Here is a 71,405-nt window from a genome sequence, read left to right as displayed (position 1 = left end):
TGGCAGAGGCAGTCTGCCAATGTAGTCCAGTTTTCATAGAGGGAAGATGCCTTTCCGCCGACCTCGTGGTTCTAGATTTGACAGATTTTGACGTCATTCTAGGTGTAATACCCGGCTAGACTCCGGTATCGGAATTCCTACCGTCCGGTGGAATTTGGGTGTCGGAAACCTCTAGAAGGGTAAAAGCATGTTTTTATAAAATGTTTTCATGTATTTTAATGTTTTAAGTATGATTTTAAATAAGTTTTTGCATGAAAATTCTTTAAGGAAAAACTCAGGTTCGGCCGCCGAAACTCACTTTCGGCCGCCGAACATGCATGGACTTTGGGAGGCACGTTAGGCCCCCGAAAGTCTAAGTGAGGGAAGTGCAGGTTCGGCCGCCGAACCTTATGTTCGGCCGCCGAACATTGCATGGATGCGGAGGCACATTCGGCCCCCGAACGTGGCCTGGCCAGCCACTATAAAAGGGTCCCCTTGGTCCGCACGGGCGAGCTTTTTCTCTCCCATTGTCGGCCAAGGTGAGTCTCCACCGTTCCTCCCTCGATCTTGAGTGTTTCCTCTAGATCTTTCATGGTTTTAACAAGTTTATAACTTTGTTTTGAAGATTTGTGAGCTTTGAGCAAGTTTTGAGTGCTTGGAGGTTCAAAGAGCTTAATCTCTCCATCTCCAAGCTAGGATCGCTTTCCTCTCGTTTCTTCAAGAGGTAAGGGTCGATCTTGAACCCTTTTTATGTTTTAAACAAGTTTTAAGTAAGATCTATGGGTAGAAATGCATGTTAGGACATATGTTGAGTTTATGGGTTTTGATGAAGTTTGAGCAATGTAGCTTGATTGTGTGTGAATGAAGTGTTGTAGATGGGGTATATGCATGTTTGAGACCCCTAGGAACTTGTATGTGTGTTTTGGTTGAGAAATATGCATGATCTATGGTTTTGGGAGGCAGGAGGTTCATTTGAACCAAGTTTCTGCCGTTTGGCAGAAACCAGGTTCGGCAGCCGAAGGAAGTTTCGGCCGCCGAACCCCTCTTGTGAAGGCAGCTTTCGGCTGCCGAAGGTGCCCCCGAAAAGAGACTTTCGTCTCTGTCTGGCACTTTCGGCCGCCGAAGGTGCCGCCGAACCTAGCTGAGTTTCGTCTCTGTCCAGGACTTTCGGCCGCCGAAGGTGCCGCCGAAGGTGCCCTGTTCAGCCATTTCATGCATATTTTCTATGATGTTTTCATGATGTTTTAGGGGGTTTTTGGGGGATATATTAGAGTTATGTTTATATATGTTTGGTCCCTCATTGGAGTCCACCTGTGTAGGTTCGGACCCGAGGAACCGAGGACCCCAGCAATGAGTGAGCTGCTTCAGTGTCTGGTCAGGGCTAGCCAGAGGTGAGTGGAAACAAGCTTAATGTTTTAGATCAAGCAATTAAATGTTTTGAGCATGTTTCATGCATCATGATGACATGTAATAGGCTGATTGCATTAGTTCACGAATATGTCGCATTGCATTTTATTTTGTGGTTGTGGGTGAATGCTGTATGATCCAATTAGTCCACGAGGCTTTATATATGATATGACAGGAAGACCAGGACCCCATGCTACGGCCTGGCACGAGACTTTATATATGTTATGACAGGAAGACCAGGACCCCATGCTACGGCCTGGCACGAGGCTTTATATACGGTATGATATGACAGGAAGACCAGGACCCCATGCTACGGCCTGGCACGAGACTTTATGTATGTTATGACAGGAAGACCAGGACCCCATGCTACGGCCTGGCACGAGACTATGTTGGGACTAATTGGTGACAGGTTCACCCTTGATGTGAATTGTCTGTGATATGATGCATTTCATGAAAGCATGAATTTTAATATAATGTTTTTAGTTTCTGCTCACTGGGCTTTTAGCTCACCCCTCTCCCCTAACCCCAGGTTTGCAGGTACGGGATTGATAGAGAAGAAAAGAAGAGAAAAGTCATATGTATGTAATAGCTAGAGTATGTGGACATGACAAATGATAAGAATGTAATTATGTTATTGAGGATAGAGTTGTGCTTGACCATGGTATATGTTAATCCCTTGGTATGTACATGATCTTATTTTATGATGTATATGTGAACCAACTCAACACAGGATATATATATATATTGCCCATTGAGGCTTTGATGAAATCCCACAGAGGGATTAATGTTTATGTATATGATGAATATAGTGCATGCACAGGTTGAGTTTGGTGAATAAAGAAAAAGAAAAGTTTTTAATTCCTATGTATGTTTGTTGATCATGTATGGGATTAAACAGGTAAACAGGATGTATGTAGGCTTGCTACGGGTTCCGGCGGCCTTAAGCCGACCTGAATCCTAGCGCCGGTAGCGGTCCGGATTTCCGGGGCGTTACAGAGTGGTATCAGAGCCCTAGGTTCATATGGTCGGACCTAGAGTGTCGGGCTCATAGAAGTTATAGAAGGTCAAGCACAATAGGCAAAAATCATGTCCACTAGGATAGGATGTAGAGTCCTGTCTTGCTATGATTGTATGATATGCCATGATGATATGCTATGTGTGTAATGTAGCTGTGAGGTTCATGCTTGCCGACATGAACCATTTAATGCTGATGTTTATGTGATGTTTACTGTTTCTCAGAAAACAGGATGAGAGGAACCCGTCGATCTGCACGATTGACTGGAATACCACCTCAGGACGAGGGCACTGATGCCCGTCCTTCAACATTGCCTAGGGCAATGTCAAGTAGGTCCAACAGGGACCGAGCAGTGAGAGACCCTAGAAGGTCTTTAGATCTGGGAAGAAGCAGATCAGTCAGAGGAACAGTGCAGGGAGGTATGTCAGAGGATATGGGGGATCAGATGGATGTTGATCAAAGGAGGGATGGCAGTTTGGGCGTCAGTATGTCAGAAGAGGGTATGGGAGAATCCCAAGGAGGCACTCAGGCCTCGGGATTTGTTCAGCCACCTCACTATCCGCCCTAAACCCAAAATCCCGGGTATTCGATGGGAGGTACATCGGATTACCCTAGTTTTAACCCCTACCCCACACAGATGCCATACCCACCATACTACCCACCATATCCACAGTACCCAGTGTACCCACCTCCACCATACTATCAAAATCCAGCAAACCCCACTCCGGGGGATGCTGTACCTCCACCACCACCAGCACCTACATGCCCAGATACCCAGATACCTCAGCCTAGCTCATCTGGGGGAAGTAAGGCTAAAATGACAGATTACATGAAGTTGGGTGCTCCCCAGTTTGAGTCAGGTGATGACCCGTTCGTATATTTGGAGAAGGTCAAGATGATCACAGAGGAGATCGGAGCTGATGATAGTAGAGCCATTCAGATGGCTGGTTTCACCTTGAAATGCAAAAAGGCCCGTGAGTGGTTCAAAAACTATGTGAAGCCGAGGGTGGATAGCCTATCGTGGGAGGAGTTCGCTAATGAATTTGCAGGATGGGCTTTCCCTGATAGTTCAAGGGAATTAAAGATGATAGAATTCGAGCAGTTGAGGCAAACCGATGACATGAGTGTAGACGAATATACTGACAGGTTTATGGAGTTGCTGCCTTTTGCTGGGCAAGACCTTAGCACAGACCAGAAGAAGTCGAGGAGGTATATCATGAAGCTCCATCCCAGGTATTCCTCCTTGGTACAGTCAGCAGATAGAGAGAGTTTTCACGCCATAGTAGACATGGCTAGGAGAATGGAGGCTAGTGCCATCGTTCAGGGGACAGTCAAACAGACAGTGGCACAAGCTTCTGGTTCTAAAACTCCGGGTGGGGGAAGGTTAGATCCCTCTACCTTGAGTGCAGCAGCTTCAGGCAGTAAGAGATGGGGTAAGCCCAAGGGTAAGAAGAATAAGTTCTGGAACAAGGTCAAGTCTAGTCTGGGATTTGGCAGTGGTTCTAGTTCTAGGGCAGATAATGCAGCTTGTGCGAAGTGTGGTAGGCCACACAGGGGTTTATGCCGGTTTGGGACAACGACCTGCTACAGATGTGGGCAAGAGGGGCATATGTCATGGCAATGTCCTAAAGCAGTTCCTACGGCACAGACACAGCAGACAGCTTCAGGAAGTGTGGCACAGCCAGTAGCTCCAGCTGCTACACAGGCCAGTGGCAGAGGCAGAGGGAGAGGGTCAGCTTCTTCCTCAGCAGGATTCAGAGGTGAAGGTCCATCAGCCCCAGCCAGGATCTTCACCATGACGCAGCAGGAGGCTAACACATCCAACACCGTGGTGTCAGGTAATCTCATCATTGGGTGTTCTGATGTGTATGCATTAATGGACCCGGGTGCATCTCACTCTTTTATTGCACCGAGAGCCGTTCAGAGGTTAGGATTGATGGTCTCTGAGTTAGAGTGTCCCCTATGGGTCAGTGGACCCAAGTGTGACCCGTCAGTTGCAGAGTCAGTCTGCCAGTGTAGTCCAGTTTTTATAGAGGGAAGATGCTTGTCCGCCGACCTTGTGGTTCTAGATTTGACAGACTTTGACGTCATTCTAGGGATGGATTGGCTATCTACCCATGGTGCTACCTTGGACTGCAGGGACAAAGTAGTTAAGTTCAGATGTCAGGATGGGTCAGAGGTCGTCTTCAGAGGAGACAAGAGGGGTACACCTAGAGGTCTAATTTCAGCTCTTCAGGCTCGTAGGTTGCTTAGGAGGGGATGTCAGGGGTTTCTAGCTCATGTGAGGGAGTTGGATAGTCATGTTAGAGAGCCCGCCTCAGTGCCTGTGGTGAGTGAGTTCTTAGATGTTTTCCCAGACGAGCTGCCAGGGTTACCACCTGCTAGGGAGATAGAGTTCGAAATTGAGTTAATGCCTGGTACCAGACCGATCTCTGTCCCTCCCTACAGGATGGCACTAGCCGAGATGAAAGAGTTAAAAGAACAGTTGCAGGAACTGGTAGACAAGGGTTTCATCCGACCGAGTACCTCACCTTGGGGTGCTCCAGTACTCTTTGTGAAGAAAAAGGATGGATCCCTCAGGCTTTGTATCGACTACAGGCAGTTGAACAAAGTCACCATCAAGAATAAGTACCCATTGCCAAGGATCGACGATCTATTCGACCAGCTAGCAGGAGCGGGTTGTTTCTCCAAAATAGATCTGAGATCCGGGTACCATCAGTTGAGAATCAGAGAGGAGGACGTGCCAAAGACGGCCTTCAGGACCAGATATGGGCACTATGAGTTCCTTGTAATGCCGTTTGGGTTAACCAACGCCCCTGCAGCATTCATGGACCTCATGAACAGAATATTCAGACCATACCTGGATCACTTCGTTATTGTCTTCATAGATGATATCCTAGTGTATTCCAGGAATGCAGAGGAGCATGCCCATCATCTGAGGATAGTTTTGCAGACCTTGAGGGAACATGGCTTGTATGCCAAGTTCTCCAAGTGTGAGTTCTGGTTAAGGAGCATATCATTCTTGGGGCATATAGTGTCAGAGAATGGAATAGAGGTAGACCCCAAGAAAGTAGAGGCTGTGACTAACTGGCCCAGACCCACCTCAGTGACAGAGATCAGAAGTTTCTTGGGTTTGGCTGGTTATTACAGGAGGTTCGTACAGGACTTCTCCAAAATTGCAGCTCCTTTAACCAGATTGACCAGAAAGAATCAGAGGTTCGAGTGGACCGATCGATGTGAAGAAAGCTTTGAGGAGCTCAAGAAGAGGTTGACTTCAGCACCAGTGTTAGCTCTGCCAACCAGCAATGAGGACTTCACAGTATTCTGTGATGCATCCAGAGTAGGCTTGGGTTGTGTGTTGATGCAGAATGGTAGGGTGATCGCTTATGCTTCTAGACAGCTAAAGAGGCATGAGATGAATTACCCCACACACGATCTGGAGATGGCAGCAGTTATCTTTGCCCTCAAGATGTGGAGGCATTACCTCTATGGGGTAAAATGTGAGATGTAATACCCGGCTCGTTCAGGCATCGGAATTCCTCCCGTCAGGTGGAATCTCGGATGTCGGATTCGTTTTGCGGGGCATTGCACGGGACACTGGAGGTTTTATAAGGTTTTAGCAAGGTTTTCTACCATGTTTTACGTGATTTACGGGTTTGAAAGGAAAGGGAATGAGTTTTGAAGAGAAAAGACCAAGGAGGCAGAATGCAGGTTCGGCCGCCGAAGGTAATGTTCGGCCGCCGAAAGTGCTATAGGTTCGGCTTCCGAAACTTCACGTTAGGCCGCCGAACGTTGCATGGTTTTGCATGCAGTTTCGGCAGCCGAAGGAAGGGCGGTTGGCCACCTATTTAAGCCCCGTTGACTGGCCATGGAGGGTGCTGGAAGCTCTCTTTGTGGTCCAGGTGGGGTTGAGGTCCTCCTTGGATGTTTTCATGATGTTTTCCTCCAATATTGCAAGGTTTTCATGAGTGTTCCCTTGGTTTTGAAGGTTTTTAGTAAAAAGAGGAAGTTGTGGAGCTTGAAGCTTGAGGAGCTTGGTTTCTCCATGTTTTGAAGCTAGGATCACACCAGCCAAGAGGTAAGTGTTGATCCTTATGTTTTCTAGTGTTTTAAGCAAGTTTTATGAAGGGAAAGGGAAGAGTGGCATGGTGAGGTGTAAAAGGAGGTTTTTGAGGGTTTTTATGCATGAGTATGTTTCTGTGTTATGGGTGTTGTTTGTTGGGGTTTTTTTAGGTAGTTTTGGACCCCTTTGTGCATATAGTTGAGTATATGCTTGTTATGTGTGTTGAGATGCGTGTTGAGTGAGGTTTGGGGGAGTTGAGCATGCAGTGAGCGAGGTTCTGCCTAACTGGAGAACCCAGCTTTGGCCGCCGAAAGAGGGTTCGGCCGCCGAACGTGTTGAGGAGGTGGTTTCGGCTGCCTCAACCTGCCCCCGAAGGATTGGACTTTCGTCTCTGGAGGGGAGGTTCGGCCGCCGAAGGTGCCGCCGAAGGTTGGAGACTTTCGTCTCTGGAGTATGGTTTGGCCCCCGAACCTTACCCCCGAAGGCTTCGGCCGCCGAAAGTGGAGATTCGGCCGCCGAAAGTATGCGAGTTTCGTCTCTGGACAGGGCATTCGGCCGCCGAACCTGCCGCCGAATGTGTTCTGTTTAGCTGTTCTTTTGCATGCTTTGTGTGATTGGTTTTAGAGGGTCATAAGGGATTATGGGGGATTGTTTAAGAGTTAATAAGAGTATGGTTGACACCTCATTCGAGTCCTTTTGTGTAGGATTGGACCCGACAGTTCAGGGAGGTCGTCAGGATTAGTAGTTGCAGAGTCAGTACGGTTTCTGCCAGAGGAGCAGAGGTGAGTAGAACGAAACTTAATATTTTATATTAACGTAACCAAATGCTTGTTAGCATAGTTCATGCATCATGGATGCCATGATATATCTTAGGGTGATTGCATTAGAATCACGAATATGGTGCCTTGCATTTTCATTGTTTTATGAGGATTGGACCAAGGCGACATCAATAGCCCGTCGAGGGAGTTTTGAGGTCATGTCTAATCCAAGATGTGGAATGTTTGAGTTGTGATGCATTTTCATATAAGATGCGTATGAATGAACTGTTTTCAGTGTTTCTACTCACTGGGCTTTAGAAGCTCATCCCTTTCCCTTAACCCCAGTTTTGCAGGTACAGGGTTAGCTGGGAAAGTCAGAAGCATCAGAGTGTTGGCTCCAGTGTGCTTATGTATAGTTAGTGTGGACATGATGTAAATTCAAGAGATATGTATTACAGATGTAATAAACAGTCAGATAGTGTGCTTGTGGTTTAGTATGTGCTTTGCCTATAGTATGTCTATCCCTTGTTTATGCATGTATCCTGTTTTCAGTTTCTTGATGAGAAATGAGTCAAACCAGGCTTAATAAATGTTGTGTTTCGAAAACCCAGTGAATGATAACTGTGAGGGAAGACAGGGTGTAATTCCCTTGACCCAAGACCAGTGCAGAGGGAAGACCAGGTTTGATTCCTGTGACCCAGAGAGAGTCCATAAGAGAAGACCAGGTTTGATCCCTGTGACTCTATGGTAGCCAAGGTAACTTATGATATGCTGACCCTTACAGAGTGGGTTCTATGACACAGCGCATAGTGCATGGAGGTTACTTGGCAGAGTATCACTGGTGTATTACAAATAGCCCTAGGGGTTATTTCAGATTGGTATATCTGAGTGGTTTTTAAGTTAAGTCTGGTCGTCTTTCAGAAAAGTTTTCCAGTTGTTGGATCATGTGTGGGATGTTTGGAGTTCAGGTTAGGCTTACTACGGGTCCCGGCGGCCTTAAGCCGATCTGGATCCTAGTGCCGATCAGTTCGGGCCGTTACAAAGAGGGTACCGGTTTCCGGGCTGTTACATGAGATCTTCACAGATCATAAGAGCCTGCAGCACATCTTGAGTCAGAGAGATTTGAACTTGAGGCAGAGGAGATGGGTAGAACTGCTTAGTGACTATGATTGTAAGATACAGTACCATCCGGGTAAGGCTAATGTAGTAGCTGATGCCTTAAGCCGGAAATCACTTGGCAGTCTATCCCACATCACGGCAGAGAGGAGACCGGTGGTGAAGGAATTTTATAAGCTCATTGAGGAGGGTCTACAGATGGAGTTGTCTGGTACAGGTGCTTTGATTGCACAGATGAAAGTAACCCCCGTGTTTCTGGAGCAGGTGGCTCAGAAACAGCACGAGGACCCAGAGTTAGTGAAGATTGCCAGGACTGTTCAGTCAGGCAAAGATAGTGAGTTCAGATTCGATGATAAGGGGATCCTCCGCTATGGGAACAGACTATGTGTACCAGATGACATCGGGCTTAAAGGAGACATTATGAGAGAGGCTCATAATGCAAGATACAGCATTCACCCTGGAGCCACCAAGATGTATCAAGATCTAAAGAAGGTTTATTGGTGGCCAGCTATGAAGAGGGAAGTGGCACAATTCGTGTCAGCCTGCGAAATATGTCAGAGGGTGAAGCTGGAACATCAGAAGCCGGCTGGAATGCTTAACCCGCTACCTATTCCAGAATGGAAATGGGAGGAAGTGCAGGTCACCCGTTTGCTGGGAAGAGGTTGGAGAGAGGTCCTTAGCAGGGCCTGAGCTTGTTGAGATCACCAGCAGGGTGGTGCCCATTATCAGAGAAAGGATAAAGACTGCCACCAGCAGGCAGAAAAGTTATGCAGACATCCGCAGGAAACAGGTAGAGTTTCAGGAGGGGGATCTAGTATTGCTCAAGGTGTCTCCGATGAAAGGGGTGGTTCGATTTGGTAAGAAGGGTAAGCTAGCTCCGCGGTACATTGGACCCTTTGAAGTCCTGCAAAGGATTGGGAATGTATCGTACAAGCTGGACTTGCCTGCTTCTATGGAGAGAATCCATCCGGTTTTCCATATTTCCATGTTGAGGAAGTTCGTGTCAGATCCGGGCAAGGTTCTTAGCGAGCCTGATGTGGAGATCCAAGAGGATCTCACTTATGTTGAACAGCCAGTGCGGATTCTTGACACTCAGATCAGAAAGTTGAGGAACAAGGAAATCCCGATGGTGAAAGTCCTTTGGAACCACCACAATTTGGAAGAATGCACTTGGGAGACCCGGGAGTCCATGCTCCAGCAGTACCCCCACCTCTTCTAAGGTTAGTTGAGATGTGTTCCATGTGCTATATGTGTGTATGTTATGTTTGTTTCGCTATGCATGTACTAGTTGAGGAACATTCGGGGACGAATGTTCTTAAGGGGGGGAGAATGTAACACCCGGCTAGACTCCGGTATCGGAATTCCTACCGTCCGGTGGAATTTGGGTGTCGGAAACCTCTAGAAGGGTAAAAGCATGTTTTTATAAAATGTTTTCATGTATTTTAATGTTTTAAGTATGATTTTAAATAAGTTTTTGCATGAAAATTCTTTAAGGAAAAACTCAGGTTCGGCCGCCGAAACTCACTTTCGGCCGCCGAACATGCATGGACTTTGGGAGGCACGTTAGGCCCCCAAAAGTCTAAGTGAGGGAAGTGCAGGTTCGGCCGCCGAACCTTATGTTCGGCCGCCGAACATTGCATGGATGCGGAGGCACATTCGGCCCCCGAACGTGGCCTGGCCAGCCACTATAAAAGGGTCCCCTTGGTCCGCACGGGCGAGCTTTTTCTCTCCCATTGTCGGCCAAGGTGAGTCTCCACCGTTCCTCCCTCGATCTTGAGTGTTTCCTCTAGATCTTTCATGGTTTTAACAAGTTTATAACTTTGTTTTGAAGATTTGTGAGCTTTGAGCAAGTTTTGAGTGCTTGGAGGTTCAAAGAGCTTAATCTCTCCATCTCCAAGCTAGGATCGCTTTCCTCTCGTTTCTTCAAGAGGTAAGGGTCGATCTTGAACCCTTTTTATGTTTTAAACAAGTTTTAAGTAAGATCTATGGGTAGAAATGCATGTTAGGACATATGTTGAGTTTATGGGTTTTGATGAAGTTTGAGCAATGTAGCTTGATTGTGTGTGAATGAAGTGTTGTAGATGGGGTATATGCATGTTTGAGACCCCTAGGAACTTGTATGTGTGTTTTGGTTGAGAAATATGCATGATCTATGGTTTTGGGAGGCAGGAGGTTCATTTGAACCAAGTTTCTGCCGTTTGGCAGAAACCAGGTTCGGCAGCCGAAGGAAGTTTCGGCCGCCGAACCCCTCTTGTGAAGGCAGCTTTCGGCTGCCGAAGGTGCCCCCGAAAAGAGACTTTCGTCTCTGTCTGGCACTTTCGGCCGCCGAAGGTGCCGCCGAACCTAGCTGAGTTTCGTCTCTGTCCAGGACTTTCGGCCGCCGAAGGTGCCACCGAAGGTGCCCTGTTCAGCCATTTCATGCATATTTTCTATGATGTTTTCATGATGTTTTAGGGGGTTTTTGGGGGATATATTAGAGTTATGTTTATATATGTTTGGTCCCTCATTGGAGTCCACCTGTGTAGGTTCGGACCCGAGGAACCGAGGACCCCAGCAGTGAGTGAGCTGCTTCAGTGTCTGGTCAGGGCTAGCCAGAGGTGAGTGGAAACAAGCTTAATGTTTTAGATCAAGCAATTAAATGTTTTGAGCATGTTTCATGCATCATGATGACATGTAATAGGCTGATTGCATTAGTTCACGAATATGTCGCATTGCATTTTATTTTGTGGTTGTGGGTGAATGCTGTATGATCCAATTAGTCCACGAGGCTTTATATATGATATGACAGGAAGACCAGGACCCCATGCTACGGCCTGGCACGAGACTTTATATATGTTATGACAGGAAGACCAGGACCCCATGCTACGGCCTGGCACGAGGCTTTATATACGGTATGATATGACAGGAAGACCAGGACCCCATGCTACGGCCTGGCACGAGACTTTATGTATGTTATGACAGGAAGACCAGGACCCCATGCTACGGCCTGGCACGAGACTATGTTGGGACTAATTGGTGACAGGTTCACCCTTGATGTGAATTGTCTGTGATATGATGCATTTCATGAAAGCATGAATTTTAATATAATGTTTTTAGTTTCTGCTCACTGGGCTTTTAGCTCACCCCTCTCCCCTAACCCCAGGTTTGCAGGTACGGGATTGATAGAGAAGAAAAGAAGAGAAAAGTCATATGTATGTAATAGCTAGAGTATGTGGACATGACAAATGATAAGAATGTAATTATGTTATTGAGGATAGAGTTGTGCTTGACCATGGTATATGTTAATCCCTTGGTATGTACATGATCTTATTTTATGATGTATATGTGAACCAACTCAACACAGGATATATATATATATTGCCCATTGAGGCTTTGATGAAATCCCACAGAGGGATTAATGTTTATGTATATGATGAATATAGTGCATGCACAGGTTGAGTTTGGTGAATAAAGAAAAAGAAAAGTTTTTAATTCCTATGTATGTTTGTTGATCATGTATGGGATTAAACAGGTAAACAGGATGTATGTAGGCTTGCTACGGGTTCCGGCGGCCTTAAGCCGACCTGAATCCTAGCGCCGGTAGCGGTCCGGATTTCCGGGGCGTTACACTAGGGATGGATTGGTTATCGACCCATGGTGCTACCTTGGACTGTAGAGACAAGGTAGTCAGATTCAGAGATCAGGATGGGTCAGAGGTCGTCTTCAGAGGAGACAAGAGGGGTACACCTAGAGGTCTGATCTCAGCTCTTCAGGCTCGTAGGTTGCTTAGGAGGGGATGTCAGGGGTTTCTAGCTCATGTGAGGGAGTTAGATAGTCATGTCAGAGAGCCCGCCTCAGTGCCTGTGGTGAGTGAGTTCTTAGATGTTTTCCCAGACGAGCTGCCAGGGTTACCACCTGCTAGGGAGATAGAGTTCGAGATAGAACTTATGTCTAGAACCCGACCGATTTCTATCCCTCCCTACAGGATGGCACCAGCTGAATTGAAAGAACTGAAGGAACAGTTGCAAGAGCTGGTAGATAAGGGTTTCATCCGACCGAGTACTTCACCTTGGGGTGCTCCGGTTTTGTTTGTGAGGAAGAAGGATGGATCCCTCAGACTTTGTATCGACTACAGACAGTTGAACAAGGTCACTACCAAGAACAAGTACCCTTTGCCGAGGATCGACGATCTATTCGACCAGCTAGCAGGAGCAGGTTGTTTCTCCAAAATAGATCTGAGATCAGGGTACCATCAGTTGAGGATAAGGAATGAAGATGTACCGAAGACAGCTTTCAGGACCAGGTATGGGCACTATGAGTTCCTTGTGATGCCGTTTGGGTTGACCAACGCCCCTGCAGCATTCATGGACCTCATGAACAGAGTATTCAGTCAGTATCTGGATCACTTCGTTATTGTCTTCATAGATGATATCTTAGTGTATTCCAGAAATGCAGAGGAGCATGCCCATCACCTGAGGACAATTTTGCAAACCTTGAGAGAGCATGGCTTGTATGCCAAGTTCTCCAAGTGTGAGTTTTGGCTTAGGAGCATTTCATTCTTGGGGCACATTGTGTCAGATCAGGGTATTGAAGTAGACCCCAAGAAGGTAGAGGCTGTAGCTAACTGGCCTAGACCCACCACAGTGACCGAGATCAAGAGTTTTCTGGGTTTAGCAGGTTACTACAGGAGGTTCGTTCAGGACTTCTCAAAGATTGCTGCTCCTATGACCAAATTGACAAAGAAGAATCAGAAGTTCATATGGACCGATCAGTGTGAGGAAAGCTTTGAGGAGCTTAAGAGGAGGTTGACTTCAGCACCGGTGTTAGCTCTGCCAAAAAGTGATAATGACTTCTCAGTATATTGTGATGCGTCCCGTGTGGGACTGGGTTGTGTGCTAATGCAGAATGAGAGGGTGATCGCTTATGCTTCTAGGCAGCTGAAGAAGCATGAGCTGAATTACCCCACACATGACCTAGAGATGGCAGCAGTGATCTTTGCACTCAAGATGTGGAGGCATTACCTTTATGGGGTAAAATGTGAGATCTTCACAGATCATAAGAGCCTGCAGCACATCTTGAGTCAGAGAGATTTGAATTTGAGGCAGAGGAGATGGGTAGAGCTGTTGAGTGACTATGATTGCAAGATTCAGTACCATCCGGGTAAGGCGAATGTTGTGGCAGACGCCCTAAGCCGGAAATCACTCGGCAGTCTATCCCACATTTCAGCAGAGAGGAGGCCGGTGGTGAAGGAGTTCCACAGACTTATGAGTGAGGGATTACAGTTGGAGTTGTTTGGCACAGGTGCCTTAGTGGCTCAGATGAGAGTGACACCCGTGTTTCTGGAGCAGGTAGCTCAGAAACAGCATGAGGACCCAGAGTTGGTCAGGATAGCCAGAACGGTTCAGTCAGGCCAGAGTAATGAGTTCAAGTTTGATGAGAAGGGGATCCTCCGCTACGGGAACAGATTATGTGTGCCAGATGACATTGGTCTGAAGGGAGATATTATGGGGGAAGCCCATAATACCAGGTATAGTGTTCACCCTGGAGCCACCAAGATGTATCAGGATCTGAAGAGAGTGTATTGGTGGCCAGCTATGAAGAAGGACGTGGCACTGTTCGTGTCAGCCTGCGATGTGTGTCAGAGGGTGAAACTAGAGCATCAGAAGCCGGCTGGAATGTTGAATCCACTACCGATTCCAGAGTGGAAATGGGAGAATATAGCTATGGACTTCGTAGTGGGGTTACCGGCGACGTCCAACAGATTGGACTCCATATGGGTGATTGTGGACAGACTCACCAAATCTGCTCACTTCATCCCTGTCAGGAGTGGTTACTCTGTGGACAAGTTGGCGCAGGTGTACGTAGATGAGATTGTCAGACTGCATGGGGTCCCAGTATCTATAGTGTCAGATAGAGGGTCCCAGTTCACCTCCAGGTTTTGGCGGAGTCTGCAGAACGCTATGGGTACCAGATTAGACTTCAGTACTGCCTTCCACCCACAGACAGACGGACAGTCAGAGAGGACCATCCAGACAATAGAGGATATGCTCAGAATGTGTGTGCTAGATTTTGGCGGTTCTTGGAGGTAGCATCTACCTTTGGTAGAGTTTGCCTACAATAACAGCTATCATGCTAGCATAGGGATGGCTCCGTATGAAGCTTTGTATGGGAGAAAGTGCAGATCACCTATCTGCTGGGAGGAAGTAGGAGAGAGGACTCTTGCGGGTCCGGAGTTAGTAGAGCTTACCAGCAGGGTGGTACCCATAATCAGAGAGAGGATCAAGACTGCTGCTAGTCGGCAGAAGAGTTATGCAGATATCCGCAGAAGACAACTAGAGTTTCAGGAGGGGGATTTGGTTTTGCTCAAGGTGTCTCCTATGAAAGGAGTGGTTCGGTTCTGGAAGAAGGGTAAGTTAGCTCCACGGTACATCGGTCCTTTCGAGGTGCTTCAGAGGGTCGGTAATGTGTCGTACAAGCTAGACTTGCCTGCTTCGATGGAGAGAATCCATCCGGTTTTCCATGTTTCTCTGTTACGGAAGTACGTGTCAGATCCGAGCAAGGTTCTTAGTGAGCCTGATGTAGAGATCCAAGAGGATCTCACCTATGTAGAGCAGCCAGTGCGGATTCTTGACACTCAGATCAGAAAGTTGAGAAACAAGGAAATCCCAATGGTGAAAGTCCTTTGGAACCACCACAACATAGAAGAATGCACTTGGGAGACACGGGAGTCCATGCTCCAGCAATATCCCCATCTGTTTTGAGGTGAGTGTTAGTTGTTCTATGTGTTGCACGTATGATAGATTGTATGCTAGGCTGTATGTTATGTTTATGCCATGATTGATGCCATGCTTTGTATGTTAGTTGAGGAACATTCGGGGACGAATGTTCTTAAGGGGGGGAGAATGTAATACCCGGCTAGACTCCGGTATCGGAATCCCTACCGTCCGGTGGGACCTCGGATGTCGGAAACCTCTAGAAGGGTAAAACTATGATTTTATGAAATGTTTTCATGTATTTCATGTTTTTAAGTAAGAAATTAAATGAGTTTTTGCATGAAAAAAATCTTTGGAGGAAAACCCAGGTTCGGCCGCCGAACTCCGAAGTTCGGGCGCCGAACATACATGCTTTCCGAGGGACTTTAGGCGCCCGAAAATTTTGAGTGAGGGAAATGCAGGTTCGGCCGCAGAACTCCAAGTTCGGCCGCCGAACCTTGCATGCATGCGGAGGCACTTTCGGCCCCCGAACGTGGCCTGGCCAGCCACCTATAAAAGGGGCACTTAGCCGAAATGGGAGAGTTTTCTCCCATTTTCAGCCGCAGCAAGCTTCCGACCTCCCTCTCCCAAATCTTGTGTTTTTCCTTCAATCCCCACCATTTTCTTTGAGTTTTAAGGTTCCACAAAAGTTTTTGAGTGTTTTTAAGCAAGTTTGGAGCTTGGAAGTCTTGGAGCTAAATCCCTCCATTTTCCGAGCTAGGGTCGTTCTTCCTCTCGATCTTCAAGAGGTAAGCTTCGATCTATGCTTCTTTTATGTTTTATGAAAGTTTTATGCAAGTTGATGGGGTAGAATGCATGTTTAGGCTTGTTGTTAGGTTTATGGGTTTATGTTGTGATTTGAACAATGTATGTTGGAAATGTGTTGTTTGAAGTGTTGTAGTTGGGGTATATTATAGTTTGAGACCCCTAGGTGTGATGTATGATGTGTATGCATGTGTAGAAACAAGTTTATGCATGATTTGAGGCGTTTTGGAGGCTGTGGACACAAGGGAGCCAAGTTTCTGCCCTTCGGCAGAAACTCAGGTTCGGCCGCCGAAGTGACTTTCGGCCGCCGAACCCCCTTGTGGAGGCAGTTTCGGCTGCCGAAGCCTGCCCCCGAAACTCAAGTTTCGTCTCTGTCTGGGAGGTTCGGCCGCCGAAAGTGCCGCCGAACCTGCCTGACTTTCGGCTGCAGAGGGACTTTCGGCCGCCGAACCTGCCGCCGAAAGTGCCCTGTTCAGCCATTTCTTGCATGTTTTCATGTGATGATTTCAGGATGTTTTAGGGGGTTTTTGGGGAGTATTTTAGAGTCATATTCAGGTATGTTTGGTCCCTCATTTGAGTCCACCTGTGTAGGTTCGGACCCGAGGAACCGAGACCCCCAGCAGTGAGCCAGCTGCTTCAGAGTCTCTTCAGAGCTAGCCAGAGGTGAGTGGAATAAACTCTAAGTTTTAAAGCAAATTAATGAAATGTTTTAGCATGATTCACGCATCATGAATGCCATGAGATATATTAGGTTGTATGCATTAGAATTCACGAATATGTTGCATTGCATACTTTGTTGTTGATGTGGATGGATGTTGAATGATCCATTAGCCCTTGTATGTCATGATAGCCTATGTGAGTCCAGGTGTGCCTGCTACGGCTCTACGCCCCTGGCACTATGACTGATTATGAAAGTCCGGGTGTGCCTGCTACGGCTCTACGCCCCCGGCATGAATAAGTAAGAAAGATAGGGGCTAAATGGTGACAAGTTCATCCTTGTTGTGAAATGTTTGTGTTATGGCGCATACATGAAAGCATGATTTAAATTAATGTTTTATTATTCTGCTCACTGGGCTCTAGTAGCTCACCCCACTCCCTTTATCCCCAGAGTTGCAGGTACAGGATAGATCAGGAAGTCGGCTAGAGTGAAGTCAAGTCATGAATGTTGTAATAGATAGTAGTGGACATGAATATGATGTAATGAGTAATTATGACCATGTAATGTAATGAATGATTTGATGATGTATTGAGGATTATAGTAGTGCTTGACCTAGAGGTGTGTGAATCCCCATTATGTACAGAGTGTTTAATGAGTAATGATGTTAATGACCATGATTATCCAAGCTGATATGTATGATGATGATACCCCATTGGAGTATTTGATGAGGACTCCAGTGTGGGGTTTATGTATGATTTTGTGCATGCACAGGTTTTGCTTGGATAAGAGAAAAGAAAATTTTTTACAGATCATGTATATGTTGTTATGTATGGGATTCCACAGGTTTACAGGAGGTATGTAGGCTTGCTACGGGTCCCGGCGGCCTTAAGCCGATCTGGATCCTAGCGCCGGTAATGGGTCGGATTTCCGGGTCGTTACATCCACTTAGCAAACGTTCATGTTGCTGTTGGGGAATGGAATGAAGCAGCTGAAGCAGGAAGGCATATGAATGAATATGGAGTGTCCAAACTTCCAGGGGGCCATTCATGGATTTTTGGCAGGGGATGGGTCCCATCCTCAAATGAAAGATATTTATTGCATGCGGTACAGCATTGCTGTGCGATTTGGCATTTTCAACACAAACAAAATCTCGTAACGTGCCTCCATCTATGCGTGTGGGTTCCACAACACCTTGCCAATTTCTTTTCTTGATGGTTATTACATCACTCAAGCCATTGTCGAGTTGCCGCTTGTCAGGGCATCAAAGTAAATGCAGTCTGAGAGTTTTCAACTCGTGTTGCTTCCTCCTTATTTCAATCATCAATCGGCATGCTTATTGCAGGTTCATTTTCTCATTAATTCTGCTCCACCTCCTCTTCCGGCTTACTGAGCCTCCACCCGATCCTCTCTGCGAACTCCATCATTTTATCCTTCTGCTCTCGAATTTCTTCGCGAACTCGGACCAAATTGAGTCTCCCCATCCACCTCGTTCCGACGGAAGTTACGGTGGTAGTCAGGAGCCGCATCTTTTAAAGCTTCGATTGTGCCTTCTTCTCCCCCAGGCACGAACTCACCACAGCCGTCAAAAGCATTGCCGCCGATGCTGGCCGCGGGGTTCCTTAGACATTCTCAATACCTGACATTGGATGTCTTGGAGCCGGATCCTTTTGAAATGGTTGAAAGTCGATCTGGGTTGGGAGATCTTGCTTGGGAAAGTGATGATTGTCTGTTTTGATCTAGGGTTTGATTGTAAGCAAGAGATGAATTGCCATTGTGACTCTCATCTTGGGAGTGGCCGGATAACAATTCAGCCGGAGGTTTAGTCTGTGCCGGCGGCGGCAGCGGGGGAAGAGGAGAAGAGAGAGCTTGATGCCTTGATCAAGCCTTCTGGTACTGAATCAGATCTGTTTAATCAGAGGTAGAAGGATTGCCGACCTCTTAACCCTACCGACCTCGTCTTCACGTTAGACGACACACCGAGTTCCGACCTTGATCACAAATCTAATCTCGAGCACGGGTCCGAAGCCTGGCTCCGACCTCAACGTATTTGTCGAGCTCCTTTCAGTCCTGCTACTCCAACCGACCGACCAATCTATTTCTCCAAATTCACTCAATTCGGCTTTATTAATTCGAATCTTCAGGACAGTCCAGCCATCCGACCTGGAATGTGAGCCCGATTTCAAACACGGCTCCGACCTCCTTTTTTCTTACGGGCTCCTCTTCTCTTTCTCTCGCCTTCTTCTTTTCTTTTTCCTCCTTTTATATATATATATATATATATATATATATATACACGGCCGACCTCAGAATTTCAACAAATACATAAATTACTCACCCTTTTTTCCTTTTACAGAAAATATTCACCAGGCTTCAAAGAAAAAATCGGCCGTAATAAAACCTTTGTGCTTCGCCGGCGTTCCTTTCCGCCGTCGGCGCTTACGAAGTTGAAGGCATCGCAAGGGATCCCGCGACCTCCCACAGTTTTCTTCCCAATCCTTAAGATGATCGAGCTTTCTCTGCTGTTACAACGTACGGCTTCGGACTTCGCCGGTGACACCCATGACTGGACGCGACATTGGATTGTCACCTTGTCTTTGAGCTGGATGGCATACCGCGTCGGAGCTTATCCACCTTGCCTGGATATTTGATTATTTCCTATTATCTCCAGGTTGCTCTGATACTTGAGGGGCGTTGCTCTGCAACAGAGTTGGATGGCTATGAATCGTGTATCCTCTGACCTCATGTCCTATCCGACCTGAAATGTTAGTCCGACCTTGTCTATTTTTCATTTATTAATTCTCTCTCTAACTTGCTAACCTGAAATTTTACAGCCGACCTCACAATTTCAACAAATATATATATATACTTCTCATCCTTTTTTCCTTTTACAGAAAAGATTAAAATCTACATTCAGAGACAAGCATTTCGATCTGAAGTTTCACCTCATCAGATCTCAAAGAAAAAGTTATTAGTAATAAAATTCAATAAATGTTAAAATAAACAACGAGGGTAGGAAAATGAAGATTAAGAGACTGTCAAGATATTCTTAAACCAGCTGGGTCTTTCTTTTCAACTGGGTTACTGTAAATCTCCAGCTTTCTTTTTTGTATAAGCTTTCATACCTCCATGTGGATCTCAATGGGTGGATTTAGGAACTCCGGTGACGAAAAGGTCCCCTTCGTTCCCACAGACGGCGCCATTTGATAAATCTTTTCCTCTTCCTGGTCCATGATAGATCTGGTTTTCTTCTGGGTCCCTTCTTGCTGGGCTCCCTGATGGGTCTCTCCCTGTTTTACCTGGTGAAAGGACCTGTAAAATAAGAAAGAATGGTCAGGGGCCTACCGGGGGTGCCCCGGTGGAGGCCCTCCGACGCTCAAGTCAGATTTTATGGCTCAGAGTAGTATATTTAGGCAAGAGTTGCAGAAAGAATAAAAATGGTGTCCAGGAAGGAGAAAGAAGAAGAAGAGACCCCCCTGCGTGGCCTCTACCGTGATATATATATCTGTCTCTCTGCCACAATGCTAGCTGTCTTCTGCCGTCTAGCTCCGTATGTATGGATGTGTCAGGCGCCTGCTCCACGCGTAACGACAATTAATTCTCCTCTGATACGCATGCGGAAGGACCTACCAGCGGGGCATCTTTGTCATTTTCCCCTTTCCGGGCTGGGTTGAATGGTAGGGCTGAAGTTGAGCCTGGTGAGGGCCTGATTACTGGGCCGAGAGGTTTGGGCCGGCTTGATTGAGGAGTTTAGGCGGAGTCCGGCCCTGTTACTGAGCAGGCTGGACCTGGCTCTCGAGGGGAATATTGAAGCCTTCGGATCATGAACTGTTTTCATGGGCCTGGCCTTTAGACCGGGGTGAAAAAATCCAGCGATCATCAGAATCCATTATTAAATTTATTATTAATTTACTATTAAATCTATTACTAATTCATATATTTATATACACATATTTTATTTCCCTTCATCTGCTCATTCTTTCATGTTTCTCTAATTTTATTTTCATCTCCTCTTTTTCTCTATTTTTTTCTTCTATTTTCTTTAATTTTGTTCAATTTTATCTTCTATTTTCTTTCATTATACTTCTTTTTATCTCTTGATTTTTATTTCACTGTCTTAATTTTCTTAAATATTCTTTTCCATTTTCTTTCATTATTTTTTTTATCTATTAATTATTGATTCATTTTCTTTATTTTCTCAAATAAATTTTTTCTTTTTCTTTCATTTTCTCTTCCACTTTCTATCATTTTTCCTTCTTTTTTTCTCAATATTCTTTCATTTACTTTCTTTTCTTTTATATTCTCTAATATTTTTCTTTCATTCTTTTCTATTTTATTCTATTTTCTTCATTTTTTCTTTATTTTCTCATCATCTTTCCCTCATTTTTCTTTCTTTTTTCTCATTCTCTTTAATTTCCCCCAATTCCTTATTTTCTCTTATTTTTATTATTATTCTCACTTTTTTCCCTATTTTCTCTTTTGTATTTCATTTTCTTCCATTCTCTCACACTTTTTCATTTTCTTAAATTTTCTTCATATAATTTTATAATAATTTACTCATAAAATTAATAAAATTTAAAATACTAAAAATAATATTTAATGTAAAATATAATGACAAAATTAATAGTTTCCCATAATTAAATTAATATTTAATATAAAATATAATGAAAAAAATAATATTTTTTAAAAATTAGTAATAGAATATAATTTTGATAAATTTATTTTAAAATTTTTATTAAAATAGGAACGAATTTAAAATGTATTACTAATTCCGTTATAAAATTAATAACAGATTGTTAATCCGTTAATATTATATTAACAATAAAATTTTTAATAATGAATGGTATGAATTATTTTTTGTTATTAATCTAAAAAAATCTTGTGATATAAAAGAGTCTAATCACCAGTAGAAAGTCGTGTGCTTGGATGAGTCTAGTCACACTTAGCGGTAAGTATTATTCGGTTCAAATTAAAAAAACTGATCGAATTGAATTAATTTAAAAATTTAATTCAGTTTTTTTTTTCATTTCGATTCGATTCGATTTTTAATTTTAAAAATTTTAGTTATTTCAATTCCGTTCGGTTTGAATCAAGAACTGATTAGTGATAATAATATATTGTTTTCAATAATATGGAGAGATTAGATCAAATTCAAGTTAAAATGTTTTAATTAAATTTTAAAATATTAAAAATAAAGTGTTACAAATAAAAAATTTATTAAAAATTTAAATCAATCAAATCGAATTGAATCAGATCTGATAATTTGAGATTCAGAAAATAGGGTTTTACAATGGGTTCTGTAAAACTAGAAAAAGGCTCTCTTCTAGAGGAGAGTATTTATCCTTTTATATGTTTTCTTTTGTCTGCTAGTTGATATGGACGTACGAGAGAATCAGATCTATGTCCCATGCGTAACGGCCCCTGATTCTTTCCGGGCGCGCATGCGTATGGACCCACATGACGGACAGGTGGGTCTCCCATTCCGGACTGGACTGGAAGATAAGTTACGGGCCGAGCCCAAGAAAGATCTATTCATCAGGCCTAAGAGGTTAAGCCGGTCTGATTGAGAAAATTGGTTGGAGTCCGATCTGGAGGGGAACGGACTGGACCAGTCTCACGGAGAAGGCCTTGGACCCCCAAATGATGGGCTCACGATATGGGCCTGGTCCCAGTCCGAGGTGGAGAAATCCTGCGGTCATCAAGATCGATTTGATTTAATTCAGTTTCTAATCAAAATCAATTCGATTCGATTTTTAATCAGAATCGAATCAATTTGATTTTTATAAATATTAAAATTTTGATATTCAATTTATTCAGTGCGATGCAATTTTAAATCAAACCGGCCGAATACTCAACTCTAATTACTGGCCGCATCATGCTAATTTATCGCTTTGTACATTGCAAATACCTTATCTTTGAGGCGGATTATAAATCCATTATAAAGTTCATCACGGATACTAAATTTAAACCAATGATTATTTTAACTATTAAATTATGAACAAAAATATAGAGATTAAGTTATTAAATTTTAAAAACTATATATATATATAGTGAAAAAATAATTGCCCCCATTTTTCTTCGTTTCCTTTGCGGTGGAGAGGGCTCCAGAAAGTGAAGAAAAGGGTTCATTCATGCATTGGGTTGACCTTCAGCTGCTCCTCGATCCCACAAGATTTTTCTGTGGCAGTTGTTCTTTAATTATTAGGTGGTTCCCAGCCTCATTAAAAATCCCCAACTTCGCTGAACATGAGTCTTCCACTCAACAAGCAGCCTCTCTAGCCACCGCCCAATTCTTGGATTCATCATGAATCAACTAAAAGGGTATCTCATCGTATCGCTTCTCTTCCTGGTTTTCCACTTCTGCATATCTATTGACACCATAGCTCCACTACAGTTCATCAAAGATGGTGATGTTTTAGTCTCTAAAGGTGAACGTTTCGCACTTGGTTTCTTCAGCCCAGCCACTTCTACTCGTCGCTACGTCGGTATTTGGTATAATAAAGTTTCACAACAAACCGTTGTCTGGGTGGCCAATAGAGATAATCCGATCAATGATACCTCCGGTGTACTCACTATCAACCGTCAAGGTAACCTTGTACTGTACGAGAAAAACCAGACAATTCCTCTTTGGTCCGCCAATTTCTCTACAGCAACAAATAATTCCATGGCTCAGCTCCAGGATTCGGGAAATCTTGTTCTGCTTCAACGAGATACACAGAGGATCTTATGGCAAAGCTTTGATTATCCTACAGATACCTTGCTTCCTTACATGAAGCTTGGATTGAATAAAAGAACTGGCAAGAGTTGGGTTCTTGCTTCTTGGAAATCAAAGGATGATCCTGGAACTGGTGACATTGTCTATAAAATTGATCCAACTGGGGTTCCTCAGTTGTTTCTTTACAAGGGTCCTCTCCGGTGGTGGCGAGGCGGGCCATGGACTGGAGAACGATGGAGCGGAGTACCTGAGATGACACGTAGTTACATCTTTAATGTTAGTTTTGTCAACAACGAAGATGAAGTATCTATTGTGTATGGTGTGACTAATCCCTCAATCGTCTCGAGAATGATGGTCAATGAATCAGGAAACGTTCAAAGGGCCACGTGGAATGAACGAGACCGCAGGTGGATCGGGTTCTGGTCCGCCCCGAAAGAACAATGTGATAACTATGGCGAATGTGGAGCCAACAGTAACTGCGATCCATATGAACCAGACAATTTCATATGCAAGTGTTTGCCAGGATACGAACCAAAGTCACAGCGAGATTGGTACTTGAGAGATGGATCAGGTGGCTGCATCAGGAAAGCCGGCGTGTCCACGTGTGGAGCTGGGGAAGGGTTCGTGAAGATGGAACGTGTAAGAGTTCCAGACACGACACAGGCACGTGCAGACATGAGCATGAGCTTGAAGGCGTGTGAGCTGGAGTGCTTGAAGAATTGTTCATGCACGGCTTACACAAGTGCAGACGAGAGAGGGCTTGGGTGCTTGAGATGGTTCGGAAATTTGGTTGATACAAGAACATATTCCAGTGAGGGACAGGACATATATGTTCGTGTGGACGCAGCTGAGTTAGGTATGTCTCTTTATTACACATGCATTTCTTTGTAATGATTGATTAGAAAGGATTAGGATGAAGTCTCTGTTAGGTCACAGACACTTAATTAACTAGGAAAATGAATAATACACGTCACCTTATTTCTATTTAACGGATATTTACTTGAATGCAAAATCTTTTTTACATATTAGATCTTTAAACATAAAGAAATATTTGGATAAGAAAATGTAAAAAAAAAAAAAATTCATTAAGAGAAGGCTAATTGATTAAAAAAATTTAATTGTTTGTATGTTTTGTATTTTAATTTAACAATTAAATTTTAATATATTTTAGTATAATTTTAATTAATTTTTATTAAATATATAATTTATATTTTTTATTAATAATAAATTTTATTTTACCATAATAATTATAAATATTTTATAATAAATATATTTTTTAATTTAAAATAATAGTATATATAAAATAAACTATTATTAAAACTATTCACCACATATTTAACAATTATATTACTATTATTTTTAAAATTAAATATATTATTTAATTATAATTAAATATAAATTAATATTATTTTTATATATAAAAGTAATTTATATTTAAAAATAATAAAATATTACATTTAATATTTTATTTGAACTCTTAAATTTATTTTTTAAAAATTAATTAAAATTATACTTAACTATAAATATTAAGCAAATTTACTTAAAAATTAAATAATTAAATTAAAATATAAAATCAATAAACATTGGCTAATTTAGCTCTAAGAGAAATCATAAACGGCAATAGTATACGAATCCACGTTATAGCTTGATATAAGAAAAGATAATTTACACTCACATGTGTATTTAAATAAATTCGAAAGATATCAAATTTTATTTATTCAATTTTTAATTTTAATTTTAAAAAAAATTTATTAATATTTATTTATAAAATTTTTTTTTATATTTAATCTATTAATAAGTGTATTTAAATAAATTTAAAAAATATCAAATTTTACTTATTTTCAATTTTAATTTAAAAATAAAATTATTAATATTTATTTATGAAAGGATTTTTTTTTATCTGAAAGAGGATTTTCACATCTTTTATATATATATATATATATATATATATAAAAGTGAAAAATTAGATTAAAATTTAAGTAAAATTTGAAAAAAAATTATAATTTTTTTTTACAATAAAAATTATATTTCTTATTGTTTTTTAAATAGAAAATAATATTTTTTGTATAAAAAAATTTGAATAAAATAATATAAATATTTAGATTAATTCATATATATATTTAAAATTTTTAATATTACAAATAAAATTAAATATTTTTTAATTTATTATAATTGTAACTAAAAGAATTAAATTGAATATAGAAAAGTTATTAGTAAATTATAAGATAATTTTAAAGTATTATATTTGATGACCACTGGGTTTCTCCACCCCGGTCAAGGGCCAGGCCCGCGGTAATGGCTCATCATCCGAAAGCCCGCACATCCTCTGCACTGACAGGTCAGGCCCATTCGATCCTCGATACCAGGCCCCCTCTGAATTCCTCGATTTGGTCAGCCCAGCCTTCACTGCTCCTCGGGCCGACCCTCTTTGGGCTCAGTTTTATTCCTATCTTCCAGCCCAGCCCGGAACCAGAAGGAAGACTCCTCCATCTGCCTTGTGGACTCATCTACACGCGCACAGAGAGAATCAGAGGCCGTTACGCATGGGACAGAGATCTGATTCCCTCGTACGTCCATATCAACGTAGCAGGGATAGGTGGTCCAATGATATACGTTATGTTAACACGTCACTAGCAGACAAAAGAAAACATATAAAAGGAGAAATACTCTCCTCTAGGTCTAAGTTTTTATTATTCTAAAAACCTCTGTAAAACCCTATTTCTCTGGATCTCAGATCATCAATTGGCGCCGTCTGTGGGAACGAAGGAGATCTTTTCATCACCGGAGTTCCACTCTTAACAAAACCCACTAAGATCTACGATGGCTAATCACAACGAAAGCAACCTTAACATCCCAAATGACCTGAGCTCTGCCCAAGAGGGGCAGCAGTTCTCCTTTTTTAGCCCTACAACACTAAATAACCAAACACCTATTTCTCTCAATCCCTCGCCGAGCTTGGCAGGGAATGCTCCCACCGCCCGCTGGTTGGGGCAGATAATACAACAAAGGGGCTCCAGCACCCCGATGAATACACTCCCAGTGATAGAAGAACCCCAAACCAATGAGCCCCAGCCTGCCCCTGACCGCCTTCAAAACAGCAGCCGCAGTACCGGGGAAAGGGGGAGAAGAGCCGGGGAAGAGAAAGAACCAGAGGCCCGAGTCCATGGAAGGAGGGTGAGGGAGATGATAGAGAATGATGAGGCTGACAACTATTCCGCCGGGACAACTAGATGGACGAGAAGTGAAGCAGAGGAGGAGGAATACCGCCTGGAGAAGAAACCTAGGCCGGAAAATGAGAATGTGGACCAAAAACTGCAGAAGTTGAGAGAGCAGCTCTTGGCCGAGCTGGGAAAGAAGGATCAGAGCCAAACCTCCCTGCCCACTTCTTCACCTTTCTCGAAGTGGGTGCAGCAGGAGACTGTCCCTAAGAAGTTTATGATGCCATCAATGGCGGCTTATGACGGAGCTGGTAACCCGAGGGAGCATGTCATGAACTACAAGATCTTCATGGAGCTGCAAACTTTATCGGATGCCTTGATGTACAAGGTATTCCCAACGACGCTCTCGGGGCCAGCGCGGGCGTGGTTCAACAGCCTTGAGACCTGAAGCATTGGAAGTTTTGGAGATCTGGCCACTCGCTTCATCAGCTGGTTCATTGCCGGAGTGCCAGCAGATAGAAAGACGAGCTATCTAGAAATAGTAAGGCAGAGAAAGGATGAATCACTTAGGGAGTATGTCGCTCGTTTCAATATGGAGGCCCTGCAAATTCCCGAGCTCGATGAAGGAAGGGCGGTGGAGGCCATGCAAAAGGGGACGACCTCTGCCGAGTTCTTCGGTTCATTAAGCCGGAAGCCTCCGACTTCACTGGCCGAGCTGATGAAGAGGGCGGAGAAGTATATAAGGTAGGATGACGCCTTGGTGACAAGCCGATTCGCCAAGGGAGTGGCAGGTAAGGAGAAAGCCCCGGAGGAAAGGAGGCCGGAGAAGCACGAGAAGAAACATGGAAAAAGGCCTGAGCCTTACAGATAGCCCTGGGAGCGAAGGGACCAAAGATCTCTTCCTCCCCGGGTCTCAGAACAAAAGCCACTCCCTTCGTGGGTTCCGGAGAAGCCGACCCCACTTAATGCCTCTAGAGCCGAAGTGCTCATAGCTGTCCAAGACAAAGAATTCTTACAATGGCCCAAACCCCTGAAAGCGGAAGCTGACCAGCGAAATCCCGATAAATACTGTCAGTTCCATCGTACTCATGGCCACGACACCAATAACTGTTTCCAGTTGATCGCAGAAATCGAGAGATTGATAAAAAGAGGACACCTGAAGAACTTCGTGAAGAAACCGGAAGGATAGAGACCTCAGCCCAATCCGACAGTCCAAACGCCGAGAAGAACGGGAGCTAACCCTGTAAATGATGGGTCCAGTGGGACCATCAATATGATCATAGGAGGCACAGGGGGTCGGATGAGCCGAAGGGGGAAAAAGAGGAGTAGAGAGGGAGAAAACAGCAGTGCTGAGGTCATGCAGATCGTCGAACACTATTCAACGACCATCACTTTCTCCTCGGAGGACGCTCAGGGTGTTCAGATGCCTCACGACGACGCCCTTGTCATTGAAATTGTCATTCACAACTACCGGGTAAAGAAGATCTTGGTGGATGACGGAAGCAAGGTGAACCTGCTGCCTTACCGAGTCTTCCAACAGATGGAAATTCCTGAAGAGCAACTGGTTCAGGACCAGGCCCCGATTAAAGGGATTGGAGGAACACCAGTGACGGTGGAAGGGAAAGTAAAGCTAGCCCTTACTTTGGGAGAGGCACCAAGGACTCGCACCCATTATGCGGTGTTCCTGGTGGCTAAACTCCCCCTGAGCTACAATGCGATCCTGGGAAGACCTGTGCTGTTTGACTTTGAGGCCGTCACCAGTATCAAATATCTGGTGATGAAGTTCCCAACAGAAGCAGGGGTGGGAATAGTTCGGGGAAGCCAGGAGAAAGCAAGGGCAGTGTACCTAGCTACGGTGGCAGAGCCGAGCCCAACAGAGGAAAGGCTGGATTCAGAAGTCTTAGAGGTCAGGGACGAGAAAACAGAGGCCAGGACAGAGCCGGTGGGGGAACTGGAAACTTTTCCGTTATCAGAGGTAGAAACAGATAAAGTCTTCAGTCTCAACGCCGGCCTCACCAAAGAGCAGAAAACTGAGGTCATGGCCCTGGTCCGAAGTCACGCACCAAGCTTCGCTTGGAAGCCTTCTGACATGCCCGAAATTGATCCCGAGGTGATGACCCATAAGCTGAATGTCCTCCCCGAAGCCAGACCGGTACAGCAGAAGAAGAGGGTAGTAGGAAGGGAGAAGCAACAGGCTACCAGGGAGGAAGTGCAGAAGTTAGAAAAGGCAGGCTTTATTAGGGAAGTCATGTACCCGCAGTGGTTAGCTAATCCTGTACTAGTCAAAAAAGCCAATGGCAAATATAGGATGTGCATAGATTTCACTGACCTGAATCAGGCTTGCCCTAAAGATTGTTATCCCCTCCCTGATATTAATAAAATGGTCGATTCTACGGCCGGTTTTGATTATATGTCGTCTTTGGACGCAATGTCTGGTTATCATCAAATCCCAATGGACAGGTCGGACGAAGAAAAGGCCTCGTTCATAACAGAAGATGGGACTTATTGCTATAGAGCCATGCCTTTCGGATTGAAAAACGCCGGGGCAACTTACCAAAGACTGATGAACAAAATCTTCAAAGATCATATCGGCAGAAACGTAGAAGTTTATGTGGACGATATGGTGGTCAAGAGCCTAACTTTCCAACAGCACGTGGCAGATTTGAGGGAGGTATTCGGAATATTAGATCAGTACAGAATGAAGCTGAATCCAGCGAAATGTGCCTTCTTCATCAGAGGAGGAAAATTCATAGGGTACATGGTGAGTGGGGAACCGACCTGTGTGAGGGACGTCCAGAGACTGACCGGGAGAGTAGTGGCACTTAATCGATTCATGTCGAGGTCGGCAGAAAAGTGTTTACCCCTTCTTCAAGAAGTTGAGGAAAGTGCCAAACTTCGAATGGACAGAAGACTGTCGAGAAGCCTTCAAAGAACTCAAAAGTTATCTCAGCTCGCCTCACGTGCTTAGTAGTCCCATAGAAGGTGAAGAACTTCTGATATACCTGGCAGCCTCTGAACAAGCAGTCAGCGCCGTATTGGTAAGGGTGGAAGAAGGAGAGCAGAAGCCTATTTTCTATGTCAGCAAGGTGCTTAAAGATGCCGAGGTCATATATTTGAATATTGAGAAGATAGCATACGCTCTACTACTGGCAGTCCAAAAGTTCAGGGTTTATCTGGAAAGCCACCAAGGAGTAGTAATGACAGATCAACCCTTGAAGAAGATTCTGCATAGACCGGAGATCTCAGGCCGGATGCTAGCATGGTCCATTGAGATTAGTCCTTACTGCCTAGAGTATCGACCTCGAACAGCTATAAAATCTCAGGCCCTTGCCGACTTCATAGCAAAGTGCACATTCAGTGAGGAACAAGGAGAATCATCTTCAGAAATATCGGGGAAGGAAAGAAAGGAAGAACTCTTCCAAAAGTTCAGCTGGAAGTTATATGTAGATGGGGCTTCAGGCGCCGGAGGCAGCGGTGCGGGAATAATGCTTAAGGGGCCTGAAGAATTTAAGGTTTACTACGCCCTACGCTTAGGATTCAAAGCCTCCAATAATGTGGCGGAGTATGAAGCCCTAATAAACGGGATGATGGTGGCAATGGAGGTAGGGGAAACCGACCTCAAAGTAAATAGTGACTCACAACTGGTGGTCAATCAGATAACTGGGGCATATCAGGCCAGAGATCCAACCATGCAGAGCTACCTGGCAAAAGTAAAAGCAATAGAGGCTGAATTCATAGATCGGGGAGTTACCATCAAATTTCAAAGAATACCACGGGAAGAAAATGAGAAAGCAGACCTGCTTAGTCGGTTGTCCAAAGAAGAATTAGAACAGCTCCCCGATGAAGTGTACATATAACACGTTCATACGCCTGCTTTTAGTAAAACAAACACGGTACTGCAGGTGGAACAAAGCCCGACTTGGATAACCCCATACCTAGAATACTTGGAGAAGGGAAAGCTCCCCGAGAATAAAGATGAAGCCAGAAAGATAGCAACTCGTGCTGCCAACTACCAAGCAGTAAGGGGGACCTTATACAGAAAAAGGAAATCCAGCCCGTGGCTCCAGTATGTGAGCCCGGAAGGGGCTACGAAGGTGATGGAAGAGATACACAGGGGAATGTGCGGAGCTCACAAAGGGGCAGGGACATTAGCCAACAAAATATTCAGGCAAGGGTACTACTGGCCCACTGTTAAAAGAGAAGCAGAAGAGTTTGTCCGAAGGTGCGACGTATGCCAAAGATTTGCTAACGCCATCAAAGTCCTAGCCACTCCTCAAGCCAGCATATCCAGCCCATGGCCATTCTCGCAATGGGGAATAGACATCCTGGGACCCTTCCCCAAGACCACGGGGCAGATGAAATTCGTGGTGGTGGCTGTAGAATACTTCTCAAAATGGACGGAGGCGGAAGCAATAGCCACGATCACAGCTCGCAAGATGATAGACTTCGTATGGGAAAATATCATCTGCAGATTTGGCATACCAAGAGTGCTTATCTCAGACAATGGCAGACAGTTTGACTGCAGCACCTTCAGAGCATTTACGGCGAACATGGGCATATGGCACAAATTCTCCTCCGTAGATCATCCTCAAACTAATGGTCAAACAGAGGTTACCAACAGGGCTATCCTCCAAGGATTAAAGAAACGGCTAGATGGGGCAAAGGCGAACTGGGCAGAAGAGCTCAACAGTATCCTGTGGGCACTCCGAACTACCCCTAGAACGTCCACTAAAGAAACACCCTTTGCACTTGCTTACGGCACAGAAGCCGTAGTCCCAGTTGAGCTGCAAATCCCCACTCATCGAGTCTAATTTGTTAACGAGAACACTAACGACGACAAATTAAGGAGCAACTTGGACGCTCTCGAAGAAATTAGGGAGGAAGCTCAAGTCCGAACTGCTGCTTATCAACAACGGGCAGCCCGTTACTACAACCAAAGGGTCAGGGAAAGAAGTCTAAAGGTAGGGGACCTAGCCCTAAGAAACTTGGAAGCTACGGAAAAAAGAGCAACAATGGGCAAGTTGGCACTGACCTGGGAGGGCCCATTCAGGATAACAAAAGTGTTCAGGTCAGGAGTATACCGAATTAAAGATATGCAGGGAAACCCTGAGCCCCATGCCTGGAATATCCAGCACCTGAAGAGGTATTTCCCTTGAAATATTTGTAAAGAAAAATATTATACTCTGAAAAACACAAATGAATAAAATAACGCCATTCTTTACACAATGATGTTATCTCTATTATGAATGTCACTTCTTTTTAAAAAGAAAGAACAGAATATGAAGACCCTGAGACACAGAGACCTCAGAGGTAGAAGACCGGGATCCCCTAGAACTCCCGGAAAAACAAAATAAAAACGGCCAGTGAGGATCTTAAAAGACCTCCCGGAGCATGAAGACCGGGATCCCCTAGAACTCCCGGGAAAACAAAGAAGACCGGGATCCCCTAGAACTCCCGGGAAAACAAAACAAAAACGGCCGGTGAGGATCTTAAAAGACCTCCTGGAGCATGAAGACCGGGATCCCCTAGAACTCCCGGGAAAACAAAGAAGATCGGGATCCCCTAGAACTCCCGGGAAAACTAAACAAAAACGGCCTGTGAGGATCTTAAAAGACCTCCCGGAGCATGAAGACCGGGATCCCCTAGAACTCCCGGGAAAACAAAGAAGACCGGAATCCCCTAGAACTCCCGGAAAAACAAAACAGAAACGGCCGGTGAGGATCTTAAAAGACCTCCCGGAGCATGAAGACCGGGATCCCTTAGAACTCCCGGGAAAACAAAGAAGACCGGGATCCCCTAGAACTCCCGGGAAAGCAAAACAAAAACGGCCTGTGAGGATCTTAAAAGACCTCCCGGAGCATGAAGACCGGGATCCCCTAGAACTCCCGAGAAAACAAAGAAGACCGGGATCCCCTAGAACTCCCGGGAAAACAAAACAAAAACGGCCGGTGAGGATCTTAAAAGACCTCCCGGAGCATGAAGACCGGGATCCCCTAGAACTCCCGGGAAAACAAAATAAAAACGGCCGGTGAGGATCTTAAAAGACCTCCCGGAGCATGAGGACCGGGATCCCCTAGAACACCCGGGAAAATAAAAAAGACCGGGATCCCCTAGAACTCCCGGGAAAACAAAACAAAAATGGTTGGAGAAGGTCTTAAGGGCCTCCCGGCGCAAAAATTCCCAATATCATGTGCAGAGACAACTCATAAAAACACAGCTCCGATCTCACGCGAAAGAGGAGTCCTAAGCTACCAATGAAAAACCAGATTCAGACCTCCCGAAGAAGCTCGGGGCACAATAGCCAAAAGCGCCGCAGCCCCATGCCGACCTCAAAAAGTGAGCTCGGTACTACATCAACCTCGCGAATTGACCGCTGGCACTGAACTAACTAGCCTAGAGAGAGGTCTAAACAGCAAAGAGCCCGGAAAATACTCAGGGGTACAAGAACCGAGCTCCCAGCTCGAATAGACTCGCAACATGCAACACATAGGTAGAATGAAGCTAAGTATAGAGGAAATAACAGAGAACCGAGCTCCCTCTATGAAAAGGCCCATGAATGCAGGAACATATAGGAGGATAAACAAGGGCAAAGGACTGTGCTCACAGCTCGAGTCAGTTTGCCATGAACAAACATTTAGCAAGAATAACCCAAGAAGAAGGAAAACGACAAAGGCCGACCTCCCCGTCCCAATGGAGCACGCAGATTAAGTTGCACCGCCTGACGAAAGGTCACCTCGAGGAGGACCAGACAGCAGAGCTCACAACCAAAAAAGCAAAGTAAAATCGCCTAAAAGGAAGCCGTGCAAGTACAAATAAAGTACAGGGATTTACTCCCTCACTATTCATGTAATAAATACTGAGAAAGTAAAGGGGCAATCCGAGGAAAATCTAATGGCACGAAGCAGATAAAACCTCAGCTCCAGTCCCTGTCAAGACAGAACTAAAGGCAGAAAGGCGAGCCCTGCTCATCATCGCGACAGGTACATGATTTGACTCATTATTACTCAGCAGAGGCTATGCGCCCGAGCTCACATCAATAAAGTAACAAGGATAAAAACTTGTAAATTGAACGCCTCGATCACTGTTAAAAACAGAGCTCGTAAAGTGTGGTTAACCCAGCTCGGAAAGAGCTTACGGATAAGAATGCCTTGTGAAAAAAGAAAAGTTTATGAGTCAGAGACTAAACCCCTGGTTAAAATTTTCAGCCTTGATTAGCTGAGAGACGAGATGAAAAATGATGTAGTCAATTCTTTACAAAGTTTATTAAGCACAGCTTAAGTGTTTCTTGTCAAATCTTTAAAATTTAAACAAGTCAGACTGTTTAACAGAACAAGTAGTCTGATGAGGCTGAAACAACAAGCAAAGTAAATGAAAGTGAAATTTCATTAGAGAAAATAGATATTACAACCTATTTATCTGATGAGGTCGAAGGAAAAATAGTCCTTAAGGGACTTACATTTCTAAGAATGTCATCGCCCACACTATCTTTATTTACATTTGCATCTGAAGGAGATCTGGCACCCTCCAACTCAGATCTCTCAACGCCAACAACAGGCACAATCTCCAGCCCAGGGCCGGGGTCTTCCCCTTCAGGCTTGGGGTCGTCTCCTTCAGTTCTGAGGTCCTCCATATCTTCCTCGTCCAGCTCGGATTCTTCCTCAGAAGACCCAGCTGCAATGAGAGAGGTTCCTCTAGGCAAGGGGAAATCATCTTCCCCATATAGCACATTCTTGCCATCAGAATCCACTTCGGTAACTCGAAGTTCTGCCAGAGGAGTATTAGGAGCATGTCTGGCTTCTCTTAAGCCCCGATTGTAGCCAGTCCTGAACATACGGAAGGCTTTCTGCCAAATAGCAGTCTTCATCTCCGCAGAGGCTTTATACTCCGCAAGTTGTGACTCACAGGCCTTAGCTATAACTGCCTTCAGCTCAGGGGAATCCTTGTAGTCTTGGAGGTGAGCTTCACAGGCCTGCTCAATCTTTCTTTTTAGCTCATCCGACTCCTGATACTCCACCAGACGCTTCTCGCACTCCAGCTGGATCTTGCCCTCAGCATGTCTGGCTACCTCGAGCAGGGCCGAACATTTACGTTCTAAAGTCCTGACTTCATGGCTAAGCTGTTGATTACAAAGTTCGGACTCCTCCGCCGATGAAGCCAGATTTCTGATACGTGGTGAACAAGTCTTTCTAAATCAACCTTCAGGGCCTCATACTGGCTCTGGATCTCATCCTTCTGGCTTATAGCCTCATTCTTCTCATGAAGAGCCTCCACCATGGAGGACAGCTGCTTCAAAACCCCTTCACAGCGGACCTCAGCGGCAGCTGCCCTCTCGTCTGATTGCTTTAAAATCTCCCGGGTGCGAGACAACTCTGCTTCCAGGGATTTGGCATGTTCATGCGCCTCGGCTGTTCTCACATCAGCCCTTTTGAGAGCCTCCAAAGTTGTATGTAACTCGAGTTGGAGAAACTCGGAGTGCTCTCGAGCAGCTGTGAGATTGCCTCTAGCGTTGTCGATAGCAGATAAGTTCTCTTCCAAGCGCGCCTCCTCAATCCGACGATTCACAGACTCCTGGAGAGAATGGTCGCGAGCATCTACCTCCATGAAGAGGCCCGTCACCTAGTACAAAAGAACAACCATCAAAAGAAAGAAATAAAGAGAACCAAAAGAGAAACAGAAAGACAATTTACCATCAGAAGCATCTCCCTAATTATATCTCCGAGCTCCTCTCGAGATCGAGATTGGAACGACGCTTGCTCCCTAGTAGAACTGGCTAGAAGACCAGTGAGAGCAAGCAGGCGTTGATCTGAGGCCTCCGTAATTCCACCAAACATCCGTTCTCTAAGGATTTTGGCAACTACACTGGCTGGAGATTGATGGGTGATGTCCTCCGTGTTCAGAATATCGTTGTCAGGAGCAGACAACAGAGGTACAACGAGAACATCTTTTTCTTTCCCAATAGGAGGGAGGGCTGGAGATGATCCTTGGGAAGCCCTGGGCTTCTTCCGAGCAGGAGCTGGGGCAGATGTTTCAGGAGGGGACGGACGCTTATCCCCGGTCTTCACTATGGCGCCCCCAGACCCAGATCCAATCCCTACAGAGGCATCTCTGGTAGGAGCCTCCGGGACATCGTCCTCCACAAGGATGACCTCCATTCCCGTCCCAGGAGCCTCCTCTTCAATAATGGGGGACTCAAACCTTCCCCTTGGCGCCTCCTCAAAAGGAAGAGCAAGATCCGACTTCGCCTGTTCAATGTCCCCTGCCTGCTTCGCAATAACTAGAGGAGTTTCATGCACATCCTCCATAGAAGCCTGATCAGACTTAGACTCCTGAACAGGTTTAGGAGCAGAGGCCGACCTACCACGGCCAGATGGCCGAGAGGACCTGGTACCATGGGAACTCGGCTTAGGAGCTCGAGAGGAAGCTCTGGCAAGGGGTCGGCTAATCCTCTTAGAAGAAACAATCTGAGCCACCTCTTCAGCAGCCTCAGACACGCGACGCCCAGCCCGAAAGGCATCTAAGGCGACGTTCATGCTTTCCCGAGACAGAACTAAGTTCTTTGGAGGCTTGATTTGGTCCATCTCAACTTCGGAAGCTGCCAAAAAACACAAAACCAGAAAAAATTAGCGTACTTTCTAATATCATTTATGAGGAAAAAAGCAGAATCGCTAAACAAGGCACTATACCCGTGTCTCGGATATCCCTAAGATTAGACACGAACATACACTTCTCGACGTCATACTTCTTGTCAACAGAAGTCAGTCGAAGATACCCCACCTGCTCGGTGAGGCTTAGTTGGGGCAGGTCGTTGCAACCCAGGGGGACATCCTCCCAACCTAGCCTCACTCCCCACGATAAGTCGGTCTCTTTTCTCAGCTCTGCCACAAGGAAACTCTCTACCCATCCCTTTATTGAGTCCTTGTAGCCCGTGAAAAGAGACAATCCACCACGGGGAGAAAAATAGTAAAAGTTCTGAACCGCTCTAACGAGGCGGAATAAAGTGGCGAATAGACACGCCGTGGGTGTAAAACCCCAACTCAAGCAGATAGATTCAAAACAACACATGAACAAAATGGAATTTGGAGACAACATCCGGGGGGTTATCCCAAAGTATTAGAAAACCTCGATGAAGAAAGGGGTAAAAGGGAAAGTCAGACCGAAGTCCTTCTGCTTAAGGAAGAAGACTATGCAACGACCCCTTTGGGGATCTATCAAACCAGGAGGGGAAGGGTTTGGAAGAACTATCCTTTCATTTCGAAGAGGCGCCCGAATAAGATAAAGCGGAGTGTCTAAATACCTCCGAGAAATATACTTAGTTATGGTAGAAGGAGTAATGTGCGACTCGAGATTAGCAACATCGGGAAGTTTAGAACCCTCCATGGAGGAATAAGAGAGCGTACCTGAAATGCAATAAGGTTGAAAAAGCAGAAGGAGTCGAAGGAAAACAGAGAGCAGAAGAGAACAAGTTTCCTCAGGAGACAGAGAGAATTCGAAATGAAAAGCGACAATGAGACGAAAAGTGGCTCTGAACAGTTTTGTCTTGGAGCGGCGCGGTCATTATTACTCTCGAGGTTTACCCCCTTGTCAGTTGGATAATAACTGGCCAGAAGGTACAATTTTTGATAAGCGGTTGTCGAAGCTGTCAAAAATAAACCTATTAAACAATCAACAATAAACTTGTAGATAGTGGCAATAGGGTCGAACCACAGGGAATTGACACTAAAGATCTTCCTAATAATAACCAAGATAAGTAAATAACAAATAATTAAAAGAGGGGGGTTTTGAGTTGATGGATTAACACTAAATAACAAAAGAAAGCAATAATTTAAAGATGAGTAAATCAATAAGAGAAAAGCTTCTAGTTGAAGTATGGATCTATTTCAGATTGTTTAGAATTGATCATTGATTCTTTAATATTCCTATTTATCTCAATAAATTAGTTTAGGATGTGGAAGACGCTTCTCACAATCCAAATTCCTCCTTAGTTCTAGTTTGATTAGGAAACGTTCGCTAATCAAACACTAGTTAACAAGTTGCCAAGGAACGTCCTTGGGGCCTTTGGCATCGAACAACTGTTAACTGCATTAAGACTTAGAGAAACCTAATTCTAACCGTGCCAACCGCGTGGCCAAGTTTAGATCATGCAACTTGATTAAATTTGTGTTCAAATAATATAAGCAATTACGGACATAAATCATTCAAACAATTTGTTACTTAAGCAATTTAAAAGCAATGGGCCCTTATTGATTCTAAAAGCAAAGCAACAATTATGGAAAGATCAAATTGCATAAATATTGAAAATAAATAGAAGTTTAACAATGGAGATTTAAATCTCCCAATTCATCACAAAATCTGAAATTCACCAACTTCAACTAGAAAAGAAGGAAATTAGCCACTCATGGTGGACTAAATACACAAAAGATGAAAAGAAAGGAAAGAAAGAAGCTGCAGAATTTCTGGCGAGGGGAGAAGATGCTGAGTAGCTGATCTGAAGATGCCCCTTACTAGTTTGGAGGTTGCTGTTTTATAGCTGAAGAATTCCATCCTTCTAGGGTTTTGAAATCCCTTTTTAATTTGGCTTGTGATTCCTCTTTTGATGTTGAATTTAATTGCAACTGGAATTCCTTAAGTGAGAAACTCTTTCGTGGCTCTTGGAATTGTTTTGGTAGTGATTGAGTTGGATTTGGACTTCTGAAAACTCAAAATTCGGTTTCCTGAACAATTTCCCGCTCTGCTGTCAGTTTCTGCTGTCAAAGTGATTTGCCCGGTAATTTGAGTGTTTTGGGCAAATCACTTGCCCATATCACTTCTGCCTGTTGTCTCCAGATTTCTGCTTCAGCTTGATCTGGGCAGTGATTTGGGCAAATCACTGACCCAATCACTTTTCTGTCAATTTTCTGCACTTTTTCTCCATTTTTCCTTTTCTGTAAAAACAAGGTAAAAACCATAAATTAAGCTAAATAATGTGTAAATAAACAATAATAAAGATCATAAAAATGTGGCTAAATTATGCTTGATCAAATACCCCCACACCTAGCTTTTTGCTTGTCCTCAAGCAACAAACAACTTAGTCAATCAAGCCCCTTTTTCTTTTGAGCCTAAGTACCACTTAATCAGCCCCCCCTAGACTCCTAAATTGAAGTATCACAGTATAGAATACATGCACCAAGGTTGTTCTTCTCTTTTCCTTGTTTCCCCTTACCTATCATGGTCAAAGGAAAGGTTTTTGATTCATTCATGCTTATTCTCTTTGTATAAGCTCAATGCAACCTCTAAGAGTGACTTGCCCTTCTTTGAGCATTTTATTTTATTTTATTCAGCAGCACTTTTTCTTTTTTATTCTTGCCTGAAAAAGTCACTAACCTTTTTACGCGAAGGTGCATATTGGTGATACCCACCCCCGGTTACTCAGTTAGTCACTTGTTCAAGTGGCTACTAGCTCTGTTCATAGCTTATTTGGCCATAGGAACAGGTTTTATGATTTGTGCTTTGTGCTGGTTTTTCTTTTTCTTTTCTTTTCATGACAGTTTGGGCAAATCACCTCATAGGGAGTTACACTAACTTTTTATTTGCATGTATTTATATTTTTATTTCTCTTGACCAATGCAAATTTAGAGATTCAATTCAAGAAAAGAACTTCCAAAGTGAAGGTAGCACACTATAATTGATTCAATTTAGGCTTAAAGGGGTGGAAAATCAATGGGGTCATGAGATAGGAAGCTCTTTTAACCTTGTTATCTATGCTGAGTAGAGCAAAAGCTAAGTCAAAATTCTGTGTGTGTGTGAAAAAAATGTGTGAAAAAAGAAAAAAAATTTTGGTGTGTGTTTATGGGGCAAAAAGATCCAAAATGAAACAAAAAAGAAAGCAAAAAAAATCAATGCAAAAATATAACCTAACAATAAATACCCCCACACCTATCCCAAACATTGTCCTCAATGTTTAAACATAAATATGAAAAAAAATTAATAAGGAGAAGGAAAGGGACTGCCTGGGATGCGGGTGATTAGGCCAAGTGATTTGGGCAAATCACTGGTCAAATCACTGTCGTGGCTGGTATGTGGGCAGAAAATGTTGAACCAGCAGCTGCAACATGCTTTCCATGTGCTGCATCCTGTCTTGAGCCTCCACCGAATGGTCTTGAGGTGCCTTTTATGTCCTCCAAGGTCCACCCAATTGCTTTTTTGTGCTTCCTTAACACATCAAGGAGCTTTTCTTCTTCTTCTTGGCTGAGCTGGTTGGAAATAATTAATGGAAGTGTATTTCCAGCTCCCAAGTAGGCATATTTGAGGTGGCTGGGTAATGGTTTCAGTTCTGGTGCAGTTGCTGTCTGTGCTGATTTCTGCTGTTTGCTATCTGATTTGGGCTGTGATTTGGGCAGATTATCTGGTGATCTGGGCAAATCACTCTCTGTCAAGTCTGTCTGCTCCAGTGATTTGGTCTGTAATTTGAGCAGATTATCTGGTGATCTGGGCAAATCACTGGGCAAATCACCCACATCCAGCAAGTTACAGCAGTCTGCTGTTTTTTCTGCTTCAGTGATGTTGCTGTCCACTTCTCCTTTCCTGCAAAGACCATCATAAAGTAAATTTTCTTGATCAAAATCAAAAATTTCTTGACTTAAATCATCAATAACATCAAGTCCATAAACAGGAGAAACATCATTGGAGAATTTCATGGCATCATAAACATTAAATTTGATAACTTCCCCTTCAAACTCCATGGTCAATGTGCCATCATGCACATCAATTTTGGTTCTTGCTGTGCTCAAAAATGGTCTCCCAAGTAAGATGTCGGAGGTGATGTTGCCCTTATCCTCCTCCATGTCAATCACATAAAAATCTGCTGGGAAGACTAGTTGGTCAACTTGTACCAACACATCTTCTAGCACTCCCTTGGGATGGACGATGGATCGGTCAGCCAATTGGATCACAATGCTGGTGCCCTTGAGTGTACCTGCATTCAACAAGTTAAAAATGGAAAGGGGCATGACATTGATTGAAGTCCCAAGGTCACACATGGCCTTCTTTATTCCCACATTGCCTATTTTGCATGAAATCACGAACATTCCTCTATCCTTGCATTTGGTGGGAAGTTTCCTTTGAATGACAGCTGAGACACACTCCCCCACACTTACCTTTTCATGTTCAGCAAGTTTCCTCCTATTGGTGCATAGCTCTTTGAGAAATTTAGCATACCTTGGAATTTGCTTGATAGCATCAAGTAGGGGAATGTTGATTTCCACCTTGCGAAATGTTTCAAGTATTTCTTTCTCCTCTTTTTCTTTTTGGGACCTTGCAAATCTCTTTGGAAAGGGAGGAGGTACCTTGAATTTCTCTGCTGGTTGCTGTTTCTGCCCTTGACTGGGTTCTGTCTGGTCTGTTGATTTGAGCATATCACTCTCTGCCTTCTCTGGTGATTTGGGCAAATCACTGCTGGACAGCTCAGTTTGCCTAGCGATCGGGTCAGTTTCTACGAGTGAATTGGGCAAATCACTGCCCTGATCACTTTCTGGCAGAATTTCTTCCCTGGCCTGTTTTTGCAATTTTTCAACCCTATTGTCTTGCAACTCCTTTCCACTCCTCAATGTGATGGCACTAACATTTTTCCTTGGGTTTATCTCAGTTTGGGAGGGTAGCTTCCCTTGTGATTCAAGCTTACTCAAGGATGAAGCCATTTGTCCCATTTGTTGCTTCTTTGCTGGCTGCTTGAGTGAACAGTGTTCTGCCTTTGTTGTTTGGACAAACACAGCAGTGGGCTGTGCTGGTTCAGCAAATTCATCAGTTGCTGGTTTTTGGACAGCAACGGGGGATGCGATCTGAGCTTCAGCAGGTGCTGGTACTGATTCAGTGTCATATGTTGCTAGTTCAGCAAGTGTAGCAACTTTTGGTTTAGTTGGGGCAGTTTCTGAGGTGCCTGATTTTTGGACAGCAGCAGGTTCAGCAATTTCTGATGTAATTGTGGAGGTTTCAGCAGGTTCAGGCTCGGTTGGGGCAATTTCAGTAGTTGCTGATTTTTGGACAGCAGGTGCTGTTTCTGCAGTGTATATTTCTGATTCAGTTGGTTCGGCAAAAGGCTGTGCTGGGAATGTTGCTGGTTCAGAATTGTTGACAGCAGTTGTTGTCTTTGTTTCAGTAGCTTGGACAGGTAGGTTCCCAGTTTGAACTTCAGCTTCTTCACGTGCAACAGGGGGTTCTGCCATTGCTGGATTTTCTGCAGTAATCTGGAACTTAGTTTCTGATTCTATTTCAAGAGCAGTGGTGATTTGTGCAGCAGATTCAGTAGCTTGGTCTGTTTCTTCGTCATCGTCCTATAGATCTTGAAGCTCTTCCTCTCCTCTTAATATGTGCGCGTTCATTGAATTGACCGCTTGATCCACTTGCTGTTGGAGAATTTTTCCAGAAATTTCCAATTTCCTTACCATCTCTTCAAGTTCCATATTGGAGTTTTGAGGTATTGCTTGGGCTTGATAGTTTTGGTAGTAGTCAGCCCTTGCATAGCCATAATTCGGATTGTCCCCCCAATATGGATTGTATTGCAGATCTCTTTGGTAGTCATGGTAGTGGTCTGTCCTTGTATAGCCATAGCTCATATTGTCTCCCCAACCTGTATTGTATTTGTCAAGGTAGGGATTATGTCTTGGCTGTCCATAGAATCCTTCAAATGCATGTGCTTGTTGAAGTTGTTGGGCTTGACCTATACCATAATTTCTCACCATAGATGTTAATTCAGAAATTTGAGAAGAGAGAAAAGACATACTTACCGTAGCCATGTTTGTAAGGTCTTGGCAGTGCGTTCAGTTTCTGGATCGTAAAGAAGAGCTTCTTTACGATCAGCCCTGGTCATAAAAGGAAAATACGTTAGTTAGATCAAGTCTCCGGCAACGGCGCCAATTTTTGATAAGCGGTTGTCGAAACCGTCAAAAATAAACCTATTAAACAATCAACAATAAACTTGTAGATAGTGGCAATAGGGTCGAACCACAGGGAATTGACACTAAAGATCTTCCTAATAATAACAAAGATAAGTAAATAACAAATAATTAAAAGAGGGGGGTTTTGAGTTGATGGATTAACACTAAATAACAAAAGAAAGCAATAATTTAAAGATGAGTAAATCAATAAGAGAAAAACTTCTAGTTGAAGTATGGATCTATTTCAGATTGTTTAGAATTGATCATTGATTCTTTAATATTCCTATTTATCTCAATAAATTAGTTTAAGATGTGGAAGACGCTTCTCACAATCCAAATTCCTCCTTAGTTCTAGTTTGATTAGGAAACGTTCGCTAATCAAACACTAGTTAACAAGTTGCCAAGGAACGTCCTTGGGGCCTTTGGCATCGAACAACTGTTAACTGCATTAAAACTTAGAGAAACCTAATTCTAACCTTGCCAACCGCGTGGCCAAGTTTAGATCATGCAACTTGATTAAATTTGTGTTCAAATAATATAAGCAATTACGGACTTAAATTATTCAAACAATTTGTTACTTAAGCAATTTAAAAGCAATGGGCCCTTACTGATTCTAAAAGCAAAGCAACAATTATGGAAAGATCAAATTGCATAAATATTGAAAATAAATAGAAGTTTAACAATGGAGATTTAAATCTCCCAATTCATCACAAAATCTGAAATTCACCAACTTCAACTAGAAAAGAAGGAAATTAGCCACTCATGGTGGACTAAATACACAAAAGATGAAAAGAAAGGAAAGAAAGAAGCTGCAGAATTTCTGGCGAGGGGAGAAGATGCTGAGTAGCTGATCTGAAGATGCCCCTTACTGGTTTGGAGGTTGCTCTTTTATAGCTGAAGAATTCCATCCTTCTAGGGTTTTGAAATCCCTTTTTAATTTGGCTTGTGATTCCTCTTTTGATATTAAATTTAATTGCAACTGGAATTCCTTAAGTGAGAAACTCTTTCGTGGCACTTGGAATTGTTTTGGTAGTGATTGAGTTGGATTTGGACTTCTGAAAACTCAAAATTCGGTTTCCTGAACAATTTCCCGCTCTGCTGTCAGTTTCTGCTGTCAAAGTGATTTGCCCGGTGATTTAAGTGTTTTGGGCAAATCACTTGCCCATATCACTTCTGCCTGTTGCCTCCAGGTTTCTGCTTCAGCTTGATCTGGGCAAATCACTGACCCAATCACTTTTCTGTCAATTTTCTGCACTTTTTCTCCATTTTTCCTTTTCTGTAAAAACAAGGTAAAAACCATAAATTAAGCTAAATAATGTGTAAATAAACAATAATAAAGATCATAAAAATGTGGCTAAATTATGCTTGATCAGTAAAGGGGCAATTAATTGATGACCGCCGGACTTCTCCACCCCTATCAAGGGTTAGGTCCACGACAATAGCCCATCATCCGAAGGCCCATACGCTATCTGCATAAAACAAGCCCAACTCGTCCGAACCTTAAGACCGGGCTCCATCCGGATTTCCCACCCCGGTCGGCTCAACCTGCAAAATTTACCTCTTCACCACTCCTACGGTAAAAACTGAGGAGGTAAAAGGGCAAGTCGTGGAAAGATCCAAGGACACAAGCAGATGGAAGCATAATAAAGGCCAGACCTGCTCACCACCTAAAAAGGTACATGATCTGACTTATCATTATTAAGCAAAGGCTACGAGCCCGAAGTGGTAATAACGAAGTAATAAGGACGTCGTGGAATCATACAAACCTGTGGGTCAAGAGCTCAACTCACTGGTTAAAAACAGAGCCCACGGGTACGGTTAGTCCAGCTCGGAAAGAGTAAACCAAAAGCTCAGTTGGCTAAACAAACTCTAGTTCTGATCGGCTAGGAAGCGAAGGGGGAAAAACAGTACAACGGATCCTTCAGGAAAAATTATGAAGCATGCAGTCCAAATACTTCATTCATTATAAGGAAAGAACAGCTCGAGTATGAACGAAAAACAAATATTTCATTAAAAGAAAAATACATTACAACACGTTACAAATACCTACACTACGGGATGAAAGGCTACCCTTAAAGGATTTACATGTCCGGATACATCATCATCTACGTTTACATCATTATCACCTACACTACTATCTTAGCTTTCAACTTCAGAGAATCCTTATAGATCGGGAGACGAGCTTCGCAGGCCTGCTGGATTCCCCCTTAGACATTCCTCTCAATCCAGCTGAGCTCAGCCACGTCACTATAGGAGAACTGAACAGGTCGATTCCCATAAGCATTTCTCACTGTTCCATCACCTGTTGTGTGTATATCACGCGTGAGAAACATAAGTCTTCGAGTTAAAGTCTCAGGAAGATTAGCTTTGCCACCCTTTTGTTTATTCAAAGCAGCACAAGAAAGTTGGCAAGGCATTCTGAAGGGCAATGGAACAAGTGAATGTTGCAAACCTACACACATACTATGTTGGACTAATTTTAGTAGATTACCCCTGCTTCCTGATTTAAACGAAGACCTTGATGAATTGTCCTTACTTATATACTTGTAAGCTAAACTTTCAATATCACGAAACACATGTTGGAAAGCATCGCCAGAAGGCGGGGCAGGCTTCGCTCCCGTCAATCTGCAGTCCCCGATTGATCTCGAAGTCCGAGAGGACCTGAGAGCTCGAACAGTTCGAGCAGCCAAGACCGACTTGCCACTGCTGTACGGCCTTAAAAATTCGGAACCGCGCGAGCTCAGCATTGAAGCTCGGGCAGGAATAGGGGAAGGAGGCCATCCGGACGACCTGGAAGATATGATTTTGGTAACTTGTCGAGTAACCTCCCCCGCCAATCGCCCCACTAGGAGGACGTCCGAAGCAACGTTCAAGCTCCCCATGGGCAACGTAAGAATCTTAGGGGGCTTAATCTGCTTCATCTTCATCCCAAAGGCTGCAAAAATCACAAAAGCAAGGTTAAAACAGACCCCATGAGAGACAGAGCAGATTCGAAAGAAAACATAAGGAGAGTGAAACTAGGGGCCAGCGTTCGAGAAACAATCCCGAAATGTAGAAAAACCCCGTTGAAAGAAGGAGATAAGGGAAGGGTAAACCGTACCTCTTTCGCATGACAAAGAAAACTAAACTTGCATCTTTCGGGAGATCGATTGAACCAGAGGAAGGAGGATCGAAAAGAGAGATCCCGTTGTCCCGATAAGGAGCCCAAGGATGAGAAAGAGGTGTTATTAATATATAGCCAGAGGCTGAGATTTTAATGTAAGACAGGGCGACATTATACTCTAGGCTAGCGGCATCAGAATCCTTAAAGGCTATTCACAAAAGAGGAAAGAAAGCGTATCGGGAAGATAAAGGCAGGAAAGTGAAGATAGCAGTGTGCACAAAGAGTAGGGGAAAGCTAGAAATAAAAAAAAGACGGAGAAGATTTAAAGCTACAAGTGACAATAAGATGAAAGGGCGTTATGGAGCAAGCTGAATTCAACCAGGCACGGTCATAATGATTCTTGGTGTTTACCCCCTTGACAGTTGGGGCAATAACTGCCGAGAAGGTAAAGGGACAATTGATGACCACTGGGTTTCTCCATCCCGGTCAAGGGCCAGGCCCGCGGTAATGGCTCATCATCCGAAAGCCCGCACATCCTCTGCACTGACAGGTTAGGCCCATTCGATCCTCGATACTAGGCTCCCTCTGAATTCCTCGATTTGGTCGGCCTAGCCTTCACTGCTCCTCGGGCCGACCCCCTTTGGGCTCAGTTTTATTCCTATCTTCCAGCCCAGCCCGAAACCAGAAGGAAGACTCCTCCATCTGCCTTGTGGACCCATCTACACGCGCACAGAGAGAATCAGAGGCCATTACGCATGGGGCAGAGATCTGATTCCCTCGTACGTCCGTATCAACATAGCAGGGATGGTGGTCCAATGATATATGTTCTGTTAACACGTCACTAGCAGACAAAAGAAAACATATAAAATGAGAAATACTCTCCTCTAGGTCTAAGTTTTTATTATTCCAAAAACCTCTGTAAAACCCTATTTCTCTGGATCTCAGATCATCAATATTAGTAAAATATATAATTCTTTAATTTAAATTTCATCTTAAAAATAATTATATTTTATATTTATTATATATAATAATAAATATATTATAGATAATAAATATTTATTATAAATGAATTCTTATTATATATAAAATATCACATATAAATATCATATATTAAAGTATTGCATTAAATATTTATATTTAATATTATAAATTATATGTATATTTTTAAATACATTTTATAAATTAAAAAATCATTTTGCACTGAGATTTAGTTTGATGGTAAGTGCATTTGAGTAAATCTGAGAAATTTCATATTATACTCTTTCAATCCTTTTAATCCCCAATTCTCATTTTAAAAAAAAAACATTTTTAATTATTGATATGTAAACGTGCTTTTTATATATTTTTAATAAAATGAAAACTTTTATATTCCTTAGAAAATTGAAAATAAAAGATAGAAAACTGTTTTCCATTCAAAATTTCTCATTTTCATGACATAATTGATATTAACTTTTATATTTTTCTACTTAATACCAGCCAAATATGTTAAATCAAAAGGTCCTCTTGCCAAGAAGGGAATGCTTGCAATGCTGATATTGTCTATTATTGCTGCAACTTTATTTCTTCTACTCTTCCCAGCATGCTGTTTCATACAAAGGAAGAGAAAAGGTAATCAAATTTCATGGTGGTTTTCTCTAATCTTTATCATTTGGTAAAATCTCTTTTTTTCCCCTTAAAATTTGACTAATTAATCAAATAATATGTAAATTATAAATTGTCAGCTAAAGACAGACGCAGCAAATCTATGTTTAACTTTGAAGATTCTCAAAGTGCAAAGGGGAGTAATGAAGTTGGGATTTCTGATTTACCATGCTTTGATCTCAGTACCATAGCTGCAGCTACTGATAATTTCTCAGATGCCAACAAGCTTGGAGAGGGTGGTTTTGGCTCTGTCTATAAGGTACCCCGCCCTTCACCAGGCCTCTCAAATAACTCTTAACTTCATAATCCTTCTGAATATTACTTCTCAGGGTCTGCTGGATGGTGCGCATGAAATAGCAGTTAAAAGACTGTCAAAATATTCTGGCCAAGGGAATGAAGAGTTCAAGAATGAAGTCACTTTAATCGCGAAACTCCAACACAGGAACCTCGTAAGAGTCTTAGGTTATTGCATCCAAGAACGAGAGAAGATGTTGATCTATGAATTCCTACCAAACAAAAGCTTGGATTCTTTTATTTTCGGTATGTCCTTTTTTCCTACTGTGCTGTCTTAAATTTACATCAGTGCTTTGATTTGATGAAAGTTTCACAACTTCAATCCAGATGAAAATAAAAGATCGTCCTTAGATTGGTCGACTCGACACAATATTATTTGTGGGATTGCTAGAGGGATTTTGTATCTTCATCAAGACTCGAGATTAAGAATCATCCATAGAGATCTCAAAGCAAGCAACGTCCTGCTAGATGCATCAATGAATCCAAAAATATCAGATTTTGGTATGGCTAGGATATTCGGAATTAATCAAATCGAAGCAAACACAAATCGTGTTGTTGGAACATAGTAAGTACCATCTAGAAAAGGATTTTTTTTTCATTAGTTATTCATATCATCCATAATTAAATTTTGGCCGTTGATGCTATTGCAGTGGTTATATGTCGCCAGAATATGCAATGCAAGGCCTATTTTCAGTAAAATCGGACGTATATAGTTTCGGAGTTCTACTCCTAGAGATACTCACCGGTAGAAAAAACAGCAGCTATTATGACGAGACTACTTCTTCAAATTTGGTTGGATATGTAAGTTAATTAGACATTAAAATCTTTAAACTTGTGATTATTACATAAACTTATGATTGGTGGTTTTAGGTTTGGGATCTATGGAGAGAAGGAAGGTCGTTGGAAATAGTTGATTTAACGTTGGGAGACTCTTACCCTGAACACGAAGTACTGAAATGTATCCAAATAGGATTATTGTGTGTGCAAGAATCTGCAGCAGATCGGCCGACAATGTCTGCTGTTGTCTTCATGTTGAGTAATGATCCAATTCTTCCATCTCCGAAACAACCTGCATTCATTATGAAGAGAACTTACAATAGTGGAGACCCTTCAACTGGAGCTAATTCTGTAAATGAAGTCACTGTCACTTTGCTTGAACCTCGCTAGCTAGACTCCTAAATTCTACCATCTAGTTATTTTACACTTAGAAAATTTTATCTAAATCAGATTTATGAATTTATCATAATTTATAGCAAAATTTATGTAAATAATCATAAAATCTCATATATTTTTATATACTAATCCATATAATAATTATTTATATTTTATAGAAATTTTTATAATCATAAAATCTCAGGTTTTGATTTGGGCTCTTTAGGCTTGGCATTGCTACTCTATTCTCTTCAAGCCCAATTCTCTTCTTGCTTGAGTTTTGAAGGGACAGCATTTTCTTTATTCTCCAATTTTAGTCTAAAGAAAAATGATTGAATTGAATTAAATAATTTAATTATTAATTTATTTTTTATAATCAAAATGAAAATTTTCTGAAATAAATCCAAAATAAATTTAAAAAAGGCTCAAAATGAATTAAAAAAGATTTTCCATATATTTATTTAAAATTTTAAGTTAATTAAACTAAAAACTTCTGAATATTACATTTTAAGGACATTTTAATTATGCTCTTCAATATTGCTTTTCTTTTCTTTTTTTTCTTATTTTCACAGTCACAAAAATAACTTTCCATTCTTTCATCTCCCTTTCTTTTTTCAAATAAAAAAATTATTATTATATATATTTTCATTTTAATTGGTTTGCATTTTTCGAAAAGACCATTGTTAAATGTTTTGCCTTTTTCATTATATATTTTCTTAAGAAACACAATATAATCATTTTAAACAATATTGATATATTTCAAATAGAGTATATATCACAATTATCAATTTATTATGTCATCATATATTTGCAATATTATAAAGATTATTCTATACTATCATAAATTTACAACAGCAAAAAAATAATTTATATTTAGAAAATATTTTTTTTAAAAACATATTTTATAAAAATATTTTTTAGTGAGATGTTTAATTTTAATTTAAAAATAAAATTTATTAATAATTTTATATATAGGGATTTTAATAAGCAGTTTAAAAAAGTCATTTTTTTTAAATAATTTATTTTTTTATCATAAAAATACTTTTTTTAACAAAATTTTATTGAGGGCCTCGAATATTAAAAAATATAAAAAATATTTTTTTAAAATATATTTTCTATAAAACAAATGAAATCTTAATATTAAAATGCTTTTTATATTAAATTCTTTTAGATTAAAAAATTAAACTTATCTCAAAATTATACAATAATTGATAAAAATATTAATTTTTTCAGTTTAATTTAAACTGTCATTACAAAATAAAATAAAATTATCACTTGTCAAAATACAAGTGATAATTTATAAATTTATTTAATTTTATTTGAAATTATTTAATTTTTTAATAATAATTTAAAAATAAAATTTATCCTAGCCGTATAGTTTAACAATATATTTAATATTTTTGCCAATTCTTTTAACTCAACTAAGTTAAATTTTTTCCTTTATCTTTAACTATAAAGCATATTATTTGAGTGACGTATGTCGATTGCATAAGAGCTATTTCTAGGTTTTTTTCCATTTTGATTTCACTCTTTCTAGGTTTTTCTCCATTTTGATTTCACTCTTTCGCTTCCTTCCATTTCTTCATCCTCACAACCATGCTAATTTCAATTCCTTCAATGCATTTTCACTAATGGTAGTGTAAAAAACCCTATTATATACAAGAAAGTTGAATGCTATATAACGCCCATTTTGACGCTAGACAATGCTTTTAATAGAATATAATAGTAAATCATGAGTAAAAGACTGAAATTAGAGGAAAAACATATTTATTCAGTCTTTTTGAGCATTGTTTAAATCATAAGTCATCAAAGTTGTACAACAGTAATCTTATTGATAATATATAAAATACGATCGTCTTTGGAATTAGAACACATGTACACTTGTTTTAACCCCATTAGTTATGATTAAAAGGATTTATCGACCCAATCAAGTCTATGGAGTATTAGAACAATAAGGGCTCCAGACCTCCTTGCAAGCTTAGTCGAGCTTTTCTATTCCCAATCTTTTGAGTATCAAACTTGTATAAGGCTATTAAATGTGTGTGTAATGACAATCTTAACGTAGTAGTGTGTTAGAGATAATGTGATATAAGTCGACTCATCATGAAATAAGTCAATTACTCACCAAGTCGTCTAATGTTTTTGCCAAAAGTGCTATTGTCTATCTTGAAGGGATAATATCATAAATATACTTTATATGAGACCGAATATATATACCCTTTCCATTTTCGAGAGCGGAAATTTCACTTTATCTTCTCCGAGTTCGCATCTCAAACTTTAACATATCCAAAAGTTATATCTAGCTCTATTATTACCTTCATTTACTAAGCCAACCTTATTTACTACCCTAAATCTTAAAATAAATTAACATTGATCTCAACATCATCACTCATAAATCTTAAATTCTACTTTAATAATTAACCCTTAATTTTATGGACTTTTTATTAAGAGTAATTATTGTCCATTTTAAAACTCAATTATATAAAATTTTCATATAAGACGAGAGAATTCTTAGTTTGACTCGTTATATATGCTAAATCATATTCAAAAAAAGGAATATGTTTTGAGAACTAGTTTTGCGATTCGATTACACAAGTTGCCTTTTCTTGTTGCTTTTAACACCACCAAGTGGATGTTCAGCGATTGAAGAAGCACGCAAGAGGAGTTTCAAGAAAGCATTACTATCAGTTTAAGTAAGCTTGGTTAGGCTTTTTGCTTTTTTTTTTTTAAGTTTGCTTTGATGTTTGCAACTGGTGATTTTGGATAAGGAGAACATGAAGAATATTTATTTTATGGAATTTGGATAAGAAAATTTATTAAGAAAATGAGATTATCATTTTATGTGTTAAATAAGTATTTTTCTTTTTTCTTATTAATAACCTTATTCTAATAAAGGGTTTTTTTGAATTTTTGCTTAACATTAACGGTAAAATTAAATTAAAATAGACATTGGGATCTTGAATTTTGATTCAAGTATATGTTATGGATGAGAAATAATAATTTTCAATTTTCAATTTTTAATTATTTAATTTTGTTATGTGTTTATTGTAATTACTGGATAGAAGAAAATTTTCCGTTACTCCCCGTGACAGGGTTTTTAATTCTTAGGTTCTTGTTTCCGTTGAGCTGAGGGCATTTAAAAGGGTGAGTTTACGAAAGTGCCCCCATTAGTCTCTTGTCATTAAACGAAAAGGTCCAGAGGAAGAGGATGACTTTCAATCCTTTCAACAACAGTCCCCTTGTTTACGCCTAAAAAGTAACCGACAAAAAAACAAACGTTAACTTCTTTGGAATACCCAATTTGCCCTCTTACCCCTTCCTTAATTCATATGAAAATTGCTTTTTTTTTTTTAGATATTTATTATTTAATGAGACTAAATTTACCTTTTAATTATATAAAATTAAAAATAATAAATTTTATTTTTATCTAAATTTATCCTTAAATTATGTACAACACATCAAATAAAATTATCAAGAATTTAAAAATATCAATTACGTAAATTTTTAATTTATTTAATAATTTAAAAGTAAATTTAGAGTAAAAAAATAAAATTTAACATTTTTAAGATTTATTATATAAATCAAATATAATTTTAACATTTTTATTATTATTTAATTTTTATAATTCAATAAAAGTAATTATTTAATCTTTTCATTTTCAAAGACACTAAATCATTATTTTCAAACCATTAATTATTTAATTTTTTCTTTTTATTTACACCTTTAATATATATAAAATCCTAAATTTCATTATTTATAATTAATATTTATAATTATAAAATATAAATATTTATTCAACTAAATAAAATGGAAGACTAAATAAATTTCTTAATAAAAATATAAAATATTAAATATACTTATAAAAGCAAATAATTAATATTAATACATTATAGAATTTAAATAATAATTAAAAAAAAAACTCGTGGCTCATGTTTTAGTAGCCATAATTTTTTAATAAAATATTTAGGGTGAGGGTAAAGAAGTAAATTCACGAACATCCTTACAAAAAGTAGGGAGCACGAGTAGTGTTGCGAGGCTTCTCCGTTGTCCCTTCTCCCGAGCAGTTCCAAAAACCTCATAAAAACCCCTTTCCTTTACAGAGAGAGAACAATACAGAAACCAGTTCGAGAAAACAATGGCCACTCAGTTCCCGGACGATTTCAAGTGCCCGATTTCTCTCGAGATAATGTCTGACCCTGTTATTCTCTCATCCGGTCACACCTTTGACCGTGCTTCAATCCAACGGTGGCTTGATTCCGGCCACCGTACTTGCCCTATTACTAAGCTCCCTCTTCCTGACCATCCTCCTCTCATCCCCAACCATGCTCTTAGAAGTCTGATTTCTAATTATACCCTTTTATCCTTTCCGAAATCAGAGTCTAGTATTTCACTGAATCCATCAGAATCACAGCCTCAAACCCTATTCTCTACTCTCACTTCTCCGTCTTCTCCTCTTAATTCCAAGCTTGTATTGCTCTCTCAGCTCACCAGACTCACCAAGCTCGACCATACCCTTCGCCGCCAGCTGACTGAGTCTGGAGCCGTTTCCGCTGTTCTCAAGTGTGTCAACTCCCCGGAGTCGGTCCTCCAGGAGAAAGCCCTCTCTTTATTACTCAATCTCTCTCTTGATGATGATAACAAGGTGGGTCTAGTGGCGGAAGGTGCAATTGGCCGGGTCGTCACGGTTCTACGAGCTGGGTCGCCGGATAGCCGTGCCATAAGTTGCACTATATTGACCAGTCTGGCAGTTGTAGAAGTGAATAAAGCGACAATCGGGGCGTACCCAAATGCAATTCAAGCGTTGGTCGCGCTACTAAATTATGGGAAAGGTAGAGAGGTGAAAGAAGCAGCAACAGCTTTGTATGCTATCTGTTCATTTCCGGATAATAGAAGGCGAGCTGTTGAATGTGGGGCAGTGCCAATTTTGGTGAGGATAGGCGAAATGGGTCTTGAGAGAGCAGTGGAAGTTTTGAGTGTGTTGGTGAAGTGTGAGGAAGGAAGAGATGAGATGGGGAGGATTGGTGGGTGTTTGAGGGTTTTGATGAAGGTGATTAAGAATGGGAGCCAGAGAGGGATTCAGTGTGCACTTTTCACTTTGAATTTGTTGTGTTGTTACTGTGAGGAACTTTGTGGGGAAGCCAAGAGAGAAGGGGTTCTGGAGATATGTTTGGGTTTGATGGAGGATGACAACGAGAAGGTACGGAGGAATGCTTCTAATTTGGTGCAAACGCTAAGTGGGTGCCGCTTGGTGGAGTGATGAATGATCGCTGTCGGTTATGGATGGAGGTGAGTTGGGGATTTTTGGGTTTTGTTTTTGGGTATTGGTTCTCTTCTTTGCTGGATAATTCTGTGTATAAATGAAAGAAAAAGAATTTAGAGTTTGATGAGGGATATGTTCCTTCTTTTTTGAAAAAGAAAAAAAAGAAAAAGAATTTTTGTACATTTCAATAATCATGATCTGAATTCACACTGCTGTAGTGGAAAGATTTCAAATTGGTTATTCAAATTGTAATTTGTCAAAGTTTACAAAAATTTTGTCTTTTAACCATTTTATCTTTCTGCTTGTCACTAAAGTACCTTGAGGTTTTCAATTGGGAGGTAGGAGGATAGCATCTGAATCATAATTTTTTATACAATATGCAGTTGAACTATGTTTAAGATATTGAAATTAGAAAAATGCAGGAATCAAACCTGTTCACGTGTACTAAATTTGAATTCTCTTGGGCTCCTATGAGTGTTTTACAGCCATTGAATAGGCATCATATCTGTTTGTAGCCAGCTAGTTCCCCTCATCATATCTGTCTTGAAGAGCATCATTGCTTGCTTTTTGTTCCCGAGTAAAACATTCATGGGGTTCTCCACTAAGAGCTCTAGGTTATTGGCTTTGGATGCACTCTCGCCTTTCTCCTTTGTTATTAACTTCGCAAAGCGACCGCAGATTTGGATTGCTTTGGAATGATCAGAATTTCCTTAATGCCATCCATGGGTTCAGAGTGGTTTTATTCAATCTCCATTGTAGATATGTATCTGTTCATAGAGCGGAATAAGTTGCACAAAAGTTTTTGACATGATCTCTTGAGTTGAACTGATAATGAGGACTTGGATTTGCATTTCAAAGCATGCAAAGGATGCTTTTATCAAAGTTTTTTTTAACTTTCATTGGTTTCTTGGATCAAATGAATTGTGGACTTGATTCTTTAAGCCTTTGTACTTTTTGGTGGCTGGGGAAATTTTAATCGTAAGAAATCTTTGTTACAAAGCATCTAACATCTGAAGTTTGCATTGATGATTAAAGTAATTTAGCCGAAATTGTTACACGGATGGCAACAAAAGAAGTTGACTATTGTGGATAGCTGAAGAATTTGTTTGGCAGATTGTTAATTGTTCTGCTGGTTGATCTGATGCAACTTTTTAATGGATACATTTCAACCCTACATGAAGCAACTCTGTGCATTCTCATTAGCTGGTCTGCAACCACAACACTAGCTTTAGTTGCATACTGTAGGTGGTCGCCACTGCTTCTCTTTCTAAGTGAACTGTAACAAGTGGCTTTGTTTTGCGTATTAGATGAGTTGACATTCTGGACTGGCAACTGGCTCGTTCTTACAGTCAGCTCTGCACTTTATTGCTATCATCCTTCGTTTAGTATTCTTAGAAGCAATGTAGATTAGACACCAGTGTCTCATTGGCATTGCTGTTACATTTGCTTTTTATTTTATTTTTTTAAAATATATTGGTTAAAGGTTTTAAAAATAAATTTAATATGCTTCGCCTGAGTTGAAAAATGGGAAACTAATTTTTTAGAAAAAAAAAATATTTTTTTTTAAATTTAGACATTTTCAACAGTAAAGCTATAATAATCTAGTATGTGACTAAAACCCAATTTAGCCAAATTTGACCTGTAACAGAATCATTTTTGTATAATGCCAACAAAAATAAGTGGGTAAAACTAAAAGAAGCATCTATATGTTCAATTTTAATGTTCTTTATGCATGATTAGACATATCACTGATCCCAGCATTTTGGGATCGATAAGTTAAGGGTTAGCAGGTGATTGGAAGTTTACCAACTTTTCTTCTGTTTATTTCTTCTTTCTTTCAAATATTTCGTCTACCTGGTTAACAAAAATAAAAGAAAAGAAAATGAAGGGCTTGTCGTAGAAGGTGCAACTTCCTTTCTGTGGCTTTGAGGCATGGCGGAACTTAAAAGGAAAAAGAAAAAGAAAAAAAATCCTTTCTGGGCCAAATTGAAAGCCATGCTCTATCCTGATGCTATCTGGCCACCAGGTAATATAGCCCTAAGAAGCCATCCATTGGGCTGAACAAAGCATACTGCCATTACGTTCATCTCTTCAAAAATTTATTTTTTTAAACTGAATGAAAAAAAATTAACAAATTAAATAATAAGGTTTTCGTACTTACCTTTCATTATTATGTTCCCTTAAAAAAAAACTCTTTGGCCTATTCAATCACATTATTAAACTTTCAAAGAGCAACACCAGCCACCAAGAAAGGCCAAATTTTAGAAGACATGATTGTGAAGTAGAAGGTTCAGGTTTTTATATATGAAAATGAAGATTTGGGAAGACATTTGGTCTCCTCTAAGCAATTACCAATAATTGCTTTTATTGGATATGATGGGAAGGAGGGGCCATGCCCATGCATGCTCTCCAAGCATTCTTCAAGCACAAGCCATTTCTGCTTCTTAAGCTCCTGTGGGTCCATTAAACACATATATTAATAAATACATTTCAGCCAATAAAATAGAGAGTTAAAATTTTTAGTAAATAGTTAAAATTAAATTAAATATAAAAAAATTAGTTTTATTATAAAAAATTTTAAAATTAAAATAATAAATATAAAAAATAGTAAGCGATTTTATCCAATAGCCCAGATTAAACAAGCAAATATTATCTAAAAATAATTGAGGAAGCAATCAGTGACTAATTAAAGGTTTTAACAAACTAAATTGCAGTCAGCCAAGTCACCCAACAAAATATATAAAAGGCACATTTTCTCTTTTTTCATCCACAGCATTAACTCAGACACACAGAGGAACAGAGTCTCTTTCAATGCCTACAAAGGTCTATGTTGTGTAAGCATTACCGTCTCTTTCTCTTCTCGCTTCACTTATCCTCTCTTCCCTTCTTTTTCTGCTCTGTTCTTGATCCCTCAGTTTTGCGCGTTTCATTTGCAAGAAAAGAATTCAAATGAATTCTTGCAAATCGTGCATGATTTCATTGTTTCATAATCATGCTTTTTATCTGCTCATTTCTGATTTCTTTAGAGTCTGTTTTGCTCGAATAATTATTGGGTTTGGCTCTTTTCATTGTTTTGGATGCTCTTTTGGCTGTTTGTTAGTGTTGTCGATAATTCTTTATTGTTTTCTTGACGGAAATATCTCCTGGAAAATTTTGTTATGAGGCTTCATTTGATCTTGATAATTGGATTCCCACCATAGATTATCATGGAAATTAATAATATATCCACTGTTAACTACGGGAATAAAATTTCGTTTCTAGAAGTGCTTTTTCTCGAAAAAAAGAAAAAGATCTCAGCTGGTAGGAATGATGACTGGGTATGAATACATGAAGCTAAAAACAAAAAGAATTTCTAAAATCTGGTGGCTCATAGCCATTGTCGATTGATTTCCAGTTCATTAGAGTGAGAGTGATTATCTATAAATTTGATGTTGGCGGAAAAAGACTGTGGTTTGCCTTCTGTATTGTTTTCTCTTTTTTCTCTTGTGGAATCCGGGAATCTTTAATGCATGGAAAAGCTGAAAGGAAGGTAAAATACGTTTAGATTGGGTATTATATATTTCACCAATTTATAAAGGGCATGAGGAGAGTTATAATCAATATAACAATATCTAAACAATTTGTGACTTAAGCAAACTTTATTTTTCTATTTTCTGTTCTATTTATTCCTCCCTTTTCCTCGGAGGATCCAAGGATTTTGTTTTCTTCCACAATTGATAGATGGATAGTAAGACTGAAAAATCATGTTTTTCAATGTTTGCCATCCATAGTGATACATGACAATTATTCGAGCATGTATAACTTGAATAATAAAATGGAGCAAGAGATTTAAACCAGAAGATTTTATAAAATTAGTGAGCATTATGCTCATAATTTGCTAGTAACCAAAGAAAAAGTGATTATGAAACTGATACTTATGACATTATAAATGAGAGAGGAATTAATTCTAGCCCCACGCTTTGGCTTTTAGATCATGTGGTCCAGCAGTCATCTTTATTGAAACTAGTCTTTGGCATGTAGTTTCATATGCATAAAACATCAAATGGCTTTCATTTTCATGGCCTGGAATGCACGAGGAACGGCATCTAGATGTTATTCTATTTTATTCTTAAAAAACAAACTTCTCCCAGATTGGTAGAGCTGATGCTGTGATGTCCAGTGGAAACAAAATTTTGTACACAAATCCTTTTTGCACCTTATTCATTAATGCATCTATAGTGATTATACTGCCTTTTTATGGCATATATTTTAAAAGCTATATATCCTGAAATAGGTCTATGTGGCCATTACATTGATATCATACCTGTTATTATCCTGCTAAACTTCCTTTTCTTTCCACTACCATGCAATGAGGTCTATAGATGAATCTTGTTACCTTTGTGCTAAATTTCCTTTTCCCTTTCATTGTCACGCATCGAAATATTATCCTAATTATAACAGCCTGGAAATAAGCCCAATAAAAAACATGTTGGGAATGCAGTTTACATCATCCCCTGAACTTTTTATATTTTATTTCCAATGTTCGTACACTGGAATTTAAGTGAGAATTGATGCCTTCTGTAGTTACTATTCTATGTACGGTCATGTTGCAAAACTAGCTGAAGAGATGAGGAAAGGAGCTGCTTCGGTGGAAGGAGTGGAAGTGAAACTGTGGCAGGTTTGTAGTTTTGTTTGTAATTTGAATTAAGCTATTTGCCTTATATCACTTAAATGTTTTGTCAGTCTGAATTATGTCTCATAGTTTGAGATCATTTGAGTTCAATGAAATCTTTTCAATTTGACTGAGTTATACTCTCCGCTTGTAATTAAGAATTTCATAAGATTTCAATTCAATTAATTTTTTTTTCTAACAATACTTTTGTTTTGAATGAAAGAATTCAATTCTTTTTAGTTTGAAAACTTTCATTTTAAAAGAAGCAAAAATCTCACATAATTTTGCAAAATTTATTTGAATTCTTTTCTTGCAAAACAAATCATGCCAAACAAGGGGATAGTGACTAGAACATTGGAGGATATATTGTCAGTATAAAGCTAGTTTCTTTTGCAGATGCCAAGGGATGTTCTTTCAATTTGATGTAAATAAAGCTTCAATGATTTATTTTCCATTTTAGCTTTCTAGCCAGAGTTAGGTTTAAAATCTTGTAGAAAGAAAACTGATATTGCCTTTTGCCTGTCTTCTAAGAGAATTGCCTTGAGAAACATTGATATGTATATGCCAACAGTAGAAGAGACTTTTGTAAGCATTACCCTCTGTTTCTTATATGACTTTGAAGCTATTTCTTTCCTGTGCTGGACAAGATTTTATTGTCTGGGAACTTCAGAAAGAGGATTCCTTCTTTTTTTAAAAAAATTCTTTTTGGAGGCAAAATTTTTTTTTATTCTTCAAGAATGTGAAAGCCAGTTGAGTTTTCTAGTTGACAGCATATAATTTTCTAATTTTAGTTGCCTCAATCTAAAACATGTGTTCTTTATGGATCTCCAACATGATTCCATTGTTAGCTTGTCAAAAATATTTGAATTATCACCGGAATCATACAATAAACGACATATCCTTTCTGACTTGCCTGGTTTTCTCTATTCCAGAGTAAGAATTAGAGTTGCCTGATTGAATTTGTTGGCACATCAACAGGTACCTGAAACACTGTCAGAAGAGGTTCTTAAGAAAATGGGTGGTCCACCAAAGGGTGACGTGCCTATCATTAATTCCAGTGATCTAGCTGAGGCTGATGGGCTTCTTTTTGGCTTCCCTACTAGATTTGGAATGATGGCTGCTCAGTTCAAGGCATTTCTTGATACAACTGGTGGCTTATGGAGAACACAAGCACTTGCAGGCAAGCCTGCAGGTATTTTCTACAGCACTGGCTCTCAGGGAGGTGGACAGGAGACCACTCCGTAAGTTTCATTTCACCAAGTCCCACACCTCTTATGCTCCATTTGATTTCACCAAGTCTCACAAAGGACTTTTTAATGTGTTTTTCAAAATCAAAGGACTAACTAGTGAGTTTCCCTATACTACAGGAATTGCTATCTCTAATGGAAATGCTATGCAGGTTGACTGCCATCACGCAGCTTGTTCACCATGGAATGATATTTGTGCCCATTGGATATACATTCGGAGCCGGCATGTTTGAGATGGAGAAGGTGAAGGGTGGCAGCCCTTATGGTTCAGGAACCTATGCTGGTGATGGTTCTAGACAGCCCTCTGAGCTAGAACTTCAGCAAGCTTTCCATCAGGGAAAATACTTTGCTGGCATTACAAAGAAATTCAATGCAACTGCTTGATTTTTTTTTTCTCATCCAACTTGTCATGATCTTGCTTTGCATACACTTAAAAATCTCTATTCCATTCCCAAAAATGATTTCAGTTCATGTTCTTGTGAAGGATAACATGCCTTTTGGATTAGATCATTGCCAGAGGCCCAGAGCTTATTGTTCTTCCATCATGACAAAGGCAACTATTGATTAAAAATGTCAATATTTCTTTCTGCATTTCCTAGAAGAATAAAGAGCAGGATGATTTCATATGCTGCTTACAGGCCAGAGAAGAGCCAAGAACCATATAAAAAAAAGGCAGATTAATTCTTAAATTTTATTACCTATTGAATTTTTTTTTTCTGTGCATAATTACACCCTTTATTTGTTTTGGGGAGAGGAACCCGAGAGGAATATGTGTAAATCTCACAGACCATTTGTTTTCAGATTGTTGCAGATGATGGATATCTCTTCACTGAGTGGTCCAGTTTGATATGTTTCCAGTCATGGGCTAAAATTTATGGAGAAGGCCATATCTCTCAGTTGTTGATCTATTTGTCACCAAGCTAATATCTCTAGATTGTAGAGAAATGAATTTTTGAATTAATAATAATTTAGTCAGTGATAATACATTTTATTTATAAATGATTTTGATGAGATAAATATTTTTTAGGAGTTTGATGAGATAATTTACCTATATCTGTAATTTAAAGGATGGGAAATAATATGATAAATGGAATATCTTTAATATAATATAAGATTAGATACTATTAAAAATAAAATAATTAATTAACTTAATTATAGAATTATTGTTGAAAATTAACTATTTAATTACAAATTTACATTTATACCAAAAGATATTAAATTTTATGACAACTATTTCATTTGTTAAATATTTGTAGATTTCTTTTTTTAACTAAATATTAAAACTTAGACTTTGAATTTTATTTCATCACAAACTACATCATTACTCATAAATTTATAGCTATTTTTCTTAAAATAATATTGGTGATCTTGATAAAAATATATTTTTTAACCAAACTTAAATTCTATTTATATATAAAAATCTTATTCACTTAAATACATACCAATAGCTTATAATTATTTTTTTTTTTTTTGCAATTTCCATAGTTTTATTTAAATTTTTACTCTAATTCTCTTAGTTTTTTTGTATTATTATACTTGTTTTGAAAGAAAAAATTTTATTGGTTTGAAGGTTTATTAGATAATTTTTATTTGGATAAAAAGTTAACATTAAATAAAAGATATGTACTACAAAATTGTTATTATTAGTACATAAAAACAAAAAATAAGCTTTTAAAAAACTTGAATGAGGAAAATTTCATTTGAAAATTATTTTTTAATATTATGTATTACAAATAATTAATAATATATATAATGTTGCTTTATACAGTGGAGTAATTTTATACTTTCGCATTATGAAAGTGGATATCTTACAATAATTAAATGAAAAGATTCAAATTCGAAGTTTTATTTATTCACGAAGAAAAATGAATAAGATTGCCCTTTTAATCGGCAAAAATTAATTTGAAATCATCCACGTCGGTGGATTACAGCAAATTAAAATTATATATAATAGTTAGCACGAAATTACTAAATAATTTGGATTGATCATTTTAAGTTAAGTGAAAAATAAATTCAAAAATTATTTGAATCAGTTTGAATCCAACCGTTTCATTCAAATTTGAAATTTTATCCATTTTCTAGATTTTAAATGCGAAAGAAAACTAATCAGATTGCATTGGCAAGAATCTTTGATTAATTGGAACTCTTTCCCTCTCTCTCTCTGTATATATGGCTTTGAAATGACAATAGCAATGAAGTCAAAGAGCTTGACAACTCAATGACACAAAAGTTGAAGAGAAAGCTCACCATATATAAGTATGAATACAGATTCCAGCCACATGAAAGAACCAATATAGGGTACTTTCAATCATCTTTTGAAGTCTTTAAGCTATGCGTTTTGGTATTATTAGATTCAAAGTACTGCAAAAAAAAGAAAAGACCTTTTAAGCATTGAGAAGACTTGTAGCACAAGACAACTGTAGCTAGGGTTCATCATCTCCTTCATTGATTAGCCAAAACAAGAAAGAAAAAAAGAAGAAGCAAAGGTATACAATTATTAACATCACAATGATACCCATGTGGCTTTTCTCTATATATGTTTGTTTCTTTTGTTTTGATTTAAGTAAGAAAAACTATTAAGAATTGAATTCTCTTGATGGAATTGTTGAAAGCAACTGGTACTGATCCTGATGCTTGAAGCTGTGGTATAATACCCATCAGCCGATCAATTTCAAAGTCACCAAAAGTTAATAAAGAAAAAAAAAAATGCTCAATGGATATTTAGCTATTAAAGTGCTTTTTCATGATTAGTCACTTGTCAAAAGGATTCTTCTATATTAAGCTTTCTTTGTTTCTTTCATACTTGATTGAACTCTTCACATTTCAAAGAATTACTTTTGCTTTACAGCCTTTTGATTTTTTTCTTTCCTTTAATAGTTTCATTCAATTGATGGAAAGCCTAGAATAATGGCTGATGATATGAGATCCAGAAAATAGGATTTTACAAGGGTTCAGTAAAATTGGAAAAAACTTAAATCTAGAGGAGAGTATTTTTCATTTTATATGTTTCCTTTTTGTCCGCTAGTGACGTGTAACAGAATGTGTGTCATTGGGCCACCTGTCCCTGTCACGTTGATATAGACATACGAAGAAATCAGATTGCTGCCCCATGCATAACGACTCTTGATTCTCCCCGGGCACGCATGCGGATGGTCTCACAAGGCGAATGGGCTGAATTCCTTTCCGGTTTCGAACTGGGCCGGAAGATAAGGTTAAGACTAGGGCCAAAGGGAATCTGTTCATTGGACCGGGAGGGCTGGGCTGGGCTGATTGAAGAAACTGACTGGAGCCCGGTCTTTGAGCTGAGTGGGCTGGACCTGTTTTTGAACGAGGCTTAGAAGCCCTCAGATTATGGGCTCCCCCAATGGGTCTGGCTTTAGATCGGGGCGAAAAAACCCAGCGGTCATCAATGGCCCTAATAAATTAGGGGTATTAAAATAGCCTGTTTAATACTTTTCTCTATTAAGTAGTTTTCTCTGTTAAGTAGTCGATGGTTTAATTATAATATATAAAAGAAATATTTATTGAAAGTATTTTATTTTTTAGTGAGTTGATTTAACATAGACAATTAGTATCAAAATCATTATGCATCAGAAGATTGTACCGTACTAATTAATCTACGAATAATAAATTACTTATAGAATGAAATAGAGTCGAGATAGGGTTTGATCCTGACTTAGAAATATCCTTCTCATCATATATATGAAGTGATAAAAATATGATAGATTTATTGATTAAAAAACCCTAAAAATTAAGACATGAACTGAAAGTGCAATAATTTTAGAGCATCTACAAAATGCAGGCAACTTTTTAAGTAGCTTGCTAGGGCAGAAAGCTATATGGAATCCATGACTATGAACTAAACGTATGGCTTTGCTATGTGCACGTCTCCAAATACCTTATATTAATTTATAATTAAATTCACTTTCCAAAATACGCAAAACTCTCATAATAAATCAACCTTGAAAATCATTATCAGCACTTTATATAGAGATAGAGTGAGAGATTTGGACCTCAAACCTCTCTAACTTTATTCTCTATGGCTTCTCATGCAGAGAGTGGGAAATCAAAGCTTTTGTGTTTAACAGTTTGAATCAAATGGAGATTCCAAGTCAATAGATCATATATAAGGACGAACAGCGTAATCCTTTCACTGTAACTTCCATGGCTTAATTGGATGAGAAGCTTTGTCTTTTGTTTAATTAATAAAGTCCTCCCTGTATCCAAAAAGGGTTTTGTAGAAAAAAGACTTTGCTATTTATGGAAGTTCTGATAGATGATAAATCGTCTAGATGAAGATTGTTTTAACAGGTTTCCAACAAAATCTTCCAACTCTATACAGTATACATGAACGTAGACAGATGATTTATTGCATAATTTAAATTAAATTATTATAGATTAAGTGAAAAGTGAACTTAAAATTATATTATTATCTTTTCTATTTGAATGTATTTAGGGATGTAAACGGGTAGGGTATCCGCAAAATTGAGAGTAACCAAACTCGAACCCGATTATATATACAATTCCCGAACCCGTCTCAAATCCTTTTAATATTTTAATTTCACTATCCGAACCCGTCCCAAACTTGTTTAACAATACCCGCACAATACCCGAACCCGATACAAACCAGCAACTCAGCAAATAATTTTTTTAATTCAATTCAATGATAAAATCAAATAAACTATCTAACAGTTGCACAACCCACTAGGAGGAGAAATGTTCAATGACAAGAACCAGCAACTCAGCAACCCAGCAAATAATGATTTATAATCAAATAATTAGATTAATTATCCATCAATTTTAAAAATCAACAGTATTATATTAATCAAATAGCAAATAATTAGATTTTTTAACATATCCAAATAATCAGATTAATAGTTCATAAATTATAAAATTTTTTAAGAATATACACATAAAAGATCTTGAAACCTGAAGAGAGTTCTAGTCAAAGCAGATGTCGCCGATTGAGGAGAGAAGGGTTGTCTCTAGCGTCAGTGAAGTGCGGGGAGAGAAGAGAAGCGTAAATCGAAAAGAGTAGATTTCACCCGACTGGGGAGAGAGAAGAAGATATCGCCGACGCCGACCGGGCAAAGAGAAGAGTTGTCTTCAACTGGAAAGTCGGAGATGTCGTCGCTGGAGAAAGAGAAGGAGATATTGCTAACGGTGGAGAGAGAAGATTTATCGTCGACTGGGGAGAGAAAGGAGACGTCGCCGGTGACGACTGGGCTGCCGGTAGTGAAGTAGGAGAGAGGCGTGACTGAGAACTATGGGAAGGGAAGCGAGGGAGAGAGAGACGTAGACGAAGAAAAGAAAGAGTAAAATGAAAAAATAAATTAGGGATTAGGGTTAGTTTTGTTATTATAGTTAATCGGGTTCGGATAACGGGTATCCGATCACCTAATCCCGAACCCTACCTGAATCCGAGACGGGTAAAATTTTTCAAACTCGAATTCGCTCAAATCCGTTTTGTAAAAACTTAAATCTGTTCTAATAGGGTTTGGGCGGATCGGGTACCCGTGAAAACCCGCCCGACTGCCATCCCTAAATGTATTGGATAATTTCGTAATTAATAAGTTGTTGGTGATCTAAGATACTGCTCACCAAATACCTTAATGGTGGCTCGACAAAATCTCTTTAAACTTTTAATTATAGTGTATTCCCCAATTTTCATATATTCGTAGGTACCATCTGTCGGCAAATCATATGCTAACATTTAAAATACAGCTGTAATTTTTTGAAGAATAGATAATTAATTTTATCTACTGTATCTCTTTGTTGTTCGAAATATATATCATGCGTTTTTATTGCATCGACAATATTAAGAAATAAATTTCGAGACTTCTATATCGTCGACGAAACATTATATCATTGAATTGTGAATTATCTAAAAAATAATTGAGAAATAAATTATGATCGGCCGCTTCGATTTCGATTAATTAATTGCATATCAGACAAAGAAAAATATAGCTTAGACTTCTTTTGTTTTATAAAAAATATCTTTTAAAAAAATATTTTTTACATTTTTTAAATGTTTAATTCATACTAAAAAATTAATTAATGAAAAATATTTTATTAATAAAAATTTTTTAAGTTATTTCAAGAAAAATAATTTTTTCTTGTAAAAAAAAAGTTATTTTCTATCTGAGAATTTTATTAACCCCTCCATATAAAAATTTATTAATATATTTTATTCTTTAAAATAAAATTAAACTTTAAAAAATAAGTTACGTAAAAGATATTTTTTAAATATAAATTATTTTATATAAATAAATAGAGTCTTTAATTTGAGAGAAATATTTTTTTAAAAAAATATTTTTTAAACACAAGTTATTTTCTATAAATAAATAAAGTATTTTCATGAAAAATATTTTTGATAAAAAATATTTTCAAAATTTAAGTTATTTTTCACAAATAAATTGAGTTTTAACTGTTAAAATTAATGAAAAAATAATTAATAGAATTTTTAAAATGTCAGAAATATTTTAATATATTTTTTAAAATTTAAAAATTAATTAATAAGTTTGTGTGTAATATAGAAATTAAATAATAATTTAAAAAAGTAAATAATTTTTTATACAATTATGCATGATTTATTTTTATTTAAAAATGAAAATTTTAAAAATTAAAAAAAAATTTTTTTTCATTTTAAATAAAAAAAAATCGATAGAAAAGAATTGAATTAATTTAAATTTCCTCAAAATTAATTATTCTCCGCAGAGTTATATGATTTAGAAATCAATATATTACTAGGGCCTTGGAGGGTGATTGGTTTATTTTTTTTCATAATTGATAGCTGATTAATTATTGTGGGTTTGATAAATTACTTGAAAAAGCAGCTGATAGTAAAATTTTTTTTCAACGGTTGATAGTTAAAGAGACTTTATTTTTTTATTTAAACAATATTATTATCCCTTTAATATTTATTAACTACAAAATTTTTATAATAAAATAAATTTTAATGTACACTAATAAATTATTTATACTTATAAAATGAATATAAATATCATAAAATTAATTATATTAATAATTTACATTATATACACAATCATATTTTTAAATGTTATGTGTATTATATAATAAATTATTAATTATATATATATTTCATTAATAAATAAATAATATTATATATTCTTATTTATTATTTTACATATTAATACCAACAACTACTATATATATTTTACTAAATGCTTAAGATATTTCAATTACAATAGTGAGAAAAGATTCATAGGAATTTTTTTTTTTTTTGAATTAGAGTTTTTTTATATTAAAAAATACAAACGATATGAAAAGCACTAATAAATTCTAATTTATTAATATTGAAAATTATATACAAAATTATAAAGTTTCAAGTTCGATTCCCATCCAAGTATTTTGTATATATGAGAAGCATGTAGGTCATTGTGATCAAAGAAACAAAATGAGTAAATAAATAAATAAGAAACCCTAAAAGCAGGAAGGGTGGGCCGCTCTCTGACTTCCACTAGCACATTCCAAAGATATAAACAAATGAAAAAGTTATAACAGCAATCGAATGAGCTCCACTCATTTCTATTTTTGAATTAGAATCTAATCAACACAATTATATAATCTCCTTTATTTTTCTTTTCTTTTTGTTCAACAACAATAAAAATTAAAAGCTGGTGGTATGCTAGCTGCCAGATCCACAGGAACAAAAGGAAATTCAGCTCTCAATTAACTATAAATGTTAATTTTTTTAAGCTAAATTTAACACTTGTTCCTGTGCTTAACCCACCTTTTAATTACCTATACATTTATAAATAATACATGAAGAACACAAAATCTCTAACAAAATATATATATATTTGTCTTCAAGAGTCACTAATCATTTGCTAGCCCTACATCATTCTGTTTGCAGCTGGCCCAGCATTGCCTCTCCATCTTTGAAGGGTCATTTCTCTTTTTTCTTTGTTTTCTTTAGCTTTTCGTTTAAGACTTGGTACAGCTAATAATCTTCTCTTTTTGTATTGAAGTTAAACTCTTTCTGTAGAAACCCCACTTCAAATAGGGTTTCAATCTCTCTACCTGAAAGTACCTCCCAACGTTGGCGTCCAGAAATCTGCTGTGGTCTCATTGGTTACTGGGAATGTGCTTGAAATAGGCACAAGACACAGTCCTCGGCTTTTCAGATCTTGTTTCGACCCTTCTGGTTCATTCAAGTTTTCAGAACCCTACAATATCAATGTATAAATATTCAGATAAATAGAAAGTATGATGTTTAAGTAATCGTGAATATAATATGCTGTAAATGTCAGGAAAAAAGGAAAAAAAAAATCTGTGAAGTACCTGTTGATGTTGAATGGGATTGCCATTTTTCATGTATGGAGTACTTAAAACCTGCAGGAATGTAATAACAACCTTGTTTAAATCAAGCAGCTAGGATTATTTTCCTTGAATTTATCGAATCTTAATTATAAGAAGAAGATAAGGTAACATACACTGACTTGATCATGGAGGAACTTGATGTACTCAATGGCTTCATGGAGAACAGATGCAGTATCAGTCTGAAAAGAAACAGACACTATGATCATCTAAATTTTTAACAAAAGCTGAATTTTCAATAATTAAAACCAAGTGAAATTTAAAAAAAAAAAAAAAGAAAGAAAAAAAAAACAAGGACTCACCTTTCCAAAAGGTGAAACCAATTGCTGAAGAGCTGTTATTCGGTCCCCTAGCTTCTCTTTCCGAACCTGATCATGACAAGGTATCATTCACTTGATTTTAAAATTGTATATTAAAAAAGCATAAGAAAACAAAACTTGATAGAGGGAAAAAAAAAAACTCACAGTTCCCACTAGTGAAAAGCCTTATCAAATAGTTTTGTACCTTAAAAGTTGGTAATGGCGATGGTGTTTCAATTCGAGGTCTTTTGAATGCTGGTTCACTTCCTTTCTTAACCACTGATCCTGAGTCTCGAACTTCTTCATTGTTAGTCTGAAATACAAGTACCCACATAAGGATTTAGCTAAAAAACCCTAGTTATAAATCTATTGATGAAACAATCATCATAAATATTTACCTTCGTGTTTAGGTTAGGACAACTGCGTTTCTCTTCAAAAGTTGGCACCAGAAACTGAGGTTGAGAAGAGGATACAAAACTGGGTCTAATATCATTTATAGCAGTTGCTGAGGAATTCCAAAAGGGTGTATTGTTAGAGAAGTGCAAGCCACCTGCAGGTTGCGGCGGCGGCGGCTGCTGCTTTGGCAATGAAGGTTCTAGAAAAGGAGCAAGTTTAGGCCAAGTAGGAGATGGTTCATTGAAGATGGTCCCGTAATTTGAAGTGGATGAACAGTTGATGGTCCGGTTGTTAAAAAGAGATTGCTGTGGCTGAGGATCGGAGTCAAATAAATTTTGTATCAAAGTTGAAGGGTAGCCGTAAGATGCTGACCCCATTGAAAATCCTATGGATAAGCCCTCGCAAGTTGTTGCTGTAGAATTCCCAGAGCTGCTTAAAGGATTTACGCTTTGTTGCTCTAAAGAGAAATCTTGATTTATTGCTTTAAAACCGTTAATGGATGAATCTTCCACTGTTGGACTCCAATCTTTTTGGATTTGAGAAGAAGAATTCATCTCTTCTTGCAGTATTGAATTGTAAGACTCAGCTCTTCCATTTCCTCGTCTGCAAAAAGCAAACAAAAAGGAATCTGATTAAAAAAAAATAAAAAAACTAACTTCTCCTTCTGACTTATAGTTGATAAGCTTTGAACTTTTAAGGTCTTTAAGCACTTGAATTCAACCATAATTAGAACAAGAAAAATATTCTTCAAAGAAAAGAAAAAAAAAAAAAAAACTTTACATCTATATCATGGAGATTAATCTTGAATCTTGATCCATAAAACACTTACAGTAAGGTTTGGCTCCAATCCGTGGACGATGATGAAGAAGATGACAATCCAAAACCCATCATTTGCAAGGAGGAATCCATCAAAATACTACTACCAACACTATCAGAATCAGTCTGCTGAGGCTTCTGAGAATTTTCTTGCAAAAACTCAGAGATTGAATTACAGTTAATAATATTATTAGAATCGAGCTTGCATGATCTTGGCTTCAAATCCATCACATCTGTTGCCATCCACGACCCATATGTATTCCCCATGTCAGCTGCGTTAATCCCCGTCGTGGAACAGGGTGATGATCCTCCACCCATGAACAAGCTGGTCGACAAGTTCCACCAGTTGCCGCCGCAAATCCCGGTCTGAAACTCCTCTGCCATGGCCGAGAACTTGTCTTTCTCTTTTATCTTCTTTCTTGTTGTTGGGACCTTGAGCGTCCTATATATATATATATCTCTGTCTTCTCTCCTTTCTCTCTGTCTATATATATAAGGTAATTTACTAGTGAAGGAGCTTGTGTAATTTATATATATGAAGAGGTTGAAGGGTACGACAAGGGAAATTACCAGAAACTCAGTTGACAAATCAAACGGGATGATTGGACAAACGAGTTGAGACATTTTGAATCGAATTTTCTTTCATTTTCTTTTACTTCAAATCTTTCCCAATTATTCATCTTCTCAAAAAAAAATTATTATTTGATTCTTATAATATAAAAAAATTCATTAATTAATTTTTTAATTTTAAAAAATATATTAATATATTTTTAAAATTTTAAAATTTATTAATTAATTTTAATTAAAAAAATTAAAATAAAAAAGTAACTACTCTCGACATTAAATAACTAATTAGTATATATTTTTATAAAATTAATGAATCGATGAATAAATTTTTTATATTATAAATATTACATAGTAATTTTTTTAAAAATTTGTAATATATATATATATTATATTTTTTTCATTATTATTAGAATTTATTATTTATTTTTAATAAAAAATTATAAAAATTATGACTTAAATCTGAGTCTCTTTAATTATTAAAATTCCATACTCTAAAAATAATTCAAATTAATTGAGTTTAATAACTTTTTCTATATATATAATTGGTTTCAATTGGAGTATGGTCCCATTCCAAGTATATGAGTTGAGGTTGTTCTATACTCAAATTCCTTGGAGCGTGAGACGCACTTGCTTACGCAACCTCTTTCTTTCGTTTGAGAAATAAAATCCATAACTCAAAAAAAGATCTTGAGGTTTATATATTTTATTAATTTTTTCACTTTAGTATGTATTTATTAAGAAATCATTAATTAAATTATTTGCTATTATATGCTTTTATTTTATAAAATTTTTCTATAAAACATTATTCCAAAAATAAATTTAAGCCGTAAATTTTTATTTTATGTATTTAAATTATAATCATAAAATAATAATAATTTAAAAATTATTATATTTATTGTAATTTTTTATAATAGATAAAATGTATAAATAAAATTATAATTTTATTAAATACAAAATACATATTTTATTAAATTTTTGTTTGTTTCATAAAAAATATTTTTATATTTTTTCATATTTAGAGTATTTAAAAAATTTAATTAATAAAAAATAAATTTTAACCCAACACGATATTTTTGAGAAAATAACAAACAATGTATATGTAAAATTTTAATTTTGCGAAACAGATATACCTAAACTTTTTGTTTGGTCTTTGCAAATCTCTTCATTATATTGAGAGGCAAGTTAGCTAATTGGTGGCACAGTTGACCAAAAACAAGTAAACTTACCTAATTTTTATAACGCAATGAAATCAGCAAACTGCAAACTTTTGAGAAAACTTAAGTAAATAATATTTTAAAAATAAAAATAATTGTAATAAATCAAGGAATGTAAGTCTAAAGCAACTTGCTGTGAGCAGAGAAATTAGGTT

General features: G+C 39.2%; 4 protein-coding genes across 6 annotated transcripts; 3 read left to right on the top strand and 1 right to left on the bottom strand.

The window, feature by feature from the left end:
* The first annotated feature begins 22,558 nt into the window (after positions 1-22,558).
* On the top strand, positions 22,559-48,531 carry LOC110603005 (G-type lectin S-receptor-like serine/threonine-protein kinase RKS1). The gene is made up of 7 exons (XM_021740642.2): positions 22,559-24,060; positions 46,850-46,981; positions 47,095-47,273; positions 47,344-47,554; positions 47,636-47,873; positions 47,959-48,109; positions 48,179-48,531. The coding sequence occupies exons 1-7, from the start codon at positions 22,794-22,796 to the stop codon at positions 48,473-48,475; spliced, it is 2,475 nt and encodes an 824-aa protein (XP_021596334.1). The 5' UTR covers positions 22,559-22,793; the 3' UTR covers positions 48,476-48,531.
* Positions 48,532-52,490: 3,959 nt separating this feature from the next.
* On the top strand, positions 52,491-54,722 carry LOC110603013 (U-box domain-containing protein 8). Its single transcript, XM_021740651.2, has 2 exons — positions 52,491-53,746; positions 54,206-54,722. Exon 1 carries the CDS (start codon positions 52,596-52,598, stop codon positions 53,715-53,717), a length of 1,122 nt encoding a protein of 373 aa, XP_021596343.1. The 5' UTR covers positions 52,491-52,595; the 3' UTR covers positions 53,718-53,746; positions 54,206-54,722.
* Positions 54,723-56,473: 1,751 nt separating this feature from the next.
* LOC110603548 (NAD(P)H dehydrogenase (quinone) FQR1) lies at positions 56,474-60,591 on the top strand. Of its 2 annotated transcripts, XM_021741298.2 has the most exons (4): positions 56,474-56,554; positions 58,284-58,377; positions 59,350-59,612; positions 59,771-60,591. In XM_021741298.2, the coding sequence occupies exons 1-4, from the start codon at positions 56,532-56,534 to the stop codon at positions 60,000-60,002; spliced, it is 612 nt and encodes a 203-aa protein (XP_021596990.1). In that variant the 5' UTR covers positions 56,474-56,531; the 3' UTR covers positions 60,003-60,591. The 2 variants fall into 2 exon arrangements, with proteins under 2 accessions (XP_021596990.1, XP_043807647.1); XM_043951712.1 differs by lacking the exon at positions 56,474-56,554 and having other exon boundaries at positions 58,304-58,377; positions 59,304-59,612.
* Positions 60,592-67,185: 6,594 nt separating this feature from the next.
* LOC110602806 (transcription factor bHLH112) lies at positions 67,186-69,976 on the bottom strand. 2 transcript variants are annotated; one of them, XM_021740363.2, is made up of 7 exons: positions 69,483-69,976; positions 68,656-69,256; positions 68,463-68,570; positions 68,261-68,326; positions 68,075-68,140; positions 67,923-67,973; positions 67,186-67,807 (listed from the first exon to the last, which is right to left on the bottom strand). In XM_021740363.2, the coding sequence occupies exons 1-7, from the start codon at positions 69,851-69,853 to the stop codon at positions 67,658-67,660; spliced, it is 1,413 nt and encodes a 470-aa protein (XP_021596055.1). In that variant the 5' UTR covers positions 69,854-69,976; the 3' UTR covers positions 67,186-67,657. The 2 variants fall into 2 exon arrangements, with proteins under 2 accessions (XP_021596055.1, XP_021596056.1); XM_021740364.2 differs by having other exon boundaries at positions 68,081-68,140.
* Between the last annotated feature and the right edge of the window lie 1,429 nt (positions 69,977-71,405).

The sequence above is a fragment of the Manihot esculenta genome, chromosome 16 (assembly GCF_001659605.2).
Source record: "Manihot esculenta cultivar AM560-2 chromosome 16, M.esculenta_v8, whole genome shotgun sequence".
Classification (NCBI taxonomy): Eukaryota; Viridiplantae; Streptophyta; class Magnoliopsida; order Malpighiales; family Euphorbiaceae; genus Manihot; species Manihot esculenta.
The sequence above is the reverse complement of the archived record's forward strand: the minus strand, read 5'-3'. Positions and strand labels throughout refer to the sequence as shown.

Bases quoted from the DNA above. Each gene is read 5' to 3' on its own strand.
- LOC110603005 (XM_021740642.2), top strand. From the start codon at position 22,794: ATGAATCAACTAAAAGGGTATCTCATCGTATCGCTTCTCTTCCTGGTT. The intron at 24,061-46,849 runs GTATGTCTCTTT...ACTTAATACCAG, and splicing joins TGTGGACGCAGCTGAGTTAG to CCAAATATGTTAAATCAAAA. The intron at 48,110-48,178 runs GTAAGTTAATTA...TGGTGGTTTTAG, and splicing joins CTTCAAATTTGGTTGGATAT to GTTTGGGATCTATGGAGAGA.
- LOC110603013 (XM_021740651.2), top strand. From the start codon at position 52,596: ATGGCCACTCAGTTCCCGGACGATTTCAAGTGCCCGATTTCTCTCGAG.
- LOC110603548 (XM_021741298.2), top strand. From the start codon at position 56,532: ATGCCTACAAAGGTCTATGTTGT. The intron at 56,555-58,283 runs GTAAGCATTACC...TGCCTTCTGTAG, and splicing joins CCTACAAAGGTCTATGTTGT to TTACTATTCTATGTACGGTC. The intron at 59,613-59,770 runs GTAAGTTTCATT...AATGCTATGCAG, and splicing joins GGTGGACAGGAGACCACTCC to GTTGACTGCCATCACGCAGC.
- LOC110602806 (XM_021740363.2), bottom strand. From the start codon at position 69,853: ATGGCAGAGGAGTTTCAGACCGGGATTTGCGGCGGCAACTGGTGGAAC. The intron at 67,974-68,074 runs GTATGTTACCTT...ACATTCCTGCAG, and splicing joins TCCTCCATGATCAAGTCAGT to GTTTTAAGTACTCCATACAT. The intron at 67,808-67,922 runs GTACTTCACAGA...TTGATATTGTAG, and splicing joins ATCCCATTCAACATCAACAG to GGTTCTGAAAACTTGAATGA.